The 72,089-nt window shown below is 29.3% G+C and overlaps 5 protein-coding genes and 1 non-coding gene across 6 annotated transcripts in view; 4 read left to right on the top strand and 2 right to left on the bottom strand.

Moving 5' to 3' along the window:
* Positions 1 to 5,910, bottom strand: part of LOC113846844 (aminoacylase-1) — a 6,093-nt gene extending 183 nt beyond the window's left edge. Inside the window, exons 1-4 of the mRNA XM_027475536.1 lie at positions 4,983 to 5,910; positions 4,754 to 4,891; positions 668 to 907; positions 1 to 556 (exon numbers count right to left, since the gene is read on the bottom strand). The exon at positions 1 to 556 is cut by the window's left edge and continues 183 nt beyond it. Of these exons, the coding sequence (XP_027331337.1) occupies positions 467 to 556; positions 668 to 907; positions 4,754 to 4,891; positions 4,983 to 5,828 (1,314 nt within the window). The 5' untranslated portion in view covers positions 5,829 to 5,910 and the 3' untranslated portion in view covers positions 1 to 466. The remainder of the gene's footprint in view (positions 557 to 667; positions 908 to 4,753; positions 4,892 to 4,982) is intronic.
* Positions 5,911 to 19,311: 13,401 nt separating this feature from the next.
* LOC113848627 lies at positions 19,312 to 19,418 on the bottom strand. Its single transcript, XR_003501892.1, has one exon. It is a non-coding gene; the product is annotated as a small nucleolar RNA R71 (small nucleolar RNA).
* Positions 19,419 to 19,766: 348 nt separating this feature from the next.
* LOC113874322 lies at positions 19,767 to 21,072 on the top strand. Its single transcript, XM_027512556.1, has 3 exons — positions 19,767 to 20,480; positions 20,568 to 20,807; positions 20,890 to 21,072. Exons 1-3 carry the CDS (start codon positions 19,767 to 19,769, stop codon positions 21,070 to 21,072), a joined length of 1,137 nt encoding a protein of 378 aa, XP_027368357.1.
* A 12,576-nt stretch (positions 21,073 to 33,648) lies between these two features.
* On the top strand, positions 33,649 to 35,686 carry LOC113847659 (transmembrane emp24 domain-containing protein p24delta4-like). The gene is made up of 4 exons (XM_027476890.1): positions 33,649 to 34,042; positions 34,596 to 34,802; positions 34,933 to 35,009; positions 35,249 to 35,686. The coding sequence occupies exons 1-4, from the start codon at positions 33,818 to 33,820 to the stop codon at positions 35,391 to 35,393; spliced, it is 654 nt and encodes a 217-aa protein (XP_027332691.1). The 5' UTR covers positions 33,649 to 33,817; the 3' UTR covers positions 35,394 to 35,686.
* A 4,839-nt stretch (positions 35,687 to 40,525) lies between these two features.
* Positions 40,526 to 50,591, top strand: LOC113874321 (putative leucine-rich repeat receptor-like serine/threonine-protein kinase At2g19230). The gene is made up of 13 exons (XM_027512555.1): positions 40,526 to 40,631; positions 41,337 to 41,895; positions 44,128 to 44,609; positions 45,058 to 45,193; positions 45,414 to 45,485; positions 45,622 to 45,693; positions 45,781 to 45,858; positions 46,249 to 46,400; positions 47,184 to 47,401; positions 47,523 to 47,649; positions 48,526 to 48,588; positions 48,695 to 48,884; positions 49,949 to 50,591. Exons 1-13 carry the CDS (start codon positions 40,526 to 40,528, stop codon positions 50,196 to 50,198), a joined length of 2,505 nt encoding a protein of 834 aa, XP_027368356.1. The 3' UTR covers positions 50,199 to 50,591.
* Positions 50,592 to 60,228: 9,637 nt separating this feature from the next.
* On the top strand, positions 60,229 to 64,647 carry LOC113874320 (WAT1-related protein At4g08290-like). The gene is made up of 7 exons (XM_027512554.1): positions 60,229 to 60,437; positions 60,646 to 60,708; positions 61,800 to 61,916; positions 62,175 to 62,418; positions 62,740 to 62,898; positions 63,479 to 63,630; positions 64,497 to 64,647. The coding sequence occupies exons 1-7, from the start codon at positions 60,229 to 60,231 to the stop codon at positions 64,645 to 64,647; spliced, it is 1,095 nt and encodes a 364-aa protein (XP_027368355.1).
* The last annotated feature ends 7,442 nt before the right edge of the window (positions 64,648 to 72,089 follow it).

Raw genomic sequence — 72,089 nt, 5'->3', positions numbered from 1 at the left:
TGTGACTTCCAGGATTTAATTTCTAAAAGTGTGTTTAATATCTTCCGAAAACTAATTTTCAAAAAATATGAACTCACTGCTATAAGTACCAGTGTTATCGCTTCTAAAGATTCTACAAAGTATCCAAGGTTGGCACATGATGGTAAATGGATGATTTACCATCACACGAGGACCAAATAAACTTCATAGTTACCCCAGTAAAAAAGAAAAACAAAACCTTAATGGTTATTACAATTACAATAATAAGTATCTAAAACATCCCCACCATCAGCGAATTAAAGCAACACCGGATTGTTTTTCTTATGATATCAGGTATCAACTTTGCTATATATGGTTTCACGTCACTTATTTTTTAAGGTGGCATCCAATCGCTCAGATTTGTTGCTAAGGGTAAAATCAGACCCATGGACAATTTATTTCGTATTGAGATAAGAAACTCATGCCCTTCTTAATCAACAGGGGGCATTTAATAAGAAGCTTCTGTAAATGTACTCAAGGAACTTATCAGAGACTCGTATACCTTTATTCCATTCATGTACACAGTATCCTGTAAGTGCTGCAAGTAAAGGTCAAGGATGTTACTGTTAGAAAAATATACTTGAGTAACAGTTCATGTGGAGTAAAATTAGAGTTACACGATAACAAAGAATTGAAAGAATTATTTAACCTCGTTGTGGTCATGAAGCAAGATGGGCGTATTTTTCATTGGAGAAAAACCGAGTACAGGAATTCCCTTCTGTCTGAGATATCTGGCATCAGTTGTGGATGCCAGAATTTCAGGCCTTGAAAGTTTTTCTCCAGCTGATTCAACAGCCTGCTTGAAAACTAACCACCATGGATTGGAATCATTAGTTGCAGTCACTAATGGGCGCCCCGTGCAGTCTCTAATGGGTCCTTTCTCAATAAGCTGTCATATTTGATTGCCCAAAGACAACACAATAGAATTGAAGTCAAGAAATCAATGGCAAAGACAAGGGTTTTATAAAGAAGCTACAACTTCATTAACTGTCTTGGATTCTTAAGTTATACACATTTTGAAAATAAATCAAATACAAAGAAGAAAGATGCTTAACCCTGTTAGGCTGTGTTTGATGCACCCATAATATAAAAACTGATAGTATAAAGGACCATAAGACCTAATCAAGTATAAAAGAGCTTTATTATGCTCTTAATGCTATCAAGTATTAGTACTATTGTATAAGTAAAAAGACTGTTAGAATATATATTTTCCATGGAAAAGATACCCTTTACAAAAGGGCTTTTTCTTTTTTATTCTACGCCAAAATTTTCAGTTCATGTAAGAAAGTCAATAGCCTTCATTCAAAAATGCAAACCAACTAAAATAATTGATCTCAAATTTTATATCAAATGCTTTTTATGATTATCAGTTCTAATGATAGATATAGAAAACACAACTTTGAAAACACAGCGAGCACTGTCTCAGTTTGCAATGAAAAGGCTATATATTGTCCACAACCATAGTCGTCCTCTTGAACCATAGCATATCTTCTATTACACCACAGCAATCCCCATTCCATGCTCTTCTGCCCATGAATGGCTGCAACAGGTGTTTTCTTTCACTAGAAACTTCTGAGGGTTTCCACCATATTCAAACATTAAGCTCAGTGATATAGGGGAAGTGTTAGTCGATGATGGGTGGATGACAGACCCTTGTGAACATCAAGAGGGTAGCATGGTTGAAAAAGTAGTAAGTGGTGGTTGCAAACTTGTAGTACCATAAACCTTAGTGTCACCGGCAGTGCTTGGAAAAGCAATAGTTGGGGTGCTCAAAAAAGATAAAAAAAAAAAAACCAAGCCAAACTGCAAACCGAACTAGAACCAAACCACAAATAACTGAACTTATTGTAAGACATGCTGAGCCGAATTGCTTCTTTAAATTTGGTTCTATAACCTGAAGGTGCAGTGAAATCCTTCATGAAATGGTGAACTCTCAACTCAAACGTATCACAACTTCTTTGACTTTTCTCCACTTCTCACCCAATCTCAGCATTTATAAGAATCCTAATCTGATATAATCTAATCCTTCTTAGAAGTTAGAACCCTACTTCCCAAATCAAACACTAATGTCTCCCATAAAACCCTAATCAGATTCAACTTCATCTTTGTCTACAGCATTCAGTGTTTGCATCAAATTCATCTCCAGGTTTGTCCACTATTTGTCTCATGTTCTGTTTTCATTTTCTCTCTATGACTCTGTACTCAAATAGCTTTTAGTCTGAGATCAATATTTGTATCCATGTTTGGGTTTCATTTCATTTGACTTTGTTTTCTTTAATATCTATGAATTTGTTTCTCTATTTTAGCAAAAACTTGGAGAATAAACCTCTTGTATTCAATTCCCTTCCACATCCCAGCATCAAAGACACTTCCATTGTGAGTTCTCACACACCCATCTCTTTCTCTCTCTTATTTTTCTGTCTTTGACAACTGGTTTGGAAATTTGAATATTGAATATCTTTCTCTTGGATCACAAAATAATCACAGGAAAATATTATTTTTGGATCAATGATCTTGTAACTTTTAGGTGAATTTAAGTCACAGACTATGCATGAGGCATCTAAATGAGCATAGATGTGCTGTGGTGTAGAGTGTTAGCTAGGAGTAGTTTCTGAGTATGTTTGATGTTTGAGGCTTTGAGCCCCTTCCCTTTTGGCTTTTCCCCACTGGTTTTGATTTTTTATATTGTAGTTGATTATTAGAACTCTAGGAAGCTGTGGTTGAGAGTTAACGAAGGGTAATTTTAACATGTTTTAATCTTGGAGCGTCCAAACTAATGGATGGTGGTATGCTTTAGTATGCATGCATGATTGGTTAAAAGGATAATCTTTTTCATTGTTTTCTGAAAAAGACTTTGAGAAAGATAACTTAATATTGACATTTTACATATTTTGGTTATGTTTATGTTTGAAAAAATAATGACGGTTTTTTTCCCCTTTTCAACGAAGTTTGTTTCTCAACATCTTTGTTGGCTATTAGTCTTGATTATTAAAGGGATTTAGAATATGATTTTTTTTTTTTTAAATTTACAACTTTGATATTCGTCCATGATTTTAACTTTATTATTCATATGTACCACTCTCTGAACTTGTGTTGGATTGAAAGTATGATTTGGTGTTTGTATTTGGGTCATTAGAAAATTATAACACCCCCCATTATCACTATTTTGTTATAATCGTAAAGCATTGTTTGATGCTTTTGGATTTTTAGAAAATTAAGTAGAAGGATTTTAAGTGTACTTCTTTACCCAACCATGTTTAGGATAATTTTTACAATTTTATGGTCACATTTGTTTGAACAAGTGAAAAGTTTGTTTGAGTTTTGAAAAAACAGTTGTCTGTATCATTTTTGATTACTAAACATCTAATAAAAATTTAGAAAAATGTTTTCAAAAAAAATAATATTAAGATGATAAAAATAAATTTTTTAGAATTTTTCTAATTATTTCATACAATTAGTAACCATAAATCAATAAATTCTGGCTAAACTAATCTAGTTTAGTATTCCTGAACTATTCCTAGATAAACCATTGATTTCATCTTAGTTCATCACTAAGATGAATAAATATAAGTTACCAAAGGAAAGAAAATTTGAAAAAAAAGATGCTAGGTAGCTTTCCTTTTTTATTATTATTATTTCACTTTCTGCTTTATATGATGAATCAAATCCTCATTTTTCTTTCTTATTCACAGCCAGCCGTTACTTTCACCTCATTTGGTGAAGAGGGCAGATCCCTTACTCACTAAGGCACTACATGAATAAAATAAGTAAAGAGGGAGGATATTTACATTTACAATAGGCAAAAAAAAAAGTCTTGAAAGGATTTAGGAAACACTTCCAAGTTTTTTTATTTTTGGGCTGAACAGAGTTGTGTTAATTAACTCTGTTTATGAAATGGTTGAGTGGTCGGCTCACTCAGCAGAATGGAATTTATACACCAGATGATTACAAAGACAAATACATATAGAATGCTATTTTCCAGGAAAATAATTCTAATCATATTTCCTAAGTTACATGCATCTAGGCTACCTGGTAAGTTAAAGAATCATTAAAGAATGCAGTTTCCAAAAAATACTAATGCAGAATAATGTAAGACTACATTACCAGATCAATGTCTCAATACGTAAGCATAAGAAATCCAAATTCCTAATTGAACCAAAAATGAAAACCACTTCACCTATGACAACTTACTAACTAGCTGATGCCTCAAACTCACAGAAGAATTACCCAATAAGAGCGCTTTCAAGAAGAACCAAATACCTTTCAAGCCAACTCAATTTTCACTCACCATCACCTACCTTTTCCTTCCCCACATCTGGGCTTAGACGGTCCACATTAGATCTCCACACAATCTCAATGTTTAAAAATAATCTATTTTGAACTAATATGATGTAAAACGACCCTTATGACCGACTCAGAGGGGCATAAAATTCCACATAAAGCTCAGAAGTTAGTAAACTAGTTCTAAGTCTTGCAACATTTCACATCCTATACATACTAGATCAACACATCAAAACAACCTAGCTCAAAAACTCAAAAAACAGTAAAACACTAAATAAAACAACAACCCACCACCTTTTTCTCTTGGAACATTAAAGACAGTAAAGTTTCAACTAATGATATCATGCAAACCACCCAACACCCCCCCCCCCCAACCCAATCCTAACGGCCTAACCCATCAACTACTGTAAATGAACATAAAAAACACAATTCACATTTTTCATAGAGATTTCACCTCATATGACATATTTCTAACCGCCGGCGCCCATTCCATAGCAATCTTCCTTCTCATTTCCTCAGGATCTGTCGTAGGCGTTAACCTGAGATCAAAACCAGCTTCTGCCTCCGAAGGTTGCACATTCATGAAAAACCCCTGCACAAACACATCACATACAGAATCAACAACAATGCACCCAACTTCAATTAAAACAAAAATAAATACGCATTCTCCAATACTATCTCACATTTTCAGAAGCAACCCCAGCTTTGACATAAACCGGATTCACTGAAACAACCTCGGAATTCAAGGCTTTCCCAGCCTTAACCACATCGAACTGGCTCTCCCTAAACCTACTCACTACCTCCACACTCTTCATCAAATTCTCCATCGCACTGTTATCATACATCCTTGACCCATGCCCGGGTTGCCCCTTCGCCTTGATCTTCAAATGCCACGGAAACCTATCCGCATAGAAAACCCTAAACTCCTCCCCAGGCGAGGCTTGCCCTTCATCCAAAGCAAACCCAACGTTCAACCTCTCGAACTCCTCGGACTCAACGAACTTGGCGGCGCCATCGAAGCCGCCGATTTCCTCGTCGGGGACGAGTGACACGTGGAGGGAGCGGAGGGGGGAGAAGCCACGTGTCTTGAGGTTGCGAATGGCTTCGAGGTATTGCATTGCGATGCACTTGTCATCTTGGGAACCGCGAGCGAAGATTTTGCCTTCGGTGGTTCGGAAGGCAGAGAAAGGGTGGTGGAGCCATTTGGTGGGCTCGGCGGGGACGGAGTCGAGGTGGGAGTTGAAGAGGATCGAAGAGAGGGAAGGGTCTGAGCCGGGCCATGTGAGGAGCAGAAGGGGCTTGCCTGGGGTGAATTCGAGGGTTTTTGTGTGGAGGCCCAGGGAGTGGGCTTGGGCTTTCAGGTACGAGACGGCGGAGGAGTAGTCTGGGCTTGGGTGGGCTGTGTTTATTCGCAGGTAGCGTTGGAAGCGCGTGATGGGCGTGTCTTCTTCTACTTCTTGTTGGGTTGCAGAGATGAGGAGGGTGAGATAGATGAGTGAGAAGGAGAAAGCACGGCTCATACTGGCCATGGAGATTGGTGACTGAGTCAACTCAGGTCTCTGGCTCCCCACACTGAGCTCCAACTCAAGAATCCATGGTTTGCAGATTTTTAAGTGCACGTTAAAAATAATAAATTAAAATAATTATATTTACATCTCTTCAAATTACCACCAATTCCAACTCTACTGTTCTCGAAAATTAAACTTGCACTTCTTGTAAAGTATTGTATAAGATTAGTACAAAAAATTAACCAATTCATGTATAATTGTTGTAAATTATTTAAAAATATTGTTTATTTAAAAAATAATAAATAACAAATTAAAATTAGTATATAAAATTTTTGGTTGAAGAGATCTCGATTCATAATTATAGAGTCACCCTGTAAATTTAGATTCTTTTTCAAAGTTAGATACTTAAATTATATTTTGTGGGACTATTATGGCACTATAACTGTATATCTCTTACATCTCAATCCTATGTTATAAATCAATATAACTGTATATCTATTTGCTATTATTATTTTGTTGATATATTTGCAAATTTAAGAATTAAAGTATTTTTCAAGTAATATTATTCTTTATCTTCACCTTAAAGCTCATTGAGTTGTAGTTATTAAGTTGTGACTCACACTTCACTCTATATAACTTATTTTATAACCTCTTTTTTTAAGTTCTATTTTAGTGAGTTAATTTTGTTCCTAAACCCCATAATATAAAAAAAAATAGATAGGCTAGAATCAGTGTTAGAAGTAAGTTTACTTATCCTTTTTAAGGAGTAATTAAAACTAGTATGCCATTTTTTTTTATAGAAAAGATGCATGTGTTTATTTATAATTTTTATTAAATATTTTCTTTTAAACTAACTAAAAAATATATTTAAATATAAAAATATGTTTTAGAAAAATTAAAAAATTATTTATTAAATTATAATAAAATTTATCATAGCAAATAATATCAATTGTAATTAAAGAAGATTATAAAATATTACATTATGTTATTAATCTAGCTTTTGCGTTTGTTTAACTTTTTTAATTAAATTTCACATGATATATTAATAATTTATGATTTTAATTAAAAATTAATAATAAAAAATTTAACTATACAAAAATTAATTAAAGTAACAATAATTAATTTAAATAAAAATAAAAGAACAAAAAATTAATTTTAATCATTATTTTAGTTAAATACAATCAATGTTAATCATTTTTTAGTTATTATTTTATGAATTTTAATAATTATGAATTCGTTATAATTTGGGTTCATATATGATAAGATCATTTCAATATAAATATAAATATATATAACCTTAAATGATGTATTTTTAGTGAATTATATATATATATAACCAAAAATATAAAAATATAATGATAAATATACATCTAAATATAATAACTACTACATATTTTACATAAATCAACAAATAAAAGTAAATATTTAAAATTTAATTTATCAATTTATATGTAATATAAAAGTTTAATTTTTATTACAGTTATTAATTTTTACATATTTTTTATTTAAAATAATAAATTAAGTATTTTATAATATTTTACTTAATTTATATATATATATATATATAAATCATCACATTGAATTTAAAATTTTATATCAAATTTTTTCATATATTTTATATTAATCAAAAATTAGAAATTCAAATAATTTCACTTTGAAAATAAATTATATTAAATTAAGATAATAAAAATTTAAATTTATAACATTTATTAATTCTTTTTAAGTTCTAAAGTTACATTTTATAAATCTATGAATTTTGTAATTTTAAATATATTATGTTTATGATTTTTATAATAATAATAATAATAATATTATTATTATATATATATACATATATATATATATATATATATATATATATATAACTCATTAACTTTTATCTGAACAACTGATTTTAAATATTTGGATAGTGTATGACCGGATGATTTAAAGAATTTGACCAACATTATTTAACTTTATACATTTCTTTTAACTTTAAAAATATTTATTAAACATATAATGTCTCTATACAAATTAAATATAGTTTTCACAAAGAAGAAAAATAAAATCTTTAATATTTTAAATAATTTTATAAAAATAAACCAAGAAAATAATAATAATATAAAAGTATTATACCATGAAATTTTTTATAGTTAATACTTGAATAATGTTATAAAATAATATGTTAATTTTTTTTATAAAATTATATAAATAAAAATGGCTACTATAATTTAATAATTATTATCAATAATACAAGTAAACATTAAATAAATATATAACTTAATTTGATAATAAATTATAATATTTTATTTAATATTATTTAATAATAATAAGTCATACTAAATATTTATTATAATATAAATTTAATTTTTTATTTATTTTTAAGTAATTTTATTTGTTTATAAATTTATAATAAAAATATATTATATAAAATAAATATTTTTAGTAAATTATCTCATAAGAAAATATAAAATCATCTTATTAACAATATGAGTTAAAATATGTTTTAAAAAAGTAATTGGTTGATTAGACTTAACTCACTTAAATTTATGGAATTTTGGCTCTATATACTTTTTATATAATGAGTTTTTTTTTAAGAATTAAATTAGTTAGATCTAATTTATTTTACAGATATGCTAAGTTAAATTCACATTACTAATTTTTTTTTAACTTTACTATTTTTAAATTTACCAAAATAACATCAAGTGAAATGCTTTTAGATATTAAGAGTAACTTTAAATTATTATTTTTCTACTAATAACTCACTTTGAATATTAGTAACTAAGAAAATGACTTTTTTTGAATCACACTCTATTCAAATAAATTGGATGTTTCTAGAAATGACTAGATTATGACCCTAGTAAATTCTCCAAAGTTTAGCAGTTGTTGGAGAGCAATGTTCCAAAGATTGATAGAAACTAGTTATGAATATTTCAAGATTGTCTCAAGTCAAGCTTCCACAGCTAGCAAGTTCTAGAGATTGAGAAATAACACCATCTGTGTTAAGCTTTAGCTACGTCTAAAGGAGACTGTCATTTCACTTGCCTTTGGACTCTCTAGGTATCATAAACATTTTTCTAAGACATCCTGCAATAGTAGAGAAGGTAATCAACATCATAGAGAATTTTAGTCCACAAAGCTTCATTACTCAGAGAATTATTCTGAAAATAACATTATTTTTATTCTTCCATATATTCCAAGTAACTACACCAATAAAGTGTTCCAAAAGGGATATAAAGTAAAATTCTTCTTAGAAAGATTATAAATTAACCAATTGGATTGACTGAGGCTGAAAAAAGAGGTCTAATTATCAAGGGAGAGAATTTGTTTCAAAATAAATTGAGTCCTTTAGGATGTGGATTACTGATTTCTGGGCTTCCAAATATCTAGAACAAAGAGCCAATCCAATTATATTACAGTTAAATCTCTCCTCATTGGTTAAGAGTCTATCATGGGCAATTCTCATAAAAAGGTAGAAATTCTAGGAGGTCCCTCCCAATCCCACACCAACTTAAAAATATTATTGTAACATCCTAATTCTCAGTACTCGTGATCTACTGAATTTTGACAATTTAAAAAAAATTAAATTATTAGGAATTAGTTAAAGTGACTTTAGAGTTTTATATTCATTAGATAATTTGTGATTTTTTAGAATTTTTAAGAAATACTCATAATTGACCTATTTTGCGAACATCTTAGCAAAAAAAAAAAAAGTACATCTGTGAAAGTGTAATTTTTAAGTTAAAAAATGATAAAGTAATTAAATTTTGACTTTTAAAAGTGATTAAGAGAGAAAAGATGCATGAAAAATAATCTTCTTCTCCAACAAGCTTTCCGTAAGTTCTTTCCTCTATTTTTGCTCTCAAATACTCTCACTTTCAAGCTTGGTTTTGAGGGCTAAACTTTGATTTTCTTGAGAAGTTTCAAGAGGTAAATTTGTTACCCTCATCCTCCTCTACACTTGTATGGTTTTATTTTTCAAAATAGTGCTTATTTAATTTTCTCTTCTTACTTAGATGAACTTGAATAGGAATGAGAAGTGTGTTGTCTTGCTTTTATTGTTGTGGTTTTACACTTAGGATACTAAAATCATGCTTGAAATAGAGGATTAGAAGTGGTTGAGCCAAAAACCTAAGAACCCAAATTCGTAGGTCACTGTTCACTAAATTTTCGGACTTGTATGGACTGAATTAGGAGTTTATGTCTGTATAAAAGTTGTAGCCCTTTTAATACTTGAAATTTAGCCACTGGTTTCACCTCAAACTGATATTTATAACTCAAGTTATGTCCATTTTACTAATAGGTGTTCTAGTTGTCACCTTAAGATATTGCCCTATTTCAACAGCCATGGATTTTGATTTACTGAGACTGATGAGTGTAAAATTAGGACTTGACTCCTTCATAAAAGTTGTAGGAAATTGTATGCCTGAAATTTAGAAATTGGTTTCATGTCAATAGCTTATGTGTAGCATGAGATATGGTCAAATTACTAAGGTATGTTCAGAGTGTTGGTGTAGTTGAGCCCTATCAGAAACAGCCACTGTAAACTGAAAAGTGGCACTATTCTATAGGGTATTTGAACTTAATTTCTTCATAAAAGTTGTATATAAATGATCCTTGAAATTTAGAAACTGGTCTCATGTTAAAATATTAAGTATATCTTGAGTTATGGCAAAAACACTTAACCTTGTGCAATTTGCTCAAAAATTTTCCTGTCATGACTTTGACCAACTTTATTGTACAATCTATCTCGAATTAGACTTTGACCTCTTATCAATATTGTAGATATTTACGTTTTTAAAATTTGAGCTTTGACCTCATGCCAAAACAGTCTATATAACTCTAGAAAATTCCAAAATACTGAACCTTGTTCATGTTTGCCATTGGATTCTTCCTACTCTAAGTATGTACCAAAAATGTGAATGTGAGCTTAACATATTACCAAAAATGGATTAATAAAATAAAATGAGTTTAAATTCTCACGAGATAAAATTAGAGAACTATAAGGTTCTAACTAGTGTTTCATTACGTGTATAGATGTCATCAGAAATTAACTTCAAGCATTGGAGAGAACAAACGTGGACGTAACAGGTAAGGGGTGTGCTATGTACTAAGGATTACATCATAAACTTGTTTAATTTTATTTGTTAAAATTGTCTAAATTTTGTTATGATTGATGATTATGATTTCTTTATATGCTTAATTTTGATAATGGTTTGCTTATGTGTTTGGTGGTGGAAATATATGTTTGATACTTCATTAAGACATAAATTGTGTTATATGATATGAATTATCTTTGAGTGAGCATTTATGTGCATGGTGGTTTTTCATGGGAAAGTTTAATTAAAATAAATTGAAATGATTGAATGATGGATTGAGAACCCCTATAAACTGTATTGGGAAGTTTTCTGATTGTAACAAATATTTGAAATATTTTGAGAAGTCTGTATTACAGGAAAAACTCTGTCGAAATTTTAAAAATATTCAAACTTAGAAATTTTTTTAATCATTCTTGAACAAATTTAGGAATTTGGGAATATGAGACTTTTTTAAGAAAAATCACTTAGGAACTCATACATTACTCATCCGAAAATGGTATTTTGTACAAAATGAAAAATTAAAGACTATGAACTTTGGGAATACGATAGAGAGGCCCTGAGGGAGGACTTAGGGATAGGAAGGGTAGTGGTTGGAAGCCCTAAAAGACTTAGGCTCACTACCTGTCGTCGGGGATCCCACTGTACAAACTCTCCTATACCTGACTGTGCTCTTATCGTATATCATGCTCAGTGAGCTACTAGGTTCATATTTGAGTGTGGGTCTCAATAATTCTGTGGGTGGATTTCCATACCTAGTAATGTTAACTCCTGGCTACCCCAGCACTGATTTAAGAAATGATTTAGGCCCACAACATGGACATTTTAGAAAAACAAACTAGGATCATGCACCATCATTTATTTGGAATGCAATTGATTTGTAAATGTTTATGATGTTTGATTTTAACGTGATGTATGAACTGTGGCTCAACCTATCGCTTTTCTATTTTTTTTATTTTCTCTGTACCTACGATACTCATTGGACCTGATCAGTTACCACCTGTAGCAAAAGGAGATGGCCCAAATTCCACACCAAATGAATATGATGATCAGGGTCATTAGACCAGAGCCACATCGATGGTAGCACGATTGGGATAGACACACCCATACTTTTGCGGGCATACTTACTATATCTTTTAGGAAAGCAACACTAGGACCTCGAGGCGGTGTCCCTATTACTATAAGGACTAGACTAACCTTGACTTAGATAATAATAATCCTTTTCAGCCCATACCACCACCAATTCCCCCTCCAGCTGAGGAGGAGGAAATGGATATTGATATTCTGGAAGATTATGATCTTTTAAATACCGATGAGTCTAGCGACTAGGAGATGGACTCAGATGAGAAAGATTCATCTCCTGAGTTTGAAGATATAGATTTGAAGTAGGTTTGATAATACTTTTTTTTTTATAGTGACAAAGGTTAGTCGTAGGCATTCTTTTGTTGTACATAGGCCTTTATGGTACCGGGTAGTAGCCACTCTTTTTGTTTAGTTGTACTACTCTGTAGGAAGTCATCCCCGATTTTGCCTTTATTATTTTGAAGAACTGTAACTAATATCTTATCTGTATGTAATTATGTTGCTAGGTGAAATGGCAATTCAGTTCTCCAGTATACAGTGCTGTGTAATGCGGGAAACTTATTGACCATTTTACCCTTTGTATTACTGTAAAAGTATATCTAAACACTTATGAAAGTTTACTTTAAGTACTTTATGCAACGATGAAATTCTGAAATGTGTTATTGAAAATTTGCTTGTTAAAGTTTATTTTTGCGATTAATGGTTTAGTACATCGATATTATGTATGAGGGGAATATTATTAGTATATATATAAAAAAAATCACTAATTCTCTAATTGAGAGTTTATAAAGTAGGGTTTTACAATTACTAACATTAGGCGAAGATTGATTCTGGTTTACAAGTAAAATATAGGTAGCTTTAATAGAAAGAAAAAATACCATTATGAGTTAGTTTTCAAAAAACATGAGCCCGACCACTAGTTATCAAAGGAGGATCAATATGAGCAATTAAGTCACAAATTGTTGTGGGGAGTAAGTAACTAATTTTAGCCCAATCCCAACTTCCCTAATGGGCAAAAAGAGCCCCAGAGTCGTTTATCTCACTCTCAGAAATAGGGTGGATGTCAAAGTTAGATAAAACCTGCTTATCATGGATCCAACTATCTTCCCAAAACCTAACTAACATTCCATCACCTAAATTCTAGCCAAGGCTCTTGTAAAAACATTTCCAAACTGAGATCAAGCTTTTCTACAAATGGGAAGAATTATGAGTATTCCCACTAACAGGATTTTTGCATATGGAGAATTTATACTTACTATATAGGACCTGAGACCAAAGCTCATGAGGAGAGGTGATTAACCTCCAGCAAAGCCTCATTATATAAGTTTGATTAACAAGACTAATATTTCTAAATCCCAAACCTCCTTCACTTTTGGGACTACAAATCTTTTTCCAGCTAATTAAATAACATTTTCTATCATTCAAGGAGCCCCAAATAAATCTCTTACAGATATTGGTAATCTCTTTACAAACAGCTTTAGGAATAATCATAGTTTGCATAAAATATTTGCGAATATTCATGATGAAAGACTGAGCAAGGGTAATTCTACTCGCAAAAGACAAGGACTTCATTTTCCAACCTAAAAGTTTCTTTTTAATCTTATTAATTAAAAATGCAAACTCATGCCTAGAAGGACTGTTATGACTTATAAGAATATCTACATAAGTCTCAAAGTGATTAGACTCCTTAAACTCGTAAGAGAGACTTATCTGTTACCTAGCAACAGAATCACGACTTTTTAGAAAATCAGAGGATTTATCCTTATTAACAAAGAGACCAGAGGCATAACATAACTCATTTAAAGCAAAATTTATTATTTCAACATTATGGAAATCAGCTTTCACAACTAAAATAATATCATTCGCAAAAAAGAGATGAAATATTTTAGGTCCTAGATTAGCAAAAGAAGAAGGGGTCCAATCACTGTTATTGATCTTATCTTGGATTAAATCGCCAAGTCTCTCAATGCACATCACAAAAATATACAGTGAGATAGGATCCCTTTGACAAATGCCCCTGCTAGCGATAATGCTATCAGTTCTGAAATTGTTCCAATTAATAGTCATGGAGGTAGAAGAGATACATTGATTTATATATCAAAAGCCATTTGATTAAACCTAATTAATTTAATAGTATTTGAGATAGAGCTCCACCTAATTTTGTTATAGGTTTTCTCCATGTCCAACTTAATGACCATATAGCTAAACCTATTTCTTAGCTTATCAAAGGAGTGAATGAGTTCTTGCAAAATGAGAATATTATTAATACCCTGCCTTCTAGGGATGAAGCTAGTTTGATTAGCAGAGATAATGTAAGGCAAAGATCCCCTAGTTTTGTTTGCTAGAATTTTTGTTATGATTTTGTAGGTGACATTACATAAGGAAATAGGTGTAAACTGCTTAATGTGTTCAGGTTTTTCACTTTAGGAATAAAAAAAATGACTGTGTCATTTATAGCTATAATATTCGTAGGATTAAAGAATATTTCTAAAATGAACTTGAGGATAAAAAAGGCTAGAAAATCCCACTAGTTCATAAAGAATAAAGCATGAAGGCCATCAGGCTCTGTAAATTCTATTGATAAGTCCATATTTTGATGTACTTTATGCCTTATATTTTTGTAATTAGAGTTTATTTTATGGAGGTTTCTCACTAATTTTAATGTTAATTTTTGCAAATAAGCATAAGAGAGTCATCAGTGCATTTTGGAAATATTCTGAGCAAAAAGTTGAATAATTTTAGTTGGTCCTACACTTAAGCACAATTGTGCTTCGCACTTGACATTGGTATGCTTCGTTATCTAGCACAGCCGTGCTGGATGGATATGTATTCAAAATTTTAAATTTAAATTTAAACCATGCGAAAGTTTGGATCCATATTTTGATTGTGAATAAAATTTATTCGAAAAGATAAGAACTCAATCGACTAGAAACTCATTGGACATCCTATATAAAGAGGCCTTATGCTCTACTTTGGGGGACACTTTCTACTTGGTTTTACATCTTCTTCTACACACATTCCTCCCCTTCTCAGTTCTGATTTGCTTCACTATTGAGAGTTATTGGAAATCATTGACAAAGCAACGAACCCCTTCAAAGTCCATGCAAGTGATCAAGCACCCATTGGAGAACGAGAACTCTTTTTATCTTTTCCCATTTTGGGTTTCCCTTGTTTGAATTCCCCTAGTGTTTTATGGATTGGTTCATTATTTTTGTTGTTGTTTATTTCATTATGAGTAACTAAATTGATAGCTAGGTTATGGTGGATCCTATTGCATACTTTATATGATTTTTACTTTTAATATCGGTATTGATTTTCCTTTAATATTTGGCTTTTATCCTATTAAATTATATTATGCATATTAAGAATTGATTACCCTTAACAACTCATAATTAGTTGCATCATAGGCGATCGTATCACGTGTAATTAATGAAACTATAAGATAAAATGAGATAAGAGGTTGGGTTAATCACATTTAATTCTTCCTTTTCAATTGTTATTGAATTAATAAACTCATAGGATCCTTATGCTTTCTCTACCATTTGCCTCGCATGATCATTGAGAGTGATTGTTTAAAGAAAAGAATATTAATATTGTATGATCATTGGATGTTAATAAAACTAGTATAAGTGGTTGGCAAATATTCAGATACCAATACCTAAATTAAAATAATTAGAACATAAAGAAGTATAATAGGTGAAACCATAAGTCCTAAACTAATCTCATTCAATTTCTCTCATACATTGCATTATTACCCTCTTTAATCCATCACACTGATGTAACATATTTTAAGTTTATATTTATAGTTTTATTTTAATTAATAAACAATTTTCATATACTTTATTTGTATAGTTTTTACCATTTTTTACTTATTTGAATAAATTGAGTATATTACAAATAGACGTTTTAATTTCGTATTTTTGGTTATTCTGACCTTTGACTACTATTTCAGCCATTACTTTTTTTACAAATATCTTTTTTGGATAATTCTAGTTGCATTGGATTCTACACATCAAGGACTTCAAAATGCATATATGGATCGCTAGATTTGGAGTTGTTATTTTTTTTTTTATGATTTTTTTTATGAAAAGGCAGATTTGCTAAATATTTTTGCGCGATTGCATTTGGACCCTTGTTATTTAATAATTGTATTTGAGCTTTTAGATATTATTGAGGCTCAAATTTTGGTCACTTAATTTACCCTAATCAAAATTTATAAATAGATTAATATGGTTCTAAATTAGGGTATGATGCGATTATACACTTTGAGATTTTGAGACTTGACCGAAATAAGAATCCTTATTTTTACTTTCTCTCAAACTCTCTCGTTCTTTTCTCATTCTTGCGTGAGTTATTTGTTTTGATGGAAGGCAAAACCTCTCGTTCAATCTGCGGAATCCAAACGTCATAATTCTAACTTGAGTTTTGCACTAAATTGCTCCAAGTTTGTTCCTTTTTCTCTCTTATCTAAGAATTATGTATTGTAATCGTAATTGACTTTTCTATTGCTACAATTAAAACTAGGACTCGATTGATGTTCTAATTTGATAATTAATGGGGTTAGGTTAAATGATTCTTTGATTTAATTTGTAACTCTATTCAATTAGGTTATTCAATTAAATTAATAATTGAATTGGTTGATTGTTCAAACGTGAATTTAAATCTTTAGATATTATGATAGCCGTAGTTACACATAATTGGTATTCTATGTTTCTTAATTCATTTTTACTCACTTTAATTCTATCCATAATTTAATTTGATTAATTTGCAATTTTAAAAATCCCAAAAACCTTATTTGCATTTTTTTAAAAGAAAAACCTAAAATTAAATTTTACTGAGAATGTGTCTCCTTAAATCAACCTAGGTTTGACTCTATATTACAAAATCTTTAGAAAACTTAGTTGTTTTGATAGTCACTCGCAATCGTCTATCACAGACTCCCTTTGTGTTTAAACAATCGAATCAAGGTATTCTTGGTACCTAAAAATAATCTTTGTGGGACGATAACTTGGGAACTCTTTTTGAAAACTCTTTATTACTGTTCGACAATAGGTACACTTGCATACGAACACCTATGCTAAACAGAGCAATCTTAACCTTTTCTAAGGTTAGCTCAAATTCTATTATGGCTTTACCAAATTCTCTGAGGGGGAAAAATGTAGATACTGTAGAAAGGAGGCCACTTGCAAGGCTTTGATCAAAATAGAAGTTTTTAAAGTAATTTACAATAAGGTTTTGAAGGTTCATAGCATCATATTCCTAAACATTATTATTATCTCGAAGGGCTTTATATTATGTTGTCTACGAATGACCACAACTTTATGAAAAAAACTATTATCCTTATCTTCTAATTTAAGCCAGCTAGACTTATACTAACGAAACCAATAAAATTTCTTATGATCAAGAATTTTCTGGTACTCTGTTAAGAGTTTAGTAGTATGTAGTTTTTTAGTTAATTTTAATATTATTTCTTCTTCTTTAACTTCTTATTTTTCATTTTTTCTTCTAAATTTATTAGAATTCTAGTTTTTACATTTTTCCTACCTTACTACTATTTTTGGTGAAAATTGCTAAAGTTTGGATACTGATTGCAGGTTATTCAGCGCTAAGGCACAAACCTATGTGTGCTAAGGCACCACCCAAGTGTGACAATGTGCTCTCGGGTCATCTTGTGCCAAGATACAAGCTTGTGTGCACTAAGGCGCTTATCACGATTAGCTAATAAAGTTGCTGGACTTTTAGCGCTATAGTGCAGACGTTTGTGCATCAAGGCGCAAACTTACTGACTTAGACAAGAATACATATTGTATAAAATAAAAGAGACTGGAGACATATTATAAAAGAAAGAAGAGTTTTTTGCGAGAGAAGCCAAGGAGCAACTCTTTGAGGGCAAGAAGACTGGACCCATACTTGGGTCTTTGGAGAAAAAGATTGGAGAAGATTCTCAGACTCATTTTTTTCTTAAGAATATGGCTAAGGGGACCTCTCCTTCTTTTCTTGTGTTTTTCATTTTTATGATAGATTGCTAAATATTTTGTAGTTAGAGATGATGGATCCCTTTGGGATTGTGATGTAATTAGATTATTGACTTTAGTTTAAGCTTCTTTTGATGTTAGCTTGTAAATTTATTTTTAATGCTTAGTATGAACTAGCTACTCATACTTTGTTTTGATGAACCTTCTTGACATTGGAAAATGGAATGAGTGGTTGTGCTTCTTGATTTACTTGCCTAATCATTTAATTTTCTAAGAATAGAAATTATTGGGTGTGTGATCTTTTGATTTCCTTGTACTCTAAAACCTTAGACTTATACATTTGGAATTAAGGAATTAATCTTTGTGTATGAGTTTAAGAGAATTTGTATACCAAGGAATTGGATATAAATTAATTTAGTGGAAACTTTTCATAACATCTTAGGAAGAGCTTTAACTAGTCAAAGAGTTTAGTTTATCACATGAACAATGGGTGAAGTCTAATCCTAACTATCTTGTCATTGAATTTTCTCATCTTGTTTCAAATTTTGTTGTTAAATCAATTTATATTTTTAAGTCATCTTCAATCCTAATCACATTCAATTAGTTCAATTTAGTGAATCAATACGTATTTGTATCAATTTCCGTGGGAACGATATTTTACTTTCACAATATTACTTCTACGATTCAGTGCACTTGCTGAGGCGTTGTCAAGTTTTTGGCGCCGTTGCTGGGGATTGAGAGTTACACACTCTTGAAAGTAGCTAATAGAACTACTGTGGATGCACTTTTATTTTAAGATTGTTTTGTTTTATTTTGTTTGATCTTTATTTAATTTTGTTTTATTTTGTATTGTATGCGAGGTACAATTGATCCAAATTCACTTCTCTTTGATCCAGAAATCGAAAAAATAGCTAAGAGGAATAGAAAAATAGTCAATGCAAGGAAGAAGAATCAAACAGAAGCTTCATTAAAACATATTATGGCTGAGAACAACAACAAATCACCTCAGAGGACTTTGGAGTAGTATGTCATCCCCAGTGTTGAGGGATGTGCCTTTAGTATTGTGAATTCACCAATTCAAGCTCACAATTTTGAGATAAAGCCTTCACTACTACAGTTGGTGTAGCAGAACCAATATGGAGGAAATCCACTAGAAGATCCTAATTTGCACATTTCCAACTTCCTACAATTATGTAACACCCTCAAAATGCGAGGTGTAAGTGGTAATGCAGTGAGGTTGCGCTTATTTCTTTTTTCCTTGAGGGATAGGGCTAAGCTTTGGGTTTAGTCTCAACCTCAAGGAAGTTTTCAACATGGGATGAGTTAGTGACTAAGTTTTCATCTCAATACTTCCCACCTTTTAAGTCTTCAAAGATGAGGAATGAAATTATCTCCTTCACTCAACAAGACTCAGAATCATTGTATGAAGCTTGGGAGAGGTTCAAAGATCTATTAAGGTGATGTGCACATCATGCTATTCCTGATTGGTTACAAATTCAGACCTTATATGATGGATTGACCTCAGCTACAAGAACTATGATAGATGCAACAACTATTGGATCTTTAAATAATAAGACAATTGAAGAGGTGAAAGATTGGCTTGAGACTATGGCGTCAAATAGTTATCATACTCACAAGAAGAGGAGTTTGTCCAAAAGAGGAATGTTGGAGTTGGATGCTATGCAAACTTTGTTGGCTCAGAACTCAACTATATCTAATCAATTAACCCAACTCAAAAAGCAGCTCAATGAGATAAAAATTGGAGTGGTTGCTAATGTTCAATAGTTAAAATGTGATTTTTGTGGAGGCAATTATTCTAATGGATAATGGAAGTTCCCTTAAATAGTCAAAGAGGACATGAGCAAGTGAATTACATGAACAACTATCAAAGATATCCAACCAGCTCTTACTCTAACAATTATAATCAAGGAGTTAGGAATCATCCCAATTTTTCTCATGGGAATCAAGAAGCTCAAAGGGGATCTTCATCATTTAATCCCCCTTTTGGCCAATCTACTCAAGGCCAACCATCTCCATTGGAGCTTGCATTAGAGAAGTTGACCAAGCACACTTCGTCTTTTGTGCAACAAAATTTTGATTTCATGATTGAAACAAGAACAAACTTAAAAAATCAAGATGCAAGCATAAGAAATCTCGAAGCTCAAATTGGCCAGCTTTCCAAGCAAACAATAGAAACTTCTATGAGGCCATTTTCGAGCAATACAATAGTGAATCCAAAGGAAGATTGCAAGGTAATAACTTTAAAGAGTGGTAAAGATGTAGACCTTGGGCCGAAAGCGAGACGATATGAAGATGAGCTGAAAAGAAAAGAAGAGAATGTGGGTGAAGAAAAGGACAATGAGGAAGTTGTTGGAGAAGAGGTTGAAGATTCCCCAACACTTGAAAAAGAAAAATATGAAGAAGTGGTGAAAGAAGGAAGGCAACAAAAAGGGAAACTTATAGATGAGAAGTCACATTGGAAAAAGATCAACAAACAACTCTTTGAGGAGTATGAGAAGTCACAAGAGATTCCATCATTTGTGAAATTTCTTTACCCACCTCATGAGTAGAAAAAGGAGAAGGACAAGCAATTCGCTAAGTTCTTTGATATATTCAAAAAGCTTCAGATTAACATTCCTTTTTCAGAGGCTTTAGAGAAAATGCCTTCCTATGTTAAATTTATGAAGGAGCTTCTATCAAAGAAGAGAAGGTTGCAAGAAGATGAAACTATGGCATTAACAGAAGAATGTAGTGCAATTTTGCAAAGGAAACTTCCACCTAAACTGAAAGATCTTGGAAACTTTAGTATCCCATGTACTATTGGAAGTATGACCATTGGTAAGCCTTTATGTGATTTGGGAGCTAATGTCAATTTGATGCTATTATCCATTATGAAAAAGTTTGGTATTGGTGAAGTTAAGTCAGCTATAGTTTTTCTCCAATTGACAGACCGATCAATTAAACATCCTTATGGACATGGATGAGGATGCGGAAGTACCTCTCATTCGTGGAAGACAATTTTTAGCAACTAGAAGATCATTTATATTGAGAGTGCAAGATGAAAATGTCACCTTCAATGTTTTTGAAGCTATGAAGCATTTGGATGATAAAGGAGCATTGTTGACGCATTGATGTGATTAATAATTTGGCTGTGAGAAATTTAAGACAAGTTGCCTATGACAATTCTCTGAAGAAAGTTCTAGTGAATTCAGCCACTATGGAAGATGCAAATGATCTTGACACAGAAGAGTGTTTGCTTAATTTGGAAGCTTTGCCTATTCACACCTCCTTAAATAGGCAAAGTGAGGAGTTGAAAAGTGATATAAATGCACAACTGAAGAAGCTAAAAATTGATTTGAAAAAACTTCCCTCAAATTTGAAGTACGCCTTTCTAGATGAAAATGGCACTAATCCTATTATAATAAGTGACTAGTTAGCACATTTAGAAGAAGAAAAATTGCTCCGTGTGTTTAGAGAGCATAAAGAAGCCATGGTTGGACAATCTCTGACTTGAAAGGGATAAGTCCAGTATTTTGTATGCACAAAATCATGTTGAAAGACAATTACAAGCCAGTGGTACAACCTCAAAGGAGATTGAATCCTACAGTGAAAGAGGTCATAAAGAAAGAAGTTTTAAAGTTGCTTAAAGCTGGCATGATTTACCCAATTTCTGATAGTGCCTAGGTGAGCCTAGTACAAGTTGTACCTAAGAAATGTGGTATGATTGTGATGCATAATAATAACAATGAGCTCATACCCACTCGCATTGTGATCGGTTGGAGGATGTGTATCGATTACCAAAGGCTAAATCAAGCTACAAGAAAATATCATTTTTCACTTCCTTTCATGGATCAGATGCTTGAGAGACTGGTTGGCCATGCCTACTACTGTTTTCTTGATGGGTATTCTAGGTATAATCATATCACAGTGGATCCTGAAGACCAAGAGAAAACAACATTCATATGTCCTTTTGGAGTTTTTGCATATCGAAGGATGCCATTTGGGCTATACAATGCATCGACAACATTTCAAAGGTGTATGCTTCCTATGTTCTCTGATATGATTGAAAAATTTATAGAGGTCTTAATGGAGGATTTTTCAGTTTTTGGTTCATCTTTTAATACTTGCTTGACTAATCTCTCTTTTGTTTTGAAGAGATGTATTGAGACTAATTTGGTCATTAATTGGGAGAAATGTCATTTCATGGTCTAGGAAGACATTGTGCTTGGCCATAAGATTTCTAGCAAGGGTATTGAAGTGGACAAAGCCAAAGTAGATGTTATTGAAAAATTACCCCCACCCATGAATGTTAAGGGAATTAGAAGTTTTTAGGACATGCAGGGTTTATAGGCAGTTTATTAAAAATTTCTCTAAGATTGCTAAACCTTTGTGTGTGCTATTAAATAAAGATGTGTCTTTTAATTTCAATGAAGAGTGTTTGCATGCATTCAATACTTCAAAGAAGAAATTAATTTTTGCTCCCATTATTTCTACACCTGATTGGAACTTGGAATTTGAACTTATGTGTGATGCAAACGACTATGCAGTTGGGGCTGTTTTAGGCAAAGAAAAGTAAAAAATTTTCATGTCATTTACAATGCTAGTAAAGTTTTGAATGAAGCCCAACTTAATTATGCCATTACTGAAAAAGAGTTGCTTGTAGTTGTTTTTGCCTTTGACATGTTTAGATCATATCTTATTAGTTCTAAAGTTATGGTATATACTGATCATGCTGCATTAAAAAGTTTTTTCAAAAAGGCTGATGCAAAACCAAGACTAATAAGATGAATTCTCTTATTGCTTAGAAATAAAAGACAAAAAAAGCACAGAGAATGTGGTGGCTGATCATTTATCAAGAATAAGAGATGGAAGTGTCATTGTGAAAGAAAAGGAGATAATGGAAGAATTTCCAAATTAAAAGCTTTTGATGATCAAAGAAAGGCCATGGTTTGCAGTTATGGAAAATTTTAAGGCAGCGAATGTCATGCCCCAAGACCTTACATGGCAACAAAGAAAGAAATTTCTACATGATGCTAATCATTTTTTATAGGATGATCCCTTTTTGTTCAAGATTTGCCCAAATGTATTACTCAAAAGATGTGTGCCCATAGAAGAAGTTCATAGCATTCTATGGCATTGCCATAGCTCACCATACGGAGGTCATTATAATGGGAAAAGAACAGCCACTAAGGTGCTCCAAAGTGGATTTTATTGGCTTACACTATTGAAGGATGCTCACTCATTTGCAAAGGCTTGTGATAATTGTCAAAGGGTGGGGAATATCTCAAAAAGAAATGAAATGCCCCTAACTAATATCTTAGAAGTTGAATTGTTTGATGTTTAGGGAATCGACTTCATAGGCCCATTTCCATTTTCTATCTCTCAATTTTTACATTTTTCTTACCTTACTACTGTTTTGGGTGAAAATTGCTAAAGTTTAGATATTGATTGCAGGTTATTCAGTGTCAAGGCACAAACCTATGTGTGCCAAGGCGTCACCCAAGTCTGACAATGTGCTCTCGGGTCATCCTATGCCAAGGCGCAAGCTTGTGTGCACTAAGGCGCTTATCATGATTAGCTAATAAAGTTGCAAGACTTTTAGCGCAAAAGTGCAGATGTTTGTGCATCAAGGCGCAAACTTACTGACGTGAACAAGAATACATATTGTATAGGATAAAAGAGATTGGAGACACATTGTAAAAGAAAGAAGAGTTTTTTGTGAGAGAGAGCCAAGGAGCAACTCTTTGAGGGCAAGAAGACCGGACCCATACTTGGGTCTTTGGAGAAAAAGATTGAAGAAGATTCGCAGACTCATTTTTTTCTCAAGAATATGGCTAAGGGGACCTCTTCTTCTTTTCTTGTGTTTTTCATTTCTATGATGGATTGCTAAATATTTTGTAGTTAGGGATTATGGATCCCTTTGGGATTGTGATGTAATTAGATTATTGACTCTAGTTTAAGCTTCTTTTGATGTTAGCTTGTAAATGTGTTTTTAATGCTTGGTATGAACTAGCTACTCATACTTTCTTTTAATGAACCTTCTTGACATTAGAAAATGAAATGAGTGGTTGTGCTTCTTGATTTACTTGCCTTATCATTTAAATTTCTAGGAATAGAAATTATTGGGTTGTGATCTTTTGGTTTCCTTGTACTTTAAAACCTTAGACTCATACATTTGGAAATAAGAAATTAATCTTTGTGTATAGGTTTAAGAGAATTTGTATACCAAGAAATTGGATATGAATTAATTTATGGAAACCTTTCTTAACATCTTAAAAAGAGCTTAAACTAGTAAAAGAGTTTAGTTTATCACATGAACAATGGGTGAAGTCTAATCCTAACTATCTTGTCATTGAATTTTCTCATCTTATTTCAAATTTTGTTGCTATTTATTTGCAAAGTGAATTAAATCAATTTATATTTTTAAGTCATCTTCAATCCTAATTGCATTCAATTAGTTCAATTTAGTGAATCAATACGTGTTTTTATCAATCACCATGGGAACGATACTTTACTTTCACTATATTACTTATACGATTCAGTGCATTTGTTGAGGTGTTGTCAAGTTTTAGGCGCTGTTGCTAGAGATTGAGAGTTAAACACTCTTGAAAGTAGCTAATAGAACTACTATGGATGCATTTCTATTTTAAGATTGTTTTGTTTTATTTTGTTTGATTTTTTTCTAATTTTGTTTTACTTTGTGTTGTATGCGAGGTATAGTTGATCCAAATTCACTTCTCTTTGATCTAGGAATCGAAAAAACAGCTAAGAGGAATAGAAAAATAGTCAGAGCAAGGAAGAAGAATCAAGCTCTGACTATTTTTTGAAGTTAAGGCAAATTTGCTGAATATTTTTATGGGATTGCATTTGGACCCTTGTTATTTAATAATTGTATTTGCGCTTTTAGATATTATTGAGGCCCAAATTTTGGCCACCTAATTTACCCTAATCAGAATCTATAAATAGACTAATAAAGTTTTGAATTAGGGTACACTTTGAGATTTTGAGACTTGACCGAAATAAGAATCCTTATTTTTAATTTCTCTCAAACTCTCTCATTCTTTTCTTCTTCTTGTGTAGGTAAGAGTTTTGATGGAAGGTTAAACCTCTCATTCAATCTTCCAAATGCCATAATTTTAACTTGAGTTTTGTGCTAAATTGCTCCAAGTTTGTTCTCTTTTCTCTCTAATCTCAGAATTGTGTATTGCGATCGTAATTAACTTTTTTATTGTTAGAATTCAAATTAGGACTCGATTGATGCTCTGATTTAATAATTAATGGGGATGAGGTTAAATGATTCTTTGATTTAATTTGTAACTCTATTCAATTAGGTTATTCAATTGAATTAATAATTGAATTAGGTGATTATTCAAACACGAATTTAAATCTTTAGATACTATGATAGCTGTAGTTACACTCAATTAGTATTATGTGTGTCTTAACTCATTTTTACTCACTTTAATTCTATTCGTAATTTAATTTGATTAATTTGTAATTTTTAAAACTCCAAAAACCTTATTTGTATTTTTTTAAAAGAAAAACCTAAAATTAAATTTTACTGAGAATGTGTCTCCTTAAATCAACCTAGGTTTGACTCTATATTACAAAATCTTTAGAAAACTTAGTTGTTTTGATAGCCACTCGACATTGTCTATCACACACTCCTTTTGTGTTTAAACAATCAAATCAAGGTATTCTTGGTACCTAAAAATAATTTTTGTGGGACAATAACTTGGGAACTCTATTTGAAAACCCTTTATTACCGTTCGACGATGGGTACACTTGCATACGAACACCTATGCTAAACAGAGCAGTCTTAACCTTCTCTAAGGTCAGCTCAGATTCTATTATGGCTCTACCAGTTTCTTTGAGGGGGAAAAATGTAGATATTGTAGAAAGGAGGCTACTTGCAGGGCTTTGATCAAAATAGATATTTTTAAAGTAATTTACAGCAAAGTTTTGAAGGTTCATAGCACCACATTTCCAAACATTATTATTATTTCTAAGAAAAACTATTATTCTTAACTTCTAATTTAAGCCAGCTAGACTTGTACTGATGAAACCAATAAGATTCCTTATGAGCAAGAATTTCTTGGTACTCCATCTACAAGGATTTCATAAGTTTGGAGAAAAAAAGATTATCTTTACTGCCTAACTTTCCTGAAATCCTTCTAATTCTATTCAACAACCTCCTTTTTCTATTAAAAATATTATCAAAAACATTTATATTCTAATTAGATATATTGTTCTTAAAATTAGAGATGTTTTTAGTTCAAGATCTAGACTTTAACCAAGAATTTTTGACCTGATTATGAAAATCTTCATGGTGTAGCCAAGGAACTAGGAATTTAAAGTGCTTATGACAGGTTCTAAAAACACCTTCATTTCTAATTTTTAACCAAAGACCTACATGGTCAGATTTTAAAATAAGGAGGTGAATAAGAGAACTATTCTGAAAAATCATTCTTGATGTTTCATTCATTACTACTCTATCAATTTGTTCCTTAATATTCCCACAGATGTTAAGGCAATTGACAAATTGATTTATAAGGCACAAATTAGTTGGTCTACCGCCAAACTTTTCATTTTAAAAAGAATAGAATTAAAATCCTCAACTACAAACAATGGTTTGTTAATCATATAACTAAACTCAGCCAAAAGATTCCAAACTTTAGCTTTCAAACTTTCCTGAGGGCTAGTATATATAGATGAAAGTACCCATGATTTTTTACCATTGCTAATTCTAAGGTGAATAAAGTACTTATTTTTATCTAAAATATCAACATGGACTTTCCTAGAATTCCAACAACACTAAATACCTCTTAAGAATCCTATAGCATCAACCTTAATAGAGTCATTTAAATCGAAGCATTTAATGAATCTATCAGCTCTGTTAGTACTGATCCTTGCTTCAAAAATGGAGATAAAGTCTAACTTATAAATTCTAATAAGGTCATGAATGAGTCTTAGGAATGTTTTACCCCCCAATTCCTCTATAGTTCTAGAAAAGAGAATTCATGATAATTGGATAAAAAGTTTTGAGACACCAGCCTGGTGCTGAAAAAGACTTGAGTCTCTTACTCCATCAAGATTAATATCATGCCTGTTTTGGTTTTCTAAACATTTTTTGTCTACCTCCATTTCTATAGAGTTATTTGGAAGCCTATCAGTAGGATTTTGATATAACTTTTCTTGAATTTTCCACAAAGAGTCAGGACTTAGACCTATAAGGTCCAATATGCTATGACTTCCTTGATAGTTTTCTTGAAAATTTCTTTGAAAGTTGGACATTAGTTTCAAAGTTTCCTTACTTTCCTAATTTAGATTGTCTTTATAGTTGTCTTATTCATTACAAACACTACTAGGAATTACTGGCTGAGAAATGCAAGTTTTTTCCTTACCCAACTTAATAGACTTCGGTGTTGTCCTATACTTAGGATTTTTCCTAACATTCTCATTCATTTTCTTACTGCTAGATGACTTACTATCTATCCTATTAGGGGCAAATTCTTTAAGAAACACAATATTATTGTGATTATTCTATAAAGAATTATTAACTGCAAATCCTGAATCTTGAGACACCTTGATTTGATTCTCCTAAAATGTCAAATCTAGATCCAATAGGAATTTCTCTTGAACTTGCAAATTTTGGAAGAGTTCCAAGAAGGTTAGGGTGACTACGTTTCTTCCTGAACTATTTTTTAGCAAGCATCCAAGGGCCAAAGTGATCATCCTACCTACCATCCTTATGTTCATGAACTATTAAATTTATATCCTTACCCATGCTAGCTATATCAGATTCTTCTCCCTCACTTCTCCTAGAGATTCTATTATGGGTAACATCCTACTCCACGTCTAGATGATTTTTCTGCACAATGATCCCATATTGTTCTTGCCTATGCCTATATTTCCCACATCTACAGCAAATCAGATGTAATTCCTCATACTCAACTTTAAAGTCCTGCCCTAATACCTTAAAAATAGGCATTAATTTCCTTCTAAGATTTGTCTCAATGTATATCCTAGCAAACTTACCTCTAGATAATAAGGAAGTATAGGGTTGACTTTAAGCATTGACCCTAAGCAAGCTCCAACTTGCCATAGAAATTTGTTATCATACAGTTCAAGAGGTAGATTAGGGATGCAAACTCACACTGTAATTTTCTTAAGGTTATAATCTCTAGTTCTAAATAGGGGTCTCCGTCTTTGGACCAATAAATAATAGTCTAATACCAGCTAGGGTCCTTCAAAGAGAGTATGTTTGTAGTCTTCCATGCTCTCAAATTTAACAAGAAAGAAGTCGTTATTAAGATCAAGGACTTTTAATGACCCATTTTTACACCAAATATTATTCAGTTTCTGATCAAGGTAGCTGAAACTGACAGTCTTCCATAAAAGCTTGACTATGAGGGTACACTTCCATGGAGAACACCAAGCCTCATAGTCTTCTAAGGGTATTTTAAGATCAGGACAAAGATTTTGTTCATTGTTATTAATTTCATCAAAATTTTCTACTTTAGAATTAATATTAAAATCCTATAAAACTGATTTTAAGATTTCATCATCATTGAGCATTAGATCTAGATCTATTAATTTTAAGACTTTATCTTTATACGATAAAGATTTAGAAGAAACAAGTTTTGAAAACACCTGATAAGGTTTCTGATCCACAGGTTGTTGATCTTTCTACATATCCTAGTTTTGCTGCTCCAAGGAGTCCTTTAGCCCTGTCTTTATCTTTTTTATGCTTCAATCTACCAGATCTAGTTCTTCTTTCCAACGTTTCTCTGCCTCTTGCCATTCCATCCTTCCACACTCCCTCTAGACCAAAAACCTAGATCCAGAACCCATAACTGTAGTTCCTTTTCTCGCCTTCCCAATCTTGTCTCTCTGATCTTGCTGAACTAGACACTTTTTGACCTACTAGGATGAGAACCCTAGTAACACTTCTCACTCTCCTTTTCTTGAAAGAAGGTTGTCTTTCTTTCTCGAAAAAAGTTTTTGAATCAAAATGATTTTAATTTTAACATGTTCCTTTGTTAATTGTGGAATAAAATAACATATATACAAAGATATAATTATTTATATAAAGAAGAGTAAAAAAATTACACTAATGCATAAAAATAAATAATATATTTGTTTTCTATAGACTAAGAAAGTCTAATAACACTTATAATTAAGTGGAGCTAAATATAAAAAGTATTATAACAATGCATAATAAATATACAATAAAGATCAAGCAAGCATGGTTAATATTAAACATAATTTAATAGTCCTTTTAAATATTAAAAATAATAAAATTAAATACAAATATTAAACTTTTCTGTAGAATAAGCGAATCATGTTTCTCTCTCTCTCTGTTTTTTTTTTTCCTTCAATGAGTTTAAAATAAGAGAAGAAATGAGTCAAATATAATAAAAAAGTAAAGATAAAATAAATGATAAAAAGAGAAATAATTAAGTAGAAGAAAAATAAAAAGTATATTTTCAATAAAAGACAAATTTATTATATATGAGTAAGAAACTTCATAAAAGAAAAGAAAAAATTAACTTGTTATACATGAATAAGAAGTTTCATAGAAGAGAAAAAAAAAAAAAACCCATGTGAGATGGGTTCTTGTTGAAGTACTTGCTAGAAATACCATTGACTAAGTTTTATCTTTAGCTACCAAAATTATTTTTAACAACACATTATGTAAGACTATGTTTGATAAAGATAACTTGTAACTTATTTATAAGCTCATGGTCAATAAGTTTTTAGCTTTCAAAAGCTAGTTGTCAATATTTTTATTATATTCTTATCTTTCATTTTTTCAGTAAGACAACTTATAATTTACACAATTAAAATTTAGTATGTTAATTTTATTATTATTTTGATTTTTTTTAATCTTTTCAATAGTCTTTTTCTTTTTATTTCTTTTATCTTTTTATTATTAATAGTTAATAATATATTTTATTATAAAAAATAAATTAGATAAATAGTACTTTAAAAATTAAGAAATAAATTATTTTAATCAATTTGTGTAATATTTGTTGATATAATATGTAAAAAATAATAAATTTTAAAATAAATTAAAGCTATTGTTTAAATTAATAATATTATTTAATTTTAATATTATATAAATATAGTATTATATATCCTTTTAAATTATAAAACATAAATCAGTTACAATTAGTTTGCTAAATAACTTAATTTCATAAATTATTTACCCAACTGTAAACTTTTAATTAGAAATCCATATTTGACAGTTAAAAGCTAAAAGCACGTAGCTTTCAATTTATTTTAACAAGCATAACATACATAATGTTAAGTAGTTAAAAAAGTGAAAGAACAAAACAAGTGAATAGATAGATTACAATTATTTTTTTAAGCAATCATCAAATTGTATAGGTATTAATTTATAGTTTATTGAACTAATTATAATTAAATATTTTTTTATATTATATAATATATTAAATTAAAAATTAATATAATAAAATAATATTTTAGTTAATTAATCTTTTACCATATTCAATTACAAATTTTATATTTTTATCTTCACTAAATATGTTTATGATACAGATCATAAAAATATATTTTCATATATTTTTATATTTATCAAATATTTTGTTGTATTAAGTTAATTTTTATTATATTTAAACACAATTATGTAATCAACATTAAAATGTGCTGATGCTTAACAAGTAGAGATAATGGTTTGGTTAATTTTTTTTTCTTTTAATCATAAAAATGGGTCTGCAAGTCTAGTCTCATTTTCCTATCTTTGAGGTTTTTTTTTTCTTTACTTATTTAATATATATCATTTTAAATTAGCATTATATCTACACTTAAAAAAATTTATATGCATAGATATTGATCCATAAAAGAACTATGCTAATTGTTTATATATACAATAATCAATTTTAGATGTACAATCTTCTGCAAATTGTTCAAATTCCACACTAGTTCAATTTTAGTTTCTCAAAAAAGAACTATCTTGATTGATTTTAAATTAATTTGAATGAATACATTTTACATTTTTCAAATTCTAACTTCAAATCAAGCCTTTTTAAAATCTTTACATCATATATATTTGACAAAATTAGTCTTTTCTTTCCTTAATTTTAAGGTAAAATCCACTTAGTCCTCTAACCTTTTCTTTATTTAATTTAGTCCTCAAAGTTTTTTTTTTTCAAGTTAGTCTTTTCCATTAACTCTGTTACATGGCATAACAGAGATGTCCTAGGTGGCACTGATATGGCCTAACGCCGTTTATGTAATCCAACATGTAATTTTTTATTTAAAAAATTATCCAGGTGGCACTGACTCCTTCGTTTCCCCTTCCTCCTTCTGTTGTAGCTCCCCCACCTCTTTCTCCCCAAATCCACTAACTTTGTCTCTCTCTCCCAAGCTTCCATTTCTCCTTCCCGCAGCCCTTTTCCCTTCACCCAAAGTAAAATATTTTAGTACTTCTCTCTTCCATGAGTGCCACAAACAATTCAAATTTCTAATTTTGTGTTGCCCACAAAAATTTAATTAGGATCAAACAATCTATGATCATAAAGGAACCAAAATACAAAATCAACTGCAAGAGAATTGAAAAATTATTGGGAAATTGAGAGAAGGAAAAAGAAAAAAAAATTCTTGATCTTGTTTGAGCTTGAATTTTTGTGTTTATATTTTTAATTTTTTTTATTGGAACATCTAGGGTGGTGTCAAAATGTTCTTTTTATTCTCAAAGTGTGTTGTTTTAACTTTGAAACATTGGGTTTAGTAGAGTGTGTTCTCTTTTTCCGTGAGTTGGGGCTTGTGAGTGCACATGGATGTGCCAAAATTGAAGTTTTTTTTAAGGAATTTGGTGTTTTTTTAGCTCACACGAGTTGGTACAATTTAAAAGTTTTTAGTTCTACAACAATTTGTGTTTTTTTTCCTTGTGATTGGAATTTACTTTGTGTTTTTTCATGTTGCAATTTAAGTGTTTTGGATTAGGGGTTCTCATCTTTTGTTGAACAGAAAGGGGAATGGATGATGTGATGATGAGAATGGTGTATGGAGAGTAACAATTTGTGTATTAACAAACAATAGCTTAGACAACAATGTCTAGTGGGTTGGGAGAGGGAAAGGGTGAAGGAACTACAAAAGAAGGAAGAGAAAGAGAGGGGACTGTGTGAAGGAGAAACAGGGGCTGTGAGAGGGGAAAAAATGGCTGGTGGGTTTGAGAAGAATTGAAGGAGAACAAGAGAGGAGGAGGGACGTTGTGGGAGGGGAGAGAGGAAGTTGAGGAAAGGGAAAATGAGGCTAAAGGAAGGGGAAATCAAGGCTATAGGTTGGTGGGTTGGGAGAAAGGGTGAGAAAGCTATAAGAGGAGGAAGGGGAAGAGAGGAGGCTGCAAGAAGGAGAAAAATTGAGATTGCATGAGGAGGACACAAGGCTGATGGGTTTGGAGTAAAAAAAGGGTAGAGGAGTTGCAATAGTGGGATGAAGAAAGAGGAGTTGCAATAGTAAGATGAGGAAAAAAGGAGTTGTAGAGGGAGGAGGAAAGAGGAGAGAGCAGGAGAAGTGGGGAGTCAGCGCCATCTAGACAAATCTTACTATTTTTAAATAAAAAAAAATTCATATTGAATTAAAAAAATGACATTAAGCCATGTCAGCGTCACTTAAGGCATTTCTGTTAAGTTATGTAACAAAGCTAATAGAAAGGACTAACTTAAAAAAAATAAAATAAAACTTTGACTACCAAATTGAATTAAAAAAAGTTAGAAGACTAAAATAAATTTTACCATAAAGTTAAGGGACAAAAAGACTAATTTTGCCTATATATTTTGTTTGAGTAAACTTTTCAAAAATCTTTATCAATGAACAAAATAGTATAAGAAGTAATACAAATTATTTCAAAAATTAAAAATAATTTGTATTTTTTATATTTTTTTAAAAGTTTAAGAAATTCTCTTATTTAAATTTTATAAAATTTAAAGAAATAAATTATTTTTAATTTATAAGAGAAATTTTTATCATTTTTTATACTAATTTTTTTTTATTTTTAATTTATAAGAGAAATAAATTATTTCAGCTTTTGATTTACTGTAAGTTACTCTGAGAAGGGGAAAAATATAAATTTTTAATTTTAGTTTCTTTAACTATATATATATATATATATATATTTTATTTTAATCTTTATGTTTTACAAATTTATGTTTTCAGTTCATATCAGTGATTTAGTTTACTAAAATCTTGTTAAATATCAATTTTTGATTTTAGAAAAATAATTTGCTAAAATGTAGAAATCAAAATAAAAAATTAATTTAAAAAGACTAAAATAAAAAATTCACTAAAATGTAAAGAGTGAAAATATATTTAAGCCTCATTAAATTAAAATTGCCGAAGCCGTGGAAGTCGGAAGCTACATAACTCTCAAAATATTTTGCCGCTACAAAATCTAAAAGTGAGTGATTTGTGATGTCCCTCTTGGGTTTTCAGGTTTGGTTTGTCTTCCTTGAGCCTTATTATGCACAAAGTAAATCCTTTTTCTATCTATTTTACTTGAATTTGTGGCTTTAATGTCAAAAAGGCGCGTGGAACATTGTTTGTGACTTTGTGTGGCACATTTTCCTTACATGGACTCTGCATCACGAACGTGATTGGTCAATGCCAAGCCATGTAGGCTACAAATGCGTCACCACCACCACCCAGTCTCCTATTACACACGCACGCACCTTGTCCTTTTTTTCAAACACTAACTTAACTTCCCAACCTACCCGTGACCCAGCGTCTCCCCTAAAAGTAAAACAGTGAACTTTTCCTCATCCAAACGCAAGAGACAACTCAATTCAACATCAATTGTATGTAGATCTGATCCCCATAATAAGACAGTGTTTGATTCCAAGGTTAACCTTTGCTAATGTTTCGGGACATGATAGACTTAAGGTCTGGCACTGGAATGACTCTGCTGTTGTTGTTGTTCACTCTTTCTCATGTGTTTCCACAAGCAACGGCTGTGTGGTTAACCATACCCACTTCGGGAACCAAGTGTGTCTCCGAGGAAATCCAGTCAAACGTGGTCGTTTTAGCTGATTACTATGCTGTCACCGATGAGGGTCCACAGCTTCATACAATTTCTCTCAAGGTATGCCTCATTGATCTTCCCAACCCATAAGAAAATTTCATGTGTTTTTTTATTTCTCTTGTTTGATTCCTTATGCATTCATGTTGGTCAATTAGATAGTAGGCGAAGTCTTTCATTTTTTTTGTTATTTTTTTAAATTATTCTACGAACGGAGAAATCTGCTTATTTTTTTGGTACCATTGGTAAATTTGGGTTTAACTTATGGGCAGTCAAAGATATTGATCACTAACGGGGTACTTAGTCAAATGACTAATTGTCTATGATGAACCGTAGAAGGGTTGTTTGTCTTTTAATTATACAAATTCTGAGCTGATTTGTGGTTGGAACATACCTTGTTGCAGATTTGAGATCTTCCTTTTCTTAATTTCTAATGCTCTGAAATAACTATATGGACAAATTTTAATTTTAATTAGATAACGACATAAAAAATATCTGTAATACTACATTTGAGTTTTGTCAGTTTTGTCATAAGTATATTGACGTTAAGGGGTAATGTAATTTTGAGGGATTCATATTGATGATCTGCTTATGTTAAATTTGTTTATTTTCCCAGGTAACATCTCCGTATGGAAATAACCTTCACCATAATGAAAATGTAACCCAAGGTCAGTTTGCATTTACCACAGCCGAGAGCGGGACCTACGTGGCGTGCTTTTGGATGGATGGTAAACATCAAGAAGAAGCAACTTTGAGCCTTGAATGGAAAACTGGAGTTTATGCCAAGGATTGGGAATCAGTTGCAAAGAAAGAAAAAATTGAGGTAAATCAATGAATTACATTCATGTTCTGTCGTTGCATTACCAAAATAGAAATGGAATTTATACACGTTTGTAGTTTATTTTAAATTTTAATTATTATTAATTTATTAAATTTTTCGGCTTTGGTTTAAGGGTGTTGAACTTGAGCTCAGGAAACTTGAAGGGGCAGTGGAAGCCATCCACGGCTATCTAATTTATTTGAAGGATAAGTAAATACTACTATCTATACCCTTTTATTTTAATTTGATTTATCATGGTGCCTTCTTAGTTTCTCACTGTTAATGTGAAGCATCTATGAACTTGGGTTCTTTAGTTTCAACTACTTAAATATGCATCACATTACACCTACAATATATGTGACCATCCTACGAGAAATGAGAATTTTGTGTATGCTTGAGGTTGATTAGTGCATTTCAGAAATTCCTTTTTGTTTTTCACTTTGCTATAGGGAAGCGAGGATGAGGGAAGTCAGTGAAAGAACAAATGGTAGAGTTGCTTGGTTTGGCATAATGTCTCTTGGTGTCTGCATTTTGGTTTCGGCGTTGCAACTGTGGCATCTGAAGCGCTTCTTTCAGAAGAAGAAGCTCATATAGATGTCGTTTTCTTATGAGATTTCTTAACACATTAAGGCCTTTTTGTATCTCCATTTTTAACGGAATTAACTCATTTTGATTTTTTTTTATAATTTCCTATTTAGATAACTTGATATTGGACGAAAGTTTGTGCATAGAAAAATGTTTAAACTCAGCTTTATTTCTTAAACATAGAGGGCTCTTAATAGTTTTACTCAATGCTTGGAGAATCTAGGATGAATTCTATTTGTTGATGCTTATCATGGATGCACCCCTGGATGGGGAAATGCTGATATGCATAATTGAAGAGTTGTTACTTGGGGCTAATTACAAATGGATTATGATTGATTTTTTTAAATCAAGCATCTGCTATATGTATGTGACTGTGAATCTCTTCAGTGTGTTACTTAAAAATGGTATCCATCATCATCATCTCAAACTCTTTGTTGCAAGTTAATTCTCATGACCGGAAAGTCTTGTGCCCTTATGAAGAAATTGACCAAGATTTAAGTCAACAGTTGAAGGAGAAAAAGACAAGTTTTGGTGTATTAGTTGAGGAAAATGTAGAAATGAATATTGATCCCAGTTATAGTCATAATGACATTTACCTCATTTTCGTTATGAAGATCCCATATCGCCTCATCTCATGACTTGCATATTGTATCTTGACCTTCCCCTACCGGACCAAATCATTAGATGACCTCAATTTCAATCCCTAACCACACTATATTGGGCGGAGAGAGAGAGAGAGAGAGAGAGAGTCATTTTCTACCTTCTTTGTACCTAAAACTACTCACAAAAATAAGAAAATAAAAAAGAGAAAAAAAAAACATACAAAATATTAGGTGATTTGACATTGTTTACTCACATTCATGAATTTCTAACATAGTTTTATTATTTTGTAATTTTTTATAGGATAAAATTTCACCTACAATTTTTAGAGAAACAAAATTATAAATCCTGGCTTTTACTATTTTGGAACAGATAAAATTACAAATTTTTATTTGACATATAATTACCTAAATTCCTAATACATCTAAAAAAATGACATGTTATTTTGATAAATAAATACAAAAATAAACTTTTATATATTTTTCTCTCTTTTTCAAGTTTTTTATATGTGGAACTTAGATGAAGGTTCACTTTATTTCAACAATTTTATTTTATCTGCAAAAATTAGTAACAAAATATCAAAATAACACCATTTCGTAACAATATATCAGAATGGACAAAATGAACAATACACGTTTTGCAAATTTCACAATGAATAGCGTTACCATAAGGAAGTGACATGTGACAAAGTAAGAGAGTGGCTTTTAACTGATAAGACCTATCACGCAGGAAAGTAACACGTGTTACTTTTGACAAAATTAATCAATTTTATAATTATATAATTGTTTGATATTACAAGATTTTGTTAGTTATATTTTTAGAGTGCTTTATTGGAGATATTAATTTATTACATGATAACGATTTCAATTATAATTTTTTAGATATGTTAGAAATAAGTGACAATAATGTTGATGAGGGTAGAGAGAGAAATAAAATCACCACCATAAGAACTAAAACATGCATAAGAATTAAAACATGCAATAATAAGGGAAAAGAAATCTGAAACATAGTTAAGAAATAGTTTGAATAAATTCAATGCGGTGAACATTGCAATTTTGTTTAAAAATCTTTGATTGTTTTTTTTTGAAAAACTCTCAATTTAATTACAAAAATAAAATAAAAATAAAATGTTTTATGAAAATTAAAGTTTGTTTTAACAAAATAGAAAAATTTATAATTATGCATTCTTTTAACATGACAATAAAATTTAGATAAGAAATTTGAATTTTTTCTAATTCTAAGAATATAAAAAACAAAGAGAGGAAATCAAATAAGAGGCAGGACAAATTTTGAGGGGAAGGGGAGAAAGAAAAGAAAAGGAAAGAGAAAAGAAACAAAGCAAAGATTAAGGTCTCAAATAAGTTTTATTATGTATTCTATACTTTCTTTTATTTTATGATATATTGATACTTTAAATGCACATTTCATATATCAAATAAATATCATGCTTTAAAAAATATAAATTACTGTCATTAGTTGCCGCTAACCACTGCGAGCCGCCACTAGCTACCACCATCTGCGTGCTGTTGTTAGAATTTTATCGTTCGCCACTACACTCCTTCAATTTTTGTGTACTAATGTTATCTTAGGTTATATGTAATATAAATTTATCAAATGAAGTTTTAATCTTTATATTAAATAATTATCTTCTTTAATTAATTTAAATATATTTATTCCTTTCACTAAATAAAATTAATTTTATATTTAAGTTTTTCTTAAGTCATATTTCTAATTTTGATAAATTAAATAAAAAAAAATTTCTTTATTTTATTATACAATTTTTTGCAACATTAATATGTAATTTACATTACCTTTTATTCCTAACAAATTGTAAGATATTTATGTATATCTTGCACTATTTTAAATTCTCTTTCAATATAAATCATAATTTAAATATCTCAAATATTTTATTTACAAATAAAAATAATTTTTTGATGATCTGCAATATAGTTGTGTGATCTTCAGTTTCTGTATTGTTTATTGTAAGATACATATATAATTGCATTATCTTGTACCCTAAATATTATAATCTTATTAAAATAATTTTAATCTTAGAATAACTGTTTTTACTAAATTTAATTTTAATCAACCAAGGAACTATGTGACCTTGAATTTATCACAAAAAATACATAAGAGCATGGACCTGTCCAGTTAAAACAAATTTCATAATAATTTTCTTTTTCTAAAATTACCAATTAATATTTTAATAAATAAATTTTTCTTTCTTTAAAAATAAAAATAGAAATACTTAATATTTAGGGTTAAATAAATATTTTTTTAAATTAAAATAAATTTATACAATTAATTTGAGATAATCATTATTTAAATAGATGTTACAGAGTGTTAATATCTTTTTTAAAATACATTTTTGCCATATATTGCGATGTTGAATTGTGACAATAGATATGGGAACTGGTAAAAATTCCATAATTCCATTTTAAACAACAACAATGATAAATCGTGGCATCAACCATGGTTAATAAAGAATAACAATAACAAAAAATCTCCCAGTGGCTAGAATTGAAAGTTTAAAACTAAAGAATGCGTCAAATTTGCATGAATTCATTGGCTACCACAAAAATAATTTTGGGTCCTTAGTGGATATAAGTCAATTTACAAAGACTTACAGTCAACGTTCTTAAATGTTAAATCCCTGAAAAGTCATTGCACTAATTGTTTCGTCATAAATCAGAAGATATATTATCTCTCTTTCTACCAATTTTCCTTTTATTTAAATTAAAAATGTAATAATAGTATGGTGTTTTTAGGCTAATGCGTGTACGAACTCAATTCCATCATAAATGTAGTGAGGCTGAGATTAACGCGTCAATTTAGAACAGCATCAGTGTCAAATTTTTTAAGTTTAGTATTTTTGTTTTCTCTTCACCGATGTCATATAATAAATAATAAAAATTGATATATTAAATATTTTAATTGACCAAGTCATGGTTAAAAATTAAAAGTGTTGAAATTGTAAAAGAATAGGAATTAAAATTTAAAACTAAAATTAATGTATAAAATAAAGAGAGACCAAAAATATATTTCACATTTCACATTTCTTAATTTTAAAACAATTAGTTGAAAATTTTTTCTAACTATTTTCTTCTTAAAGAATTATTTGATCTTAAATCGTTTTCTTAGCTATTGACGTGTTATTGGCTGTAGATCACGTACTTAGTGCTGAAAATACTTTTAGCCACTCAATTTCATAAATTTCTTTCTCGTAATTAAATCCTAGCGAGATTGGTTCGCCTGATTAATCCTATGATCTGGGTTTATAAGAATCGTCGAATAAAAAAATAATAACTTATACTTTAATAAATACAATTGGCACCACCTTTTCCTTTTGGATATAATTTTAACAGCGATACTTGGATCCAGATTTCCCTTAAGTTCGTAGCAGAACTGAATATTTAGTTTTATTTTTTCAAAGAGGTAGGTAGGCCAACTAAATTGCTGTAAATATCTCAAAGTTTTGTTAACGTGTTTTAAAATATTCATAAAAAACGAAAAAAAAATATAGTTAATGATGTTGCAGAAAAAAATAAAAGAGAAATCAAAATATACATATATATTCATTTTAAAATTTGTCTAGTTGTAGTGGAAATTGAACATTTAATTTCATTTTTGTTTAAACAAATATGTAATAAATGATAAAAATATTTTATGTAAAATTAGTTTAAGCAAATTTTTTAATTTAAATGAATTTTACAGATTAAAGAAGGTGAAATATAAATATTAAAGAATGTTGAATATAAAGATTGAGAAAAAAATATTAAACATGAAAAGAAAGAGAAAAGAAGATTGATAAAAAATATGTAAAATTTACTTAAATAAATTTTTTTTTAAATCATAAAAATTCCTTTAAACTAATTTTGTATAAAAAATTTATTTTTATTTTTAGTTAAACAAATCTATTTTTATTTAAATTTTTTTTATGTAAAATTAGTTTAATTTTTTTTTATAATTTAAGTAAATTTTTTTATTTAAACGAATTTTATATATTCTTTCTTAATCTTCTTTTCACCATCTTTTTATATTTAATACTCTTTTTTTAACTTTTATATTTAACATTTTTTAATCTCTATATTTCACCTTTTTTAATTTACAAAATTTGTTAAAAAATTTATTTAAAATAATTTTACATAAAATATTTTTGTCATTTATTGTATTTTTGTTTAATCGAAAATAAAATTGGATGTTCAATTTCCACTACAACTAGACAAATTTTAAAATGAATACCTATGTATATTTTGATTTCTCTTTTATTTTTTTTCTGCAACATCATTAATTATATATATATTTTTTATTTTTTATGAATATTTTAAAACCCGTTAACAAAACATTGAGATATTTACAGCAATTTAGTTGGCCGACCGACCTCTTTAATTAGCTATTATTTAGTATTTATATATATTGACACGTTCGCGGCTATCTAGACAAGTACTCGTCTTTCTTTCAAGTAGTAGTTCCTGCTCGAGTTGACATCAACTTATTCTCCTTTCTTTCTCCATTTTAAAGTGTGAAATATTGAGAGAGCCATGCCATGGATTCTGGTTTTAGCACTTTGTGCTTCCTCAACAATTGTTATTCTTGGGGAAACCAATGAACGTCGTGACAGGAAGCTTGCTAATATTGATCACTCAGGTATGGATCTGTATGGGAAGCTTTTGGGACCAAATATTGGGAGACAAATTTTGAAACTGTTTCTTTAACAATTTAACACCTTTAAAATAAGTTGTACAACATAATAAAATAAAATAAATACTTTACTAATATGAATTAAAATTTAATGTATATGTAATATATTATTATCACTGAGTACATGAGTTAACAAATACAGAATTATTTCACTTTAATCATATTTTTAAACTCAAAATTGGAGTATGCAGCTATATTAGATGATTATTTTTAATGAAATATATTTATGGTCTAAGAAAAAAACATATACACTTAAATTCAAGGAGGATTAAAATTTGGTTTTTCAGATATATATCTATGAGGAGTGGATGACTCTAACTTTTCCAGTTTAGCTCATCGTATATGATAAGGAAAGATTATAGAAGATTTGGTAACATCAAATTTTATAATATAAGTTTTATCTTATCATATATTATTACTATTGTTAATTGTATGGTTTACACATATAATTATATAACTTCAAATGCTTGTGGTAATTGATGGATTAAAGTAAAGGGAAGATGATGGCTGTCTGTGACAGAAAATACGAGGCAGAGGGCTATGATTAATTTGATTTGGATTAAGAGTAATTTCGTATTTATCACATAGGCCTTTTATGATGGGTCTAAACTAAATCATGTTTTTTTTAATGCAATATATTGTCATTTGTAGATCTGGTAAGCATTGATTGTGGGGTAAATGAGAGTTACATTGACAGGACGACCAACATGCAATATCAAGCAGATGAAATTCAATTTGGTAAAATTTACAATGTATCTTGGAATTACAACTTTGAGTATGTAAGTCAGATTGAGAAGCAGCTAAACACATTGAGAAGCTTTCCAGATGGGAAAAGGAATTGCTATACCTTGGAACTTAAACAGGGAAAGAACAAGAAATATATGATGAGGGCATACCTTGCATATGGAAACTATGACAACAAAGAGACACCACCAATTTTTGATTTGCATCTCGGTGTCGATTTCTTAAAGAGAATAAACCTAACTCAGGAGCCTCATCCCGTTATTCGAATCGAAGCTATTCATTTTTCCTCAACAGCGACAATCGATTTCTGTCTCGTAAACATCGACCATGGGGTTCCTTTCATTTCATTATTGGAACTTTCTCCTTTGGAAACTTCTGTTTATCAAACTTCATCCACTTTATTAACACTAGATCTTCTCACGCGAATTAACCTTGGTGTGTCTCCAGACAACAATTACTTCATCAGGTAATTTACCTTAAAACCACCTCTCTCTCTCTCTTTCTTATATATATATATATATATATATATATATATAAAATCTGTTTACCCGTAGATTAAATTTAGATATACCATTTAACTTTTCATTTAATGAAAGATTTACTAATCTAATAATCATATATATTAAATTTAGCATAATTTAAACATTTGTATATATATTATCTAACAATTGATATAAATTATACATTAAAATAATGTGATAAAGTAACTATTAATTTTTTTATAAATTTAATTTACTTAATAAAAATATTTAAACTAATGATTAAATTAATGAAACTTATATTATATACAAAATTATTAAATAATAGAAATGTTTAAATTTAACACTACTCAAGGCCAACGCTTTATTTTCTGTGTATACATATGTATATGCATATATGTATAGCTTCACTCAATAATCAATTGAAATATTGAATTATTGTTCAATAAATTAATAAATTAGTATTCAAATAATTTTACTAATAATGATGATAATGATAGTATTTTCTCAAGTTATCCTAATTTATGGTTAGTTTATACCATCTTTAATACAGACCCAGTTTGATAAATGAGTTATTTGACCGGTTAATAGTACCTTTGGGATTCAATCTCAATCACATTGCTCCTTCTAATATTCCTTTCTCTAAGTCAATCTTGCGTCCAATTCGGTTCAATATATGAGTATAAATCTAATGGCTCAAGATCTACTGGTGGGAGAAATATTCGTCTTCACCTACACAAATGCACATTAATGAATGTTATTTTCATACTAGTTTTAATATACGCCATTCTTTCACCAATTTTCAATGATAATAAAGAAGAAAAACACATTGTAATATTCTCTTTTTTCTCCAAACAAAAAGGCATTTTAAAACTAATTTAAACTAATTTGAAAAACATTGATGAACAAATATTTTACATTAAATATTATAACACATGCAAACATATACAGATATAAATTTGAGAGAAAAATAATATATGCATATTTATATTAATTTTATGAATGAAATTCTGAAAAAATACTGTTATAATATTTATGATATAATTAAATTAATTTATTGCATACAATAATTTAAATTAATAGAATTATACTAGCAATAACCTAATTTTAAATTTATACGAGACTCACATCGAAAAGGAAAATGAGACAATCATAATTTATCATCCCCTAATTCTGCAGCGAAAAAAGACAGAAGATATTTCGAAGCTTCTTATTATCCTGGAATCCTATTTATCTAATATTGGTAAATTACCAAGAGAGAGGTCGAATCGTTGTCACAAAATTAAAATTAAACTTATAGATTTTTCGTATATTATACGAATATTATTATAGTTTAGTTTAATATATAAATTTAATCTCATGAAATACATAAATCCGTAAAATTTAAGGCTGATCACTTGTTTATTCGCTTAGATACTGAATCATTTTGGTTTCAAATATAAGACCTATTCCTTGTCTGTTTATCATCAATAAAAATGCATTTCCATAATAGGGAGGAGATATAAATATTGCTCATTTGCTAAAATTTCTTCAATAAGTATTGAAGATTAACATAGGTATAAGTATGTTTATTTTCTTTTTAATAAAAGATTTAAATATAGTTATATTTAATATGAGTCTTTTATTTTTCAAATTTTGAACTTTATAAATATTACTTTTTAAAACAATCTCTTTCATCTATTAATGATGATGTAACAAGTATCAACACTTATTTAATAATTATGTCATTAATAAACAGTAAAAGAATTTGTTTTTAAAAATTTTTAAAATTTATGAAGATTAAAATAATAAAAACAAAGAAATAAAGTTGAATTTAAATATATTTACAGTAAAAAAAAATATCATATTTAACTCTTTTTGAGGTTTATAAATAGAGTAGCAGTAAACCTTACCAGTACAAAAGAATATTGAGAAAGAAGTAAAATACATTGCAAAGAATTAAACTTGTCAATTCAGGTTTTGCAAATTAATCAACTATGCTAACTTGAGGAGACGAATTGTCATAATTTTTAAAACTAGATGGGTTGTCAATGTTAATTATTATTATTATTGTTGTTGTTGCTGCTGCTGCATTAGAAAAAAATTAAACAATCCACCATAATGTACCCAGAATTAGATGAAATTTTGCATGATTTTATTTTCAGTCACAATATACCTTGATTTTATGATAATAAGAGATTATTATGTTAAAGCTAAAAAGCTAATCAATATTATGGTAGGTACATGGATGATGTATATGGGAGGTCTTGGCAAGTACGAACAGAATATAACGAGAATCCAAAGAAAACATCATCAGCTATTGATTTGGATAAACTTGTTGATCCTTATAAACTGCCTTCAGAAGTTTTGAGCACTGCAGTGGAGGCATTAAACTTATCCGACTCGTTAGAATATACAATGAATTATGACGCAGATTCTGAATATTATGTGTATCTTCATTTTTTTGACTTTAAGGACCGGGCAAATAAAATGAACCGGATATTGAATATTACTATTAATGGTTTTGATGATGATGTCACACAACCCCTTACTCTTTCATATTGGAAGCCCAATAGCGTTATTCTGCCTATAAAACAAGGGATGGGCATTTATAAGATATTGATTGAAGCAATCTCTTATTCTGATTTACCTGCCATGCTTAATGCTCTTGAGATTTATAGAGTAGTGCCTCAGTCAGATTCTGCCACTCAACAAGACGATGGTAAGTTTCTTTAATTGTCTTCAATGTTACCTTTCTCGTTAATATGATGCACATAATATGGATTTGGATGTTCTCAAATCAGTAAGTAACATATTATGACATGAAAGGGAAGAAAAGTAAAATCAATGTAGCCTATACAAATAAATATACGAGCTTATAAAAATAACTAATAAGATTTTTTTTTTTCAAATTATTTGAATAAGCTGTTTTATATAATTTATCAAAATAATGTATAGTATAATCCTCTTATATGATAATAATTTATTGTATGAGTGTTTAATTGAGTTGTTATCTAAATACACCCTTTTTTAATAATATCTAATATCAGTCCTTTTATTTTGTCTTGTTTTTAAGCATTCTAAGTCATTCTGTGCTCAGCTAATATCAATTTGTTTAGTTCTAAAGTTCATGATCCCATTCCTAATATTCTAGTTACTACTATTAACAGTTGATGCTATGTGGAACATCAAAGATTTTTATAAGATCTCTAGAATGAATTGGCAAGGAGACCCTTGTGAGCCGAAGAATTTTACATGGGAAGGTCTGACTTGCAGCAATGGGGACACTCCAAGAATCATTTCATTGTAAGTATTGATATTCTCCAACTATCCAAGGTTATTTTTAAGAAATTAAATTTACTTAATTGGTTACGTACTGCATTGGTTGCTAATAACTAAATCGTAAACCTGCCTTCCCACAGAATTAAATTATAAAAATGAGATAGTTCACTGAACTCATATTCCCTTTTTTCATCTTTTTATTTTTTTAATGGAAAAATTTCTATTCTTCTTGAAATTCAAGCAGAAACTTGAGTTCAAGCAAATTGTCAGGGGAGATAGACATCTCATTCTCCAACCTCACATATTTAGAAATTTTGTAAGTTTTTTCTATTATTTTCACTGAAATTTGGGCTTCAATATCAATGTACTCCAGCACTCTGTAGGAGACACATTATAGAGGTTGTGAAAAGCTTAAGTTGTCAAAAACTAAAACACTTATTATTATGTTGCAGAGATTTGTCAAACAACCAACTGATAGGAGAGGTGCCAGAATATTTTGCAGAACTACCAAGATTAAAAATTCTGTAAGTTGTGACAATAGAGCATTGCCACAAGAAATTTTTCATGTCTCACTCTCCTAATATATTTAACACATCACACCGTCTTTGCAGTAATTTGTCAAGGAATATGCTCTCAGGTTCCATTCCTATGAGTCTAAAGGCAAAGTCAAACGACACTTTGCAGTTGAGGTTTGCTCTTAGGCTATAGTAACATATAACTTTATCAGGTGTTAATAAACAATCTAAATATGCAAATAAGACTTCGCCAACCCTATTTCCAATCTTTGCTTTTTACCCTTTATTGTTTCATTTTTAAAAAAGTCCTTTATTAATTGACTAGTACTTAGAAACAATTCTGATAAGCCACAACCAGCAATACCAATCAAAAGGTATGACAATTACTAACAACATAATTTATATGACAATTTTGGTCAGAATTTACTATTCTTTCTTCTTTAGCCTTCATTTTTGTCTAAAGGGTATCAATACTCTTCATGAATATGTAGTTCTATTTCACCCCAATTCTGTGTTCTGCTCTTACTATAAGATGTATGATAAGTGACATTACGTATATTCCAGTTTGGATGGAAATATCGATATGTATCAGACAGGCTCATGGGAAAGCAACAATCAGAAGTTTATTGTTCCATTAGTTGTATCTGTAACAACATTTTTTGCAGTCCTTATAATATCTACCATGGTCATCCGGAGACTTAGGAAAAAAGAAAAAGGTAAGTCACATAATATTTTTGTTGTTGTTGTTTATAAAGTTATTGTCTAGCTTACAGGTCATTATAATAATAACCAATTAACCATCAAATTTATCATACCATATCGAGAGTGAATTACAAAAGAAGATAGATCTCTTGTTTGAAATGTTGATCACTTATATCGACCTTTCAAATATATGAGCTTTAATTTGTGTGAACCTAAGATCTTTTGACTAATAGAACTGCTCAACATCTGCACTTATATCTTTACAAGCTTTCTATACACGCACTACGCAGTCTTGTATTTCGCTATTTGTATAAATTTCAAATTACCACTCTTTTTCCATGACATTGTTAAAATTTAAAAGACCACGAATCAATGATAGAAAAAATAATTTTAAATTATCATAGCTTTTAATCTTATAAATCCTTCTAATTACTTAATAAAGAAAATATTAATTTTTTTTATATTTGTCAGATAAAAAATAAATACAAATTTTCATTTAATACTCACTTTATAAAGTAGTAAGAGGATTATTAAAAAGATAAGTAAGACGATATTGTAACGTTCTTAAAATAATTTACTTTTAAATATTTCATTTAAAACTTTAACAATCTTTCGCTTGATCATTTCTTTAGAGGATAATTTAATTTAATATTTAAGAGATTTTTTATATCCTAATTACATTAGGCATATTCACTGTAATTTTAAGGGTCACAAAGCTCTCATAGATTAGGAGAACCAAAGAAACATTTTTTAAAATAATACTTAGAATATGATTGTTGTTATTTACATTGGTCCAGTAATTTCTTCAAGTTCTGTCGAGGAGGAGCAATTAAAATCAACAAATCAAGTATTTTCTTACTCAGAGATTCTGAGAATCACTGATAATTTCGAAACAATGATCGGAAAAGGGGGATTTGGTAAGGTTTACCTAGGTACTTTAGAGGGTGGCATAAGAGTTGCTGTAAAGACACTTTCTTTGCCATCAACACAAGGGTATAAGGAGTTTCAGTCAGAGGTAATTAGATGCAAGAATCACATTAGTTCTTTTCTTATTAATAGAAATGGTTATATAACATTAATATATTTTTTTTAGTCACAATACAAAACATATTATTTCCCTAAACTTGGAAATGCAGGCAAAATTGTTGATGCATGTTCATCATAGAAATGTAGTTTCTCTAGTGGGATACTGTGATGAAGGTGATGCTAAAGCACTTGTTTACGAGTATCTCCCAGAGGGGAATCTCCAACAAAAATTGTCAGGTTTGCACTTGACTCTAAAGTTTTCCTTCACTCTTTGAAAATTAAAATGGATGAAAATTAAGGACTCATAAAATTTTACTTCATTCATCTTCAGAGTGATCACTTCACTTCTCTCTAGACATATCAATGAAAAAACGAAAGGCCAGGACACTCAACATATATTATTAAGGCCTCTTCTATATCTATTTCATGATTAGTAGTTTTCTAATTGTACATCACATTTGAAAGCAAGAAAGTTTGTTGCTTGATAAGCATGTCTATATCCAGAATGTTCTTCTTCAGTAAGAACCTTTTGTCACATCTCTAGCAGCTTAATTACGATATTAAAGCTACAAACCTGCAAGAAATTTAAAACATTTTTTGTGATTCATGCCATAAGGGTAAACTACAGATCGAAATAAGACAAGCAAGTAAAACAGACTAAAATAAACATATAGTTTAAGCTTTGAACTTCTATTAGAAGACTGTTAGATTCATGAAACTCGTATATAATTCATAGATTATATTCACGAAACACACACTGCACCTTTATATAAGTTTAGATACTAGATAAATAATGATAATATTCCGAGTAACGTGCAAGAATATAACAATGATGTTTAATTAGAATTTTGTGTATTTTATAGTTCTAGAGTCTTTCTAGCTAGGAGCTGTATTAATTTTATACGAATCTATTGTATGACCAGGAGGATCATAAACAGCTCCCTTAATTTTAAATAATACAAAAGTATATGTCATTTTCCAACGTACACAAGCTTGGGTTGACTATGATGATAATATGCTCGAAGCATGACAATTTTCTTACAGAACACTCTACACGATCGTTCTTTTAAGACCCTTATTACATATATTAAAATCTAGTAACTTCTTTTGCAGATAAAAACACAAATGTTTTGGAATGGACTAAGAGACTTAAAATTGCCCTGGATGCAGCAAATGGTATACAAACAACACTAATTTCATGGATGTTCTATAATTATTCTTTTTCTGACCAATAGCTATAGCTAGCTATAGTTAACAAGTACGTGACTAATCATTGGTACAGGAGTGGATTATTTGCATAATGGATGTAAGCCCCCTATAATTCACAGGGATTTGAAATTATCGAACATCTTATTAGATGAAAATATGCATGCCAAGATTTCAGACTTTGGAATGTCTAAAAGTTTTGCAAATGACAGTGACACTTATGTCACAACTTACCCAGCTGGCACACCAGGTTACGTTGATCCTGAGTAAGTATAATATTCAAAATTTTGAGAGTCAATTGAATTAGTGTAATCCAAGGCCTAATAATATTCAAATTGAAGATGACAAGTGTATAATTTGAAACTAAAATAAGTAGCAATTCATGGAGAAATCAACTAAGAACAAAACTTAATTTTTGACTAGTCTAATTAACCACAATTTTAAAGGATTTGCAGTGATATATAATTTTGGTCGTTACAGTAATCTTGCTGTAGGGAACAAAGGATGGTGCTAATCACAGGATTGAAGCAGCGCGGATAGAACGAGAGAGGGCGTGTTATATGTTATATGTCACAAAAAGTTATAACTTAAGCTTATAAAAAATTAATATATACAACTATAATACCTACAATATTATACGGATTTAATTATTGATCAATAAAAAGTTAACAAGAAAACACAGTTAATGTAATAGAGATGAAAAATTTCTTTGAATGAGTGGGCACACCACATAACAATATAATTCAGAATAAATACATAAGAGAGTTATGGGAAGTCCTTACTATAGGAAAAATAGTAAAATCTCACCTTAGGTGATTTGGACATATTGGAAAGATCTATAAAAACCTGATAAGGAGAGTAAATTAGATGGAGGATAGTCTTGTTAAAGGTAGAGGAAAAAATTGTATAAATACAATCACTAAAAAGAATTTATAGATCAATAATTTATCTATAAATATGTTTCATAATAAAAATATTATGATGTTATTAAATATATGAAGTAAATAGGAAAAATATTCGGTGGCTGATGTTGTGTACATAATATAATTGTTGTATCATCGTCCAAATAATATTATGTATTTGGGTTACGTGAAAATGAGGGAAATACGTTGTCTAATTCAGAGTCGAATCTCCAACATCAACATCATACCCAAAAGTCTTGGCATTGTTATCATAACAAACACATGTACATTTTAATTCACAATACCATTGTAATGATTTTTACTATCTTTCTTATCCATTCATTACTATTATAACACGTTAATAGTATCATGACTAAAGACAGTTTAAAATCATATTGAAACTAATTTACTTTTTGACACCTTCACAGATTTTATTGCACTGGGACTCTAAATAAGAAGAGTGATGTTTACAGTTTTGGGATAATTCTACTAGAGCTAATTACTGGTCAGCCAGCACTAAGAGGAACTCCTGACAATCTTAGTTACATACTTCCTTGGGTTAATCTTAAACTTAGAACCGGAGATATCCAAGAAATAGTTGATCCAAGGTTACGAGGAAAATACAACACAACTTCAGCATGGAAACTTTTGGGGACAGCCATGTCTTGCCTTGCCTAAGTTCCAATTCACAGGCCTGACATAAGCCACATAGCCTCAGAACTAAAGGAATGTTTATCTCTAGAAATATCACTCGAAAGGGCTGTGAGCAGCGTGAGAGATTCATTCATCACAAGTTCTATGCAGATTGAATACCTTTAATCGTATATTAGGCCAAATCCTAGGTGGTGGGATTGCTTAATTCCAACCTTAATTAGCCCCACATGATACTTTGATTTGGTTTTAAAATATTGTGAATATGTTTGCTTTATAGTAATAATTGGACTTTGTTTTCGCTAAGGATGTTCAACGGTCAAATAAAGGTGAACCCATGTTGATGTATTTTGTTTTACGCACTTTTTCTTTTGGATAATTTGTCATTCCACTAGATAATTAAAACTCACTTTAATTTCCATATATTGATGAAAACCTATAGAAGTGAAATTAGGAGGTCCCTTTGCTTCTGGCTTGGGCTATTTAAGGAGGATAACTCCATCAATGGAGACATATTTCTGTTTTTATTTCACTTTCATCGGTCCCTGCTGGCCCATTCTTGTTTCTTTGTTTTAAACCTTTTCATAATGGAGATTGGAGAGATATAGTTGCTTGGATTTTTCTTTGTTCAAAATAAGCGATTATTATATGTAGTGAGTTGTAGAGTCCAAATTATTAATGTGAAATAAAAAGAGAATCGTTTTATTGTTTATACCAATAATTGTTATATATTATAAGTAAGATTCACGTAATACACACACATGCATTTGTGTTTATCTCTATGCGTGCCTTTTTACGTGTATGTGGGTGTGGAAGAGAAAGGAAATTCATTTATTTTAAAAGTAAATTTTAATTATTTTTTTGTGTAATAATTGTTTTAGATATAAAATTTTATTAATCTAATTATTAATTTTAAAAAATTAATAAGTAGATTAGGTCTACAAATTTTTTTATATTTTAAAAGTAATATAATATTTCATAAAATATCTAAACTTTAATGTACAATACAATTTTCAAAATATAAACAAATAACAACTATAAAATTATATACTTATTAATATCTAATTTTTTTTGGTAAATCACACTTATCTAATTTGTTTAACATTTGACATGCATGATAATAAAAATAATGTTACATAATTTAATAATTAAATTAATATTTAATATTTATAACTTTTTAAAGTAAAGTAAGTAACCTATACTCGCTCTAGAGTAAGAGGATTTCTCTTATATATAAATTCGTTAATATATACCCATTTACTTTTAAAAAATTAATTTAACAAGTTATAGTTATGATTTTTTTTTTAAAAAAAATACTGTGTAGCTTACTAACATTCTCTAACATTCGTTATATAGCCGCATGGATTTAAGTTGTGACGCATTTCTATTAGATTGGGCGAAGTAGTCAAAATCTGATTTACCTGTTGGGCCTGCCAAGAACTTATTGACTGTAACGGTACAAAAAGTTCAACAGTACGTTGTTGCTTTGATCTTCTTAAAAAGAAAATGAAAAATGAAAGCTGGTGAAAAGAAAGATTTTATTGTTGTATTTAACACGATAATCACAGGAAAGCCACAAATCAAGGAATATACCACAAGTCTCTTATTTATTTTATATTTAGATCAGCACTATGTAGCTTTGTCTTTTTAAAAGAAAAGTGAGTCGAACGCATACAAATATAGCCGATAATAAAGAAAGCAATAATAGCTATAATAATACTCCAATATAGAAATAAAAAATAAGATGGCTCAGTAAGTCTAGATTTTTGGTCAATTTTAGCAAAGGATCGAATGAAGCATACTCAATTATGAAGCAGAGAGGTCTCCTTCACAATTTATGATTTGATCACGGAAGACCAATAGTTTCACACCTCACCCATCAATCAATTAAAGTTTTTTCGCTTGAGTTTCAATGGTCTACAATGGATAAGAATTAATGGTGCATATGAGTGAAGCTATTTTTGAAGAAGAAAAAGGGATTCCACCCACGTTATATTATTTGCACACTACGTTACAGCACGTGCTTCCAAGCTTCCCTTTCCCCTTTTCCCTCACAACTACGACCCTTTGAATAGTGAATCAAGCAAACGTCTTTCTTCATGCTTTTAATAACGTGTAACCAATATTTTCGTGTGTGAATATCCTTCATAATGGGTGCCAAGAAAATAAATGTTAAAATATATTATAGTTGGAAGCAACCATGATATTATTTCCCTTTTTATTTTTAGTATTTGGTAGAGGACAAGAGCGATTAACGAATATTAAAAAGCAAAGAACTTTTAATCAGATGAAAAGAATGAACAGTGGCATTTCGCTTGACCAGATGTCTTGACTACAATAATGCAAAAGGTTACTGATTTGTTCATTTCTGCAGGTCAGTGCTTGTATGATGATGATCAGATATATGTTGCTTAAAAATTTATCTAAATTATTTTAGTTTGTTAAATTGATTTAAAAAAATTTAAAATTAAACTAAAATAATTTAATATTTTATTCGATTTGGTATGATTTTTAATATTTTTTTGTTCGAACTCAAACTAAACTATAAGTTATGAACACGTATTTCACTCTTAGAAAAATTGTTTTAAATTTGCAACTTACAATTTAGATTAAATTTTTATTTATAATGTGACAAATATTTTGAATATTTTTTTTTATATTTATTATATACTTAAATTTTTCTTTAATAAGTTTTTTTTTAAAAAAAAAATTAGCTGTAAAAGAGAATTCATATATTGATTTGAGATTCTACTCTTACTTTAATTAATTAAACTTTATTTATTTATTAAAAATAAAATATTATTTCTCAAATAAATAAAAATTAAAAATATTATCTATTTTAAATAACAAAAAAGTTATATTGAGTTAATTTAAATTTAACATCATTATTAAGCCAATTTAAATTGAACAATAAATTTTTATAAATAATCAAATCGGATAATCATTAAACTCTATCAATCCAAATAAAAAAAAGACAAACACCTATAAATTCAGATTCCTTTTTTATCTTCTTCCCATTATTTTGCAATCCTCCCTCTTTTCAGTTCTTTAATTTGCATCAGTGTTTTTCACACTCTTTTCCTCTCTGATCTAATTGCTGAGGTATACAATGGGCTACCACACCTTTAATAATTGATGTGACTATATTCCATACCCTATGTGATCGATGCCAAAACGACATAATATTTAATATTTCTTCTAAACAAGGTCACCGTACGGTTTTCAAATTTCAAGTGAAGTCAAATTGTTTAACTCTTGTACTTCGCAAATCTATTTTCCCTTTAGTACGTTGCGAGTTGTTTGTCATTATCCTTTTTTACTTTGTGAGCGTTTGTGAATTAGATTATCTCGAGCATAACGAAAAAACTCACTTCATTCAATTTATTGATTTTCCTATTTAATCATTAATAATTTGGTTCTAAATAAAATTTAGTTTACCCAATAAAATATCTGTATATTACATGGGTTTGTTCTTATAAGAAAAAAAAATATAAAAGTTATGTTAAGAAATAATTTTTTATTAATTTTCAATTTATTATAAATGATTCATATAAATAGTATTTTTTATAATTTTTTATTTGATATACTATCATTGTAGAAAATGTTCAAACATCAATCGAAAATATTGCATATATGACTTTTAAAGTAATTATAATAACCATTAATAATTCTTAATAATACAATAATTTATAATTAGATGATATTATAAAAATTATTTATTTTGTCATAGATTATAATTTAATTCATATTATAGTTAAATATATATTGACAAAGAATTTTATACAGTTAATTATTTAGAAAAAAAATTGTAAATGTATTTCAGTCATTTCTTCTTCCCTTGTACCTATTCATCTTAGTAAGAGCAAGATGAAACATCAAATCTCTTGTTTCAAAGAAAAAGAAAACTGACCCCTCACACTATCAAGTTATTGGAGACCTTTGAAAGCTTTCTCTCTTAAAGATCTACAAAAGATTGGAGCTTGTTTTCCACTCTTTTGCAAACTCGGAAGTCTAGAAATCATTCCTCACACTTGACTACTGGTGCATGCAATTAAGGTAAGCTACGAAGATCCTTCCATTTGCCCCCCTTAGACTTTCAACTCTCTCTCCAAGAATCATGATTGTTTTTAAATTTTTCTCCATGGATTCTCAATGCATGTGACATGCAATGACAGTTTTGTAATCTAGACTGATTAACCTTTTCATTACATCCTACTCATTGTAGTCCATTTCATAGACTTTTTGTTCATTAGGAAGTAGAGTTCTTGCTTTTGTATTTCCTCTCTCCATGCATGTTTGTCGTCTTTTCCATGGATATGATTTTTTACACCAATAATATATATGTTTTAATGTGAAAAAGATACATTTTGAAACTTTGGACACTTTATTTATAGTTGGTTGGAACTATGGGTGGGTTTCAATCGATTGTGGTTGGGTTTGGGTGTTGAAACCAAGAACCAATCTAAAGTGATAACTATAATATATCAATAGAGTACTGATTTAGACCCCAAGCTCATCGGGTTGTGCGGGCTCCAGTTGGGAATTTTTCAAATTTTGCCGGTGGGTTTAGGCGGTTTGGCTCTATCATCTTCATGTAGTTTTGAATTTCTTTCCATCAAGCAACAGTTGTTAAATGTGTTGAGTATCAATAATGATTAAAATGTGAACCCGCACTTAACTGCTTAAACTTGTTCTTAACTGCACCTTTCACTTGGTTTAACCTGCACCCGAATTGACTCATTCGAATAGTGCTTTTTTTTACTTTAGTTACTATAATTTCAATTAGTAATTCAAATCTTGCCAAGCCCTAGTTGGAACCTTAACCAAAGTAAGGGTAGGAGATATTTTAAATAATAGGTAAGAAATTAAGAAAATAGTTGAAATGAGATTTTTCTTATCCCTTATGTCTAGCTGACATGTTCTAGAAAACATATGTATGAACTTTATGTAGTCATATTGCTATAATTGTATTCTAGAACTCAAGTGATTTTTTATATTATTTTTATACCTTATTAAAGACAAGCTTGGGTTTGAGGTTGTGTTTAAATGTTTGATTTTGACTAAGTTATATCTATGTGTGTGCAAGCTAGAATTTACAATTGTATTTGAGTTGTGGGACTTAATGAAATTATGTTGTTGAACAAACTTGAAGCTGCAGTTGACTTTGAGAAGTTATCCACGCGTATGTTGCCTTTGGGACTTTGGTGTTTTTTAATTAAGAAATGGATTTTGAGCATATGATTGTGTATTGTATTTGACTTAGTTGATTTTGAAATGTTATAATTTGGCAATTTCGTGAACTTGGTGATCATGCACATGAATTAAAAACATGCATAAGCTTATGTGATAATGGTTAGAGACATTTCTATGCATGGAATAAAGCTCATGAAAGGCAAATGAAACTTGTGAAAGGATAAATATATGTAAGTTAATTTGGATTGACATTTATACATATGTGAAATTGGTGAGTCTATCTATTGTTTTTGTATTATTTTCCTTTTCTTAAAATGTTTCGAAGTGTCTAATACCAAAATATGTAAGTCTTTGTGATCCTTTGACATTTGGATTTGAATCTTGATTTATGAGAAAAGGGTAATGAAAATTAAGGGTAATTGAGTATCCACCATAAAGTCTAATGTAAAATGATATATACTTGTTGTTGAATGATGATATATGTGGAGTGTGATATCCTAAGAAGTAAGAGGCCAAAAAGATTATATCATGACTAGAGGTCATGATAAATACCTATAAATTATTGAGACGTGATATGTGTGCCTCTATTCTATTTTAAGAAAGGAAGTAACTACATTATTACAAAGAAAATGTAGGAACTGAAAGTGAAACTTAGAGATGACTATAAAGACCTATAGTAATTTATACAGTTTGAGACTCTCAATGATAGGGCTAAAACCATTAGTCTAGATTCAGTCAAGTGTTCTTTGTATGATACTTAATAAACTTTGACAATTCCAATGTGTTATTATGTTGGCGGAGCTAGTTGCAATATATACAATATAATTTTAGTACTTAATAAGTTTGTAAGTAAAATTTCAAACAACTTTCTAAGGATAAGAATTTTGTATCCGAGTCATGCATGAGATGAAATGATTTGATTTGAAAAAAACTATAAAGTTGCATTGTATCCTGTGGCATGGTCATACATTAATGTGATGCTCATTCTCTATGACTACTGTGGATGGGATATGTGCTGTTTTTAATTTTGTCTATTTAGTTTTCATATATTGTTATTTGCAAACATATTTGACATCTCACTTCCTCTTATGTATAATTTTTAGTGGTTAGATATGTCCTTTTGAATTAATATTTTTAGATTATTAAGATGCTGATGCCCCTTTCTATGATTGAGATTGAAATGGAATTAATTGGAAGGTGAAGGAGAATAGATTCATCACATATTTGACTATAGGTGTACTTATGGAAGATGAGGTACTTTTTGGATGTATATGAAGTTAGTTTTGCCGGCCACACAGAGAGTTTAGTTAAAATCTCGATCTCGATCCCCTTTTCTATAACCACTAATATGTATAGTCGTAGGTCTCTTCCTCATCAAGATATAAGTTGGATAACTCCAACACCATGAAGATAGAATTCGAACCTAATGTAAATCAACGTCCTTCTGGACCCTGTATCAAAATGACCCCTTGGAAGTCTACTTTATGTCTCCACTATCTCACCTTCTTCAAAAACGAAGTTGGACTTGCCAACACTGAAAAGTTCATGAGATATGTTGACTCCTAGAGCTTTGATCGAGACTATAATGATTGTTCTGATTCCCATTAGATATTACTTCCCCATTTATTTGTAAACTCCACTTGATGATGTTAGTGGAATAGCTAATTGTTCGTTTTAAGTGTACGTGGTGTTACTTGTTTTCTAGTTGAGTATGTCATCTTTTGTTAATTTTCAATTTGGTTGTTTTATTTGATGTTAACTTTCCTTAGGATGAACTTCGAATTTTATGTGTGTGTGAGTTATTTAGTAATTTAATTAACCTCTTAGTTTTATGAATAAACTATATAATTCATACAACTTAATATTTTCTATGCAAACGAATAAGTCCTATTTATGTTTCATGTTGTTAATAAGTACTTGTGAAGTTAACTCCTTAGTTGATCAAGTGGAAGAAAATAACACTCATTCTAAATCATATGTAAGTACGGAAGTATTCATATATTTTCTATGAGAAAAACGTGGTTATGGAAATCATAAACTTTGTCAGGTGTATAGGAATTTGAAAATATATAACGTTACGATAGTTGAAATTATGAAAAAAAAATAAAATAGTGGAATTGTTTCATTTGGAACATAAGAGTTAATAAATCAATATTAAAAATAAATTTTAACTTGTTAGATTTCAAAGAAAGAAAATATTTTCACAATCAGTAAGAAATTAGAACTAAACAATGTTAATAATGAGGTCACACCAGTATCGCCATAGGACATCACTTATCTCATATAATGATGTTTGATTATATATAAGGCTGGGATGCAGGTGATGCATAACCAAAATATAGTAGTGAGCCTACACAGTGTCATCTTGCATGGTTTCACAGCAAAAGTCTTTGGACCCTAAGGTGGAAAGCATGACTCTTTGATTATGATCCTATGACGTGAGTGTGTATGCAACATTGAGTAAGTAGAGTCGTAGACCACTGTTTATTAACGGATCTCAAATCAAGAGGCTGTCCAATTCATGTAAGAGACCATTGTCGGTCCAAGATAGTTGACTATAAGTATTTAGCACACTAAAATTGTCTCAGTATAAATTTTATGCATGATACTAATGTTCTATTAAAGTTGCCGCATAATAATTTAAAATATTTTTATTAATTAATTTATTTCATTATACATTTCTTGAGTTTTCACATTTCTAAGCATCCCAATTTTAAGTTTTAAAATCTTGTATAGTTATATTTTTTATAATATTTTGAAGAAATAGAAATTAAAAGTAGGGACATAATCTTCTTATATTAGTATAGTCTAAATTTTTTTATACATAATCTGAATATTTCATTTAACTTATATTTAATATGTTATAATTTATTACTTCATTAATATTAGATGTAAATTAAATGAAAAGTTCAGATATAGTATAAGAGATTTTATAGACTTACAATAATGTAAAAAAATAATTTTTTTAAAAATTACATTAATTTGTAATAAGTTGTAAAACAAATATCTTATTATACATATAAATCTTAAATAGAAAAATAAAAAATATATTATATTTTGATCTTTCACACATATTATTTTAATTTTTTTTTGTTTTATTTTCTTGGTATAATGAATTTTAAGGTTAGTAACCAAAAAAAAAAAAACACGAAAGACTAGAAAGACGCAATCCGAAGAAAACATATACAAGATGAATGAAAATTTCAAAAAATAAATAAATCAAGTTATATATTAATTTTTTTAAAAATTGAAAATTTAGAAAGAAATTTCAGGGGATAACTATAATAAATATTTTAATATTATAAATAAATAGATAAATAGACAAATAGAGAGACACAAATAATTTATAAATTAAAAGCATTTAATTTGCACGATGCAGTGCATGTACATGAACACTGACGTCGACAACAACCCAAATTCATACAATGCATATCTATAAAGAAAATTGTATAATTTGTATATACAAAATTATGTTGTCCTCGTGTATTAGCTAGTGAGATGCATGCAGCAAATGCTATTAGCTTCACCGTAATTGATGTTGGTATTATAATTTGAACGTAAGTATGATCTAAGAATGTATAAAAAGTTAAAACTTAAGTTTAAGTTGCTCGTATATTTAAAATGTTTTAATACATATTTTAATTTATTATTAACGTACTGACGTTATACTTTTGTTATTTAATTAAATTTTTTTTCAAATCTAATTACTTTTAACCTAAGTTATAGTTTGCATTTTAACAGTTAGGATAGAGTTGTACTGTATCCAACAGTTGGATGGCTTGAAAAATGCTACGAACCTACTGCGTGGTGCCCTACAATTCTCTTTCTCTCTCTCCTGCTCTGTTGCTTGCTTAACACTTAACAAGCTAACGAATTTCTCTAATTTTTACAACACAAGTCTAATTAACTCTTTTAATGATTGGTGACCTCATGCAGTGTTATATATATTTATATACACACGCACACGGATGAAAGTGTTTAATATGAGCTCCACTTGTGATTATGATACGCATGGCAAATGGTACGTGGCTACAATTAAAAGAAAACTCAAATCAAAATAATGGTTCCCATAGATTGTGTATCATGATACCGCTAGAGATAACTTGTACCCACAGCTCAATTTCGAGAGTTTGAACATAACACGATACCAATGATATAATGACAAACTATACATACAGTGACATGAACTTTTTATTTTAAGTGAGAGGAATAAATTTAAATCGTTAAATTTCATAAGAAAATGATAAATAAAATAAAATAAATGAGTCATGTGAGATTTTTAAAAAGTCACGTAATCTTATTTAGCTTTTCTCATTAAATAATGCATGCACACATACAGATACGTACATATACACGCATATGTTATTGTATTATTGACGATGCATGCAAAAACTTGAAAACGTTGAAATTTGAAGAATTGTTGACAAAGCATGCAAAAACATGAAAACGTTAAAAATGTTTGATCAGGGTACTAATGCAGAAGGTTAAAAAATACGATACTAATGCAGAAGGTAAAAACTGTTGGCTATTTATGTTTCTGCTGCCAAAGTGTATTCTGACTCATAACAATTGATCAAGTTGGTGATCAAGTTAGCAAGTCTAAGGGATAGTCCACTAAACAATATATCTTTTCCTTTTAGTGGTGGGTGGAACTTGACATGGATGAGAAGTTGGATGGGAATGACCTCAATTAAAGAGAGAACTTTAAACTGTGCTCTAAGGCACTTATCTACTTGTTCTGCGTAGTGGGTTTTGTTTTGTCATAATCTGCCTCTTCGTGTTATATATAAGGAAGGCCATTTCATGCAATTGATAGCATAGCCTCTTCAATTCTTTTTACCCAAATTGCAACATTCATTAAAATATGGAAGAAATATGGGGTGCCAAATTTGGCAATATGGTCAATAAGGCCAAGCCTTATGTGTTAACTTTGGGGTTGCAATTTGGTATGGCAGGAACATACATCTTCACCATGGCCAGTTTGAATCATGGAATGAGTCGTTTGGTGTTCATTGTCTATCGCAATGCCATTGCTGCATTAGCCCTTGCCCCCTTTGCACTCTTCTTTGAAAGGTGCGATTCATTTTGCCATAATTATTAGTTTTTTCAAACGAAGTTTAATGCAATATTGATAATGTTAAATGTTATATAATTAATTACTGATGCACTTGCTTCTTTGAAAAAAATTGCACGGGGCTACTCTTTTGTGCACATAGCTAATGTCTGTCATTAAATGTGTTGATTTGTTTAATTAGTTACCTTACTCCTTACAATTTTGCAGGAAAGTTCGGCCAAAGATGACATTCTCTGTCTTCGCGCAGATACTAGCCCTTGGATTTCTTGAGTAATTATCTGAAGCCTATCTATTAATTTTCACATGATATGTAACATACTCAAGAAAATGGAGAAAATTCCATTCACTTTTGACCCATTTACATAAGTCACCATCTCAACTATAGTTATTTCAATTACCCAACGGTTTGGTAACAATTTAGTAATTATGTACAGCATATACTATTTATATATAACTAAATATTTTCATATGAAAACAATATCATAATATATATCTATATGAATCTACCTATAGGTTAAATTTTATTTCTTTATCTTAAGAATAACCTGATTTATTTTGTCACTGTCTTTTTCCTGTTTGAAACATCTTTCCTCTATACTCTGTTTTTCAAGAGTATAAATAAAATTTGTTTGAATAATTGTTAAAATTCACATAGATAATCCACTTAATCTGCTTTTCATTACTAGACAAAAAGGTTGATGGATGGAATGGGGTTAGTAAACTTTATTGATAAATTAAAAGGAACCGTGATTACGGGAGTAAAAAAAGTTGGAGAGCTTATAGGAAAATGAACTTTTATGAATTCTTAAATTAAAACGTTTTTTTATGGATTTTTTTAAAAGAAAATGAATTTTAAAATTTAATTCTCTTTTTAAACATATCAAGTGGTTTTTTTATATGAAACATTTATTTTTAAATTTAATATTTTTATAATTTATTTTTAATTTAAAATTTATTCGTTTTATTTATACTTACAAGTTTCTTTTAGAAGCTATTTAAAGTACTTTATCAAAACAATTATAAATTATTATTTTTAGATTTTTCATTTTTAAATTTTAAATTTAAAAAATTTGCCAAAATTTTAAAGTGATTGTTTTCAAAATGAAAGTAATTTTTTAATGAAAAAACTAAATCATTCTTAATGAATTTTTAATTTAACTTATTTTGAAAAAAAATTGTATATTTTATCATCTTTTTGATAAAGCTCATAAAAAATAAGCAATAATGTTAATCAAGCACCTAACATAGGTTTAATCATTCACATTAATAAATTAAGATAATGATCAATTTTATGTTTTCTAGTCATAAAGATGGCAATTTTTGTGCATGTTAATAATGTGTCTTTTATTTTCGTATTTTAGACCGGTGGTTGACCAAGGCTTCACTTTCTTGGGGATGCAATACACTTCGGCTTCATTTACTTCTGCTATTATGAACGCCGTACCCTCTGTAACTTTTGTGCTTGCATTAATTCTCAGGTGAAATTCTATTTATTGAAAATATGTTTATTTTTATTTTATTTTATTTTATTTTATTTCTAATAACACTTCTAGTGCTTTTCTTTCATCTCGTTTCTTCTCAAATCATATTTATACTTTTGCTTATCCAAAAGTACCTTTTATTTCTTAATAAATAAATTAATTAATAATGACCTGTACTTACAACCTTAATGAACAAAGAGTATGGGTAGTAATCTCTAATATGAAATCCTAATTTACAACTTTGTATTATGTCAGGTTAGAGCGAGTAAACATCAAGGAATTACGCAGTCAAGCAAAAGTGGCTGGAACATTGGTAACCTTTGCTGGGGCTTTGTTAATGACACTTTACAAAGGCCCTCAAATTCACCTATTTCATCATCCAAACACAACCCACCATCAAGATGGGAGTCACTCCCCTCAGAGTCACACTCACTGGCTCACTGGAACTCTATTTATATGCTTGGGTTGTCTAGCTTGGTCTTCTTTCTACATATTGCAGGTAATTATGCATTAATATAATTTAGACTTGAATATATTTTTCATCTCTATAATTTTTAATGAATTTTTTGTTTTAATTTCACCTAACAATTTTTTTAGTATATTTTTATTTTGTCTTTTTCACTAACTTGTCTAACTAAAACCAGATAACAATTTTTTATTGGCTTGGTTTGGAGGGATTAAAACTAAAATTTTGTTAAAAGAAAACTACAAACATATTAATTAAGTTTATAACCTATTCAAGTTTATCAAATCTATGAGATATGTGAGAGAACATTGTTCTGCTCTAATGTGCAATGAAATTGTGGATGTGTATCTACAGTCCATAACAGTGAAAAGGTACCCTGCGGAACTATCACTATCATCGTTGATATGCTTGATGGGTGCATTGCAAAGTGCTGTGGTGGCGCTGATCGCAGATCATAACCCTCGGACATGGGCTATCGGTTTAGACTACAGACTCTATGGCCCTCTCTACACTGTTAGTATTACATTATGCTTTCTTCTTGAATCTGTAATTTATATTAATATGCATGTTTATGGTTGCAAGGGATGCTAGTTATCCAAAGGAAAATACAGTCTTTTCGACACACTGTTGGTAAATATATATTGGCTTACGCGTATTTTAATTTTGATTGGCTAATAATATCTAAAATACCTACGATATTGCAGCTAAATCTTGTCCTTTATGAAATTATATGAGGCTTACTAATAAAAATGTATGAATCACGTAATTTAGGTTCACTTTAGCTAAACTTTCACAATAAAAACTTATAGTAAGATAAAATAAATCAATTTTTTTATAAGGTAAAACCAATTTATCTACATTAACTTTGTTGAAAGCTTATTTGTTTACATAACTTTTTTAAGAACTGATGAAAAAAATATATTTTTTTATTATAAATTTTTATTGGAAAACTTATCTACTTGAGTTATAGTAGTTTTTAATAAACTTTAATTGATAACAAAGAATATATTGGAAAGAGGAAACTAATAATATATTTATTATGCAATATTAGAAATCTTAGAATTTTTTTTAATAATAAATTTCAAAATTGCAGGGAATAATGAGTTCAGGAATAGCATATTATATACAAGGATTGGTCATGCAAAGCAGAGGCCCAGTCTTTGTAACATCCTTTAATCCTCTGTGCATGATTATTGTTACTGCTTTGGGCTCCTTCCTTTTAGGAGAATATCTTTACTTGGGAAGGTAATCTTGCAATTCTATTGCTATGGGCCCAATCCTGTATAGTTGCTCACTTTATTGCTTTAATTCACAAATAATAAATAAAAAAAGAGTGACCAAGAAAAAAACATAACCAAACAAACCCACTATATAAAATTCCATTTGCAACAATTATTTTGGAATTTCAACAAAGCAACACTGCCTATATGACACCCACAAGAAAAGCGATTCCAATATTTATTTTCTCAACTAACAATGAATTAAATTTACAAAAAAGGCAGAGACACTTTCTTAATGAAATTCTGCAAGAGCTTAACAACCCAAATCCTGCAATAGTACTTTTTTTTTTCAGAATTCTGGCTGTATCTTTCATTTCATCTGTTATCCACAGATCTTAAAGCTTTTCACAGTAAATATACCAGTGTGTATATGCTAATTTTTGTTTAATTTTACATTATTTAGTTTTTGAAAGTCAAATAATTTGTTTTAGATATTTTGATTATAAATTTTTTAATCATAAAATAAACTAGTTTAAACTAGTACTAAATCATGTGTTTAAAATATTAAATATGGTTATATATTTATGATACTCACATAGTTTTTTCAAATTAAAAACAAGGGTTATATACTTAATTTCTTTCTTAATTAAAGTCTCCAATTTAGATATTCTACATGCCGAAAAAATGGATAAGAAAACTAACCATACCATACTGTAAATATATATTTTTTGTCTTGAACAAAATTGTCTCTCATAATAATTTTAAAAAACAAAATAAGAGTAAACATGGACCCATTGTTAATGATCTTCATATATGTGTATATAGCTTGTTTATATATATCTCGTAGATTTTCTGATAATGCTCTCTGCGTGTCTGTATAATTGATATCAGTATCATTGGAGGGATCATTATCGCAGTGGGTCTCTACTCTGTGGTGTGGGGAAAAGGCAAAGACCATGAAGATCACACGTTACCATCAACCACAACAATAAAGGAGACAGAAATACAACAGTTGCCAATTATCATACCAAATGGTAAATAACAAAGAAATCAAAATTACATAAATCTGGCTCAACTTGTGATCAACGAATCACTGCGTAATTTGCACACCTTTAGTGCTTTGTGCTAGTGTGGGCAACTATATTAGCCATGTTAAGTTGAAGCACGACATCGTTTTGGTTAATATTCATAGTTAGAAAGTGTTTTGCTATCGTTAATTATACGAAAAGTTTTAACTGTTAATCAATGTGCAATAATATTTTGTTGGTTTAAATTGTTGCATTTTTGTAACTTTTTTGTTATATATATAGTTCGTCCAAACCTTCGTTTTCGTTTTGATTTTCACGTTATTAATATTACTTAATGACGTAGATTTAGTAAAAATTGATACATGACAGTTAATTTAACTATATCAATAAAATAAAAAGTTAAAATTATAAAATATAGAGATAGTTTTTTAAAATTAAAACAAAAAATATATGCATTCCTATTTTATTCTTAATTCTTTGTTAGAGCCTCTTTACCAGAAAGTTGAATTGCACTGCATCTCCTTTTTCATATTTTGGTACGTAAAACATTTCCCCTTACTAACTTAGTATATCATTTCCTATTCACCAACTTGTTCAGTTGTTATGTTAAGCTTATCCAAGATCATGGAATTCTCTATCTGATCCGATCAAGTGTTTACGTTTCCGAGATATAGATCGATGAAACTCCCAATAATGCATCAACGATTGCTTTTTTTATTAGAACTTCCTAAAAGAGAAAAAGGGACACCGTTATTAATTATTATCGCATCTTATTCTTTGGACCTGTTATTGTTATTTTAAAAGGCAACAGATAATGATGCAACCTACTTAGGGAGATGATTTTGAATAAATATATAAATTTTGATTATTACATCTTCACGCACTCTCAGAATTAAAATATATAAATTATATAACTTTTTAAAAAAAGTTACATCATTTTTTTTAAAAATAATTATGTAACTTTTTAAATCTCATAATTATAATAATATGTATGTTTATATAGTTTTGTATAAACTAGATTTATGTCTCTCATTCTCGTATAATAATACATGAGTCTTTAATTTAAAGAAATTGAATGATCTCATAATAATTTAAATAAGTTATATATTTTTCTTTTAATATAATCATTTAAATTAAATTTAATGCTGTAAATTCATTATTGTCATTCTCACAATAAGTAAGTATTTTAGATTGAATCATTTTTATATCGAATTTAGTAAATATTATTAATTTAGTAATTAAATTTAAATTTTTCTATAAATTAAATTGATTCTACAAAAAAAATTATACAAGTTGAAAATCAATCCATATTTCATCAATTTACCTTCTTTCAATATATAATATTTTATTTAAAATATAAATAAATATATACCCTTAAATTATATATTTATAAATATTTTAATTATATACATATATATATATAGCAAAAAATTAAATTATTTTTTCTTGTTGAATCACAAGTGTTTATACCAACAAGGATTGATTCAACCAATATATGTTTATTTTTCCATTAAGTAAAGTCTATTTTACGAAGGATACCTATAATTTAAATTAAAAGTCACTAATGTTTGTAGTTTATCGTTTCATATACAGTGATTTATTTATTTATGAGTAATTTTTTAATCTAATAAATTAAATCAGTTTTTTTTATTTAAATCTAATTTAGATAAGTTCTTGTGCAAAAAGAAAATCAATATAAAAAAATAATTTTTTTAAAAGAAATTAAATGAAAAAGCTTTTTAAAATATAGATAATATATTTTATTATTATTATTTTTATTTTTTTTTGCTAATCAATGAAACTTATATCCTAAGAGAAAACAAACTAAGTATAAAACTTAAGAAGGTCCATTATTAAAACACCTTACTTAAGATGAGAAATTAAGATTAGAAAAAATTTATTTAAAATATTACAATTAAAAGGTTTCTTATAAAAACTACATTAGCTAACAAGTCTACATAATGGTTAGTTTCATAAAAAAAACTATATAAATACAATAGACATAACCTATTTTTTATATTAACAGTTTCATAAAAAAAAACTAAATAAGAATAGCAACCATTATATTCAGGGATAGCTGAAATTATTTGAAAAGCCTCTTTAAAATTAACTTCCAAACTAGCATTTAGAAAGTCTCTAACCTTAAACTTTATTTGAGAGTTTAGAAGGAAAGGAGAGGAGAGAAAAGTGTTTGAAGGGTAAGAGAGGAGGAGGAAGGATTAATACAAAACACTCTAAATTAGGGGAACTTAAAAATATAGGATTAAGAGAGTTTTAGAAATTTTATAAACTCTTCCCTACTCATTTGAAAACTTCCAAACAAGAATAACCACCATGGGAGTCTTCTATTTTCCTCTCTTTTCCTCCCCTTCCTCCAAAAACAACTTCTAAACAAATCCTTAATTAAATGTAAACCAAAAAAGATGACATAAAGTTTAACATCAATGAGAGAACATGATCTCACTTTACACATAAATCCAATTACAAAATTGTCTTTTGTTCCTTGAATAAGACTCCCCACAACCTATTGTACATGTTTCAACTAAAACAAAACTACCGCCATTTTATTTTAGTGCTAGAGTAAACCATTTAATATTGACAAACTTCTGCAAGTCATGAAGAAGACTAGAGTCAAACCCACTATAAAAAATAGACCAAATAAAAAGCATATGATAGATTTTGAAACACACGAATAGATGGAGACATAGACTTTTGGTTGAAAGCAAAAAGGTTTTGAGTAGTCCAAATTTTTTAAATTATTATACTGGACGACTCCCTTGACACATGGTTGATAGATTTTGGTGTAACATTATACATAGAACATAAATTTGAATAAAATATATTTGTATGTTGTGTTCTTTATTGTTAATAACTTACCATGAATAATTTTTTAAAAGAATAATTTAATTTTTGAAAGTCCATCCCAATTTCATCTAATTTAAAATAATTAAATATCTAACCAACAAGGCATTATTCTTTACTTAGAGCATAATATAGAAAAATTTGATAGAAAACTCACCATTAGTAATTAAAGATCATATAACATTACTCACAACCACAAATTTATAGGAGATAATAATAGTTATGGGTGTAGTCATGCACAAATATGAGGAGACATTAAAGGCCTAATTTTATCTCAATTCCACATGTTTAAGGATGCTAACAAACCTATTAGAAGATATTATAAAGGTTAAGAGTAATTCTTATTCCCAAGAACCTAACTATCTGTTGAACATTTATTTAACATTCCATCCCTAATTTTTCACTCAAGACACTTGTAAAACATAGGCCAAATTTGAGTCATGACTCTCCAAGTATTAAATATTGTTTGATTTTTTTCCTATTATTACTGGAATTCCAATCTGAAACATATTTCACCTTAAAAGTTTGAGACTATAAATCATTTGGAGAGTTTAGAAATCTCTAGCCCAATTTCATCACATAGGCAATGCTAAGATTATGAATATCAATAAAACTTTATCCTCCTTCTTTAGGGGCATAAATTTTATTCTAATAAATTAAGTGACACTTCCTCGCCTACAGTAAACTCCAAAACTATTTTTAACACATTTTATTAAGTTTCTCACACACAAATAAACAGATAATTGAGGTTGTAAAATATAAGAAGGGACACTCATGAGGATTGAGTAAGAATGTTTCTACTAACTATAGATAGAGACTTTGTTTTGCATAAAACAACTTTCTTCCTAATTTTATTAAATAGGCTAATAAAGTACTTCTAGTAGGTCTATTTAAAAATATAGGGATATCTAGATATGAGTCAAAGTGTTTAGTTTGACTAATATCTAATGATTTGCTTATCTAAGATTGATTTGTGTTGAAGTATATTTTGTTGGATATTGTTGTCTCAAACAAAACTTTTTTCATGTATTTGTATGCCATATTGTTCGCGTGATTAATTTTGGTACCTGACAAACTAGTTCATTTGACACTTTTGTTTAGAGTTTCCTTTTACACCATAGATGATTCATGAGATGTAGTTTTTAGTCTTTTAGTTTTAAGTATTTTAAATATTGTATAGTTTTTTTTTCCCCTCTTAAAATAAAACAATTCAAATTTTTAATATATATTTTTATTAAAAATTAAAAAAATTTAAATAAATATTTTAAAAATTTATATTAATCTTGATAAAAGAGTAGTTTTATTATTTAAATATATTATAAGACAAAAATTTATCTTTCTCTTATTATATCTTATCTTTCGTAACTCATGTGTCCTATTATTTTCTATTTTATTATATTCACCAAACTAGCTTTAAGATTTTATGTTCAATGTAAGCAGATAACATGTTTTGTTCTTTCTTTATATGTGGATTGCACATCGTTCATTATTAAATTATTATATTGAATTATAACTTTTTATATGATACTTTTTCATAATAAAAAATAAAAGTACATAATAAACAAATAAGAATTAAAATATTTTATTTTAATAACAATAAATAAGAAATAAAAAAATATAAAATATAAAATTTACCCACTTCCATTAAATTTTTGGAAGATGACTTTTTTTTCCTTTCTAAAGCTAAGAATATGTGGAGCAAATTTTAGTGTATGTGTGTGTGATTCTTTATTTTTATTTGAGAATATTTTTACAAATTATTTAAAATTTTAAATAAGAGTATTTTTAAGAGTAATTGATTTCGTTTTGGTTATGTGCGCATGACTTTTTTTTTTTAAATAAAAAAAATGAGATGAGTTTAGGTGAATTAGACTTTATAAGGTTTAAGCCTATGTTGATTTTTTCTTTTAAATAGTCTACTAGCATATTTTGATTTCGCATGTAAATTTATGTTTGTTTAAATTTAACACTATTATTTATAATTTGGTATGATCTTTTAAAAGCTTGTCCTATAAGGCTCTCTAAAAGCTTATTTTGTAAGAAAATTTCTCAAGTAAGCCAAAAACTTCTCTATAAAATGGTTAGTGGTACTAAATTTATATGTAAAACTTAAGTTTTGAATAAAATAATATAGACCAACCAGTTAAGCTGTTTAGATGGGTGGAGTCTATCCTTTCTAATTAAAGTGATTGTTTCAGTAACATCTTTTTAAAAAATTACACTTGAAAAATTGCTTGAACATTTAATTTTTGAAAAAAAAATGGAACAAAATAAAAATTTTGACGAAATATTTTTTTTTCTAAATTTGATCAAATCTATTTAGTAAATAAATTTGGCTTAATTTAGGCAACTCGCACCGACCTTGTGAGACTGATTTATATTTAGAGTTAGCAAAATAATCAGACCTAATTGGGTTAGGTTAAATAAGCCCGTTAAATATAAATTTTAGGCTTTAAAATTTAAAGCCCAAATAGAAGAGTGTTTTTAGCCTGACCCATTAAAGCCCGTATCCAAAAGAGATTTAATACAAGCTAGCCTGGTCGGGTTCGGGCTTACCGTTAAAAGCAAACAAAAGAGGAACGTGTTTTGCTATTGGTTCAGTGACTGTGATAGAAATCACAAAATCACACTCCCTTGCTAGTTGCTTCTCTTCTCGGTTGCTACTTGCTCGCCGTGCTACACCAGCTATTTAAATATATTTCTTATTTTATTTTAATTTTACTTTTTTTTAAAATTTAATCTTATATAATCAAATCTTTATTGTTAATAATATAATATTAATTTTTTTAAAAATTGATAAAATTTAAAAAATATTTATACAATATTTCCTAAACTTTCATTGATAAATTTTTTTTGTTACTGATACTATGTATTAAGTATATATTTTTTCAAATCCGAAGAGAGTGGAATATAATACTTTTGGTACGTGCACATCTTTAGTAATATTGGATTTCTTGACGAAAATTGATAAATACTAAAAGATTGCAATTTATTGCTAAAAAAATTGATAAATATTAATTGAATTTTTGTCTTTTTACGTGTAATTTCTGTTCATCTTCTTTTTACTTGACCATATTTTCTTTTATTATTTGCTTTATCTTTATTATTCTTTTACTATATTTCACTCTCTCTCTCTCTTTCTCTTTTTGCATTTAAACTCATTAGAACTACTTTTAGGCCTGCTAATATAGAAGGAAAAAAATGTTTCTTATGGGTTGAGTTTGTTATGTAAGAAAAAAAAAAGTTTGTTTCTAAATTATGATATTTAGAATTTAAATAATCGGTAAGTTATGTTTAGTATTAAACATTGATGTATGATTTTTTATTGTGTATTTCTTATGCACGGTTGATAAGGCTTTTATGTTTAACTGATTGTAACTGGTGTTAAGTTTTCTTCAAAAAAATTACGAATAATTGTATTGAGATATTTTCCTTGATTACATGTCATGACTGCAATAATGTGATATATTAACAAATATTTTATTTATAACTTTATGAGATAGTTTTTTATCCTATATTTTATTTATCTCAATTTATTTTTTAGTTTAAAATATAAAATAAAATTAATTTTTCAACAATACCTCTATTTATTAAGGATAATTTTCATCAATCAATTATTAAAATAGTAATTTTATAATTAGTTATTATTTAACTACTACCATAATTTGCACTAATTTCAAAAATGAAAATTTCTTAAGAAGTAAGTGAGTATAGACCTATTTCTTTATTGGAGTGTTTTTATAAAATTATTTTAAAGATGCTTGTAAATAGAATGTGAGGTGTGCTAGTAGACATAATAAATGAGTAACAATCGAATTCATACTAGGAAGAAACATATTAGATAGTGTGTTTGTTGCCAATGAGGTAATATATTATGCTAAGAAAAGCAAAAAAAAATAAAAATGTTGTGTTGAAAGTAGATTATAAGAAAGCATATGATTCATTGGATTAGAAATATATGTTACAAATTTTGGTTTGGGGAGAAGTGGGTAAGGTGGATGGAGGCTTGTATTTGTGATAGCCATTTATCGGTCCTTGTTAATTGAAGTCCAACAAAATAAATGGTGATTGGTAGAGACCTCAAATAAGACGATCCTTTATCTCCTTTCTTATTTTTATCAGCAGTGGAAGGTTTGAGGATTGATGAGAAGTGTCATCTTAAAGAGTCTTTTTTCTAGGGTCAAAGTTAGTGATAGACTAGAAAATTTATTTTTATAATTTACAAATGATATATTGATTATAAGCGAAGCTACTTAGCAGAATAAAGGCTATTCTATGAAGTTTTGAGCTTATATTTGGGCTTAAAATTAATTTTTATAAGAGTTGTATTGTGGGGATGAATGTAATAGGTAATTTTCTAGTCACATCTCAATTTCTAAATTGTAAGGTGGGATCATTGCCTTTTTGATATTTAGGCATCTATGTTAGAGATAAACTAAGAAGAAAAAGTGCTTGGTAAAAACTTATTGACATGCTTAATAGCAAACTAGTATCTTGGAAGCATGAATACATTTCTATTGGGGTAGAGTAACACTTCTTAATATTGTTTTAAATAATATTTCACTACATTATTTATCCTTTTGGAAAATGCCAC

This window comes from Abrus precatorius, unplaced genomic scaffold, assembly GCF_003935025.1.
Source record: "Abrus precatorius isolate BTA unplaced genomic scaffold, Abrus_2018 Scaffold8, whole genome shotgun sequence".
Lineage (NCBI taxonomy): Eukaryota > Viridiplantae > Streptophyta > Magnoliopsida > Fabales > Fabaceae > Abrus > Abrus precatorius.
The sequence above is the reverse complement of the archived record's forward strand: the minus strand, read 5'-3'. Positions and strand labels throughout refer to the sequence as shown.

Bases quoted from the DNA above. Each gene is read 5' to 3' on its own strand.
- LOC113847659 (XM_027476890.1), top strand. From the start codon at position 33,818: ATGTTTCGGGACATGATAGACTTAAGGTCTGGCACTGGAATGACTCTG. The intron at 34,803-34,932 runs GTAAATCAATGA...CTTTGGTTTAAG, and splicing joins CAAAGAAAGAAAAAATTGAG to GGTGTTGAACTTGAGCTCAG. The intron at 35,010-35,248 runs GTAAATACTACT...ACTTTGCTATAG, and splicing joins CTAATTTATTTGAAGGATAA to GGAAGCGAGGATGAGGGAAG.
- LOC113874321 (XM_027512555.1), top strand. From the start codon at position 40,526: ATGCCATGGATTCTGGTTTTAGCACTTTGTGCTTCCTCAACAATTGTT. The intron at 41,896-44,127 runs GTAATTTACCTT...ATATTATGGTAG, and splicing joins GACAACAATTACTTCATCAG to GTACATGGATGATGTATATG. The intron at 47,650-48,525 runs GTTTGCACTTGA...CTTCTTTTGCAG, and splicing joins TCTCCAACAAAAATTGTCAG to ATAAAAACACAAATGTTTTG.
- LOC113874322 (XM_027512556.1), top strand. From the start codon at position 19,767: ATGGAAGTTCCCTTAAATAGTCAAAGAGGACATGAGCAAGTGAATTAC. The intron at 20,481-20,567 runs GTGAAATTTCTT...AAAAAGCTTCAG, and splicing joins CACAAGAGATTCCATCATTT to ATTAACATTCCTTTTTCAGA. The intron at 20,808-20,889 runs GTCAATTTGATG...TCCAATTGACAG, and splicing joins TATGTGATTTGGGAGCTAAT to ACCGATCAATTAAACATCCT.
- LOC113874320 (XM_027512554.1), top strand. From the start codon at position 60,229: ATGGAAGAAATATGGGGTGCCAAATTTGGCAATATGGTCAATAAGGCC. The intron at 60,709-61,799 runs GTAATTATCTGA...TTCGTATTTTAG, and splicing joins CTAGCCCTTGGATTTCTTGA to ACCGGTGGTTGACCAAGGCT. The intron at 62,899-63,478 runs GTTAGTATTACA...TCAAAATTGCAG, and splicing joins TCTATGGCCCTCTCTACACT to GGAATAATGAGTTCAGGAAT.